This window comes from Sciurus carolinensis, chromosome 19 (genome assembly GCF_902686445.1).
Source record: "Sciurus carolinensis chromosome 19, mSciCar1.2, whole genome shotgun sequence".
Classification (NCBI taxonomy): Eukaryota; Metazoa; Chordata; class Mammalia; order Rodentia; family Sciuridae; genus Sciurus; species Sciurus carolinensis.
This window is the reverse complement of record NC_062231.1, coordinates 1,406,006-1,456,575: the sequence shown is the minus strand read 5'-3', so window position 1 is coordinate 1,456,575 and position 50,570 is coordinate 1,406,006. Positions and strand designations below refer to the sequence as shown.

General features: G+C 52.3%; 3 protein-coding genes across 4 annotated transcripts; 2 read left to right on the top strand and 1 right to left on the bottom strand.

Moving 5' to 3' along the window:
- Window positions 1–5,147: 5,147 nt before the first annotated feature.
- Window positions 5,148–20,975, top strand: Isy1 (ISY1 splicing factor homolog). The gene is made up of 11 exons (XM_047534685.1): window positions 5,148–5,350; window positions 6,567–6,589; window positions 7,348–7,399; window positions 8,931–8,996; window positions 11,264–11,306; window positions 12,848–12,960; window positions 13,467–13,584; window positions 16,372–16,494; window positions 18,377–18,501; window positions 19,205–19,291; window positions 19,885–20,975. Exons 1-11 carry the CDS (start codon window positions 5,348–5,350, stop codon window positions 19,990–19,992), a joined length of 861 nt encoding a protein of 286 aa, XP_047390641.1. The 5' UTR covers window positions 5,148–5,347; the 3' UTR covers window positions 19,993–20,975.
- Window positions 20,976–25,235: 4,260 nt separating this feature from the next.
- Rab43 (RAB43, member RAS oncogene family) lies at window positions 25,236–42,747 on the top strand. Of its 2 annotated transcripts, none has more exons than XM_047534687.1 (3): window positions 25,236–25,657; window positions 39,058–39,235; window positions 41,442–42,747. In XM_047534687.1, the coding sequence occupies exons 1-3, from the start codon at window positions 25,460–25,462 to the stop codon at window positions 41,690–41,692; spliced, it is 627 nt and encodes a 208-aa protein (XP_047390643.1). In that variant the 5' UTR covers window positions 25,236–25,459; the 3' UTR covers window positions 41,693–42,747. The 2 variants fall into 2 exon arrangements, with proteins under 2 accessions (XP_047390643.1, XP_047390642.1); XM_047534686.1 differs by having other exon boundaries at window positions 25,241–25,657; window positions 39,052–39,235.
- Window positions 42,748–47,534: 4,787 nt separating this feature from the next.
- Window positions 47,535–50,201, bottom strand: Gp9 (glycoprotein IX platelet). The gene is made up of 3 exons (XM_047534467.1): window positions 49,691–50,201; window positions 48,322–48,449; window positions 47,535–48,237 (listed from the first exon to the last, which is right to left on the bottom strand). Exons 1-3 carry the CDS (start codon window positions 50,101–50,103, stop codon window positions 47,693–47,695), a joined length of 1,086 nt encoding a protein of 361 aa, XP_047390423.1. The 5' UTR covers window positions 50,104–50,201; the 3' UTR covers window positions 47,535–47,692.
- Window positions 50,202–50,570: the final 369 nt, after the last annotated feature.

The window sequence follows — 50,570 nt, the reverse complement described above, 5'->3', positions numbered from 1 at the left end:
ATATATGCTTATGTTCCAAAATCCAAAAAGCCTCCGCTGGTGAGCATCTCAGTAAGGGTTACAAAGCCTGTATTTTCCAGAAAACAGTTCAATTGGGTGTCTGGTATGGATAGATTTGCAACCTTAGCTCAAAGTATCACAAGTAAAACCTGGTGTTCTGGGGTGCATGCCTGTCTACCTTTCTAATTCTTCATCTGGATTTTTGCCTATTTACAGAGATCGAAGTGGATAATCTAAATTTCCATGTTTTTTCGAACTCCTAAAAGTTACCAAGTTTTCTAAAACTTGGACTGCTTTATTTTTGCATGAGTTCCGGTACATAGTCATTATTCAACAGTGTGGAATTTGAAGTATTAGGGGTGCTCTGTGACCCATAAATGCTCTGTTAAGCATAGTGTGAAGCCTGAGTGCAATAGAATATTCTAGAAATAACTGCCGAAGGTTTCAAAGCATAAATCCCAACAACTGTTTTAGAGAGTAGTTGCTTGTAACATTCCTTTTTGCTGAAATTGGAGACAGACATTTGACTTCAATTTTGGGGCAGGGGGATGGGTCCTTAGCCATGTGTATTTTATAGGCTTCCAGATGATTCTAACATGCCAACCAGATTGAAAAGTATTAGGTTAGATAACTCAAGGTCATAGCCCTAGAGATAACAGTTTTAATTACTTTGGTTTATGTTTCATTAGGGTTTTTGTTTTTTTTTTTTTTTTTGATTGTTTTAGAATGTAAAGAATCTTTTTTTGTTTTTTCTTTGGGTACCAGGAATTGAACTCAGGGGCACTTGACCACTGAGCCACATCACCAGCTCTGTTTTGTATTTTATTTAGAGACAGTATCTCAGTTGCCTTGCTTTTGCTGAGGCTGGCTTTTCAATCCTCCTGCCTCAGCCTCCAGAGCTGCTGGGATTATAGGCGTGGGCCACTGCACCCAGCAGAATTTAAAGAATGTTTATTAAACATAACTGTTTCAAGCACTGGTGACGTGGCTCAGTGGTAGAGCACTTGCCTAGAATTAAGCCCAGGTTTTGACTCTCAGCATCGCGAAAACAATAACCTTAACTGCTTCAAATTATCCACTTTGACCTCACTACAAAGTAATTCAGCAAGACCCAGAAGTTAACTGTTATTTGTAATCCGTTAGGAAAACCGATATTAAACCCATTTCCTAAGAGCTGGTACCCACATATCTGCTGGTAAGGTTAGTGGTTGGGGATTTATTATTCTACCCACTACATCCCTACTTCCTGAATCAGGTACAGAGATTTATGCATTCATTGACTCTGTGATTCTTTTTACTTAAAGTTTGACTAATACACCTACCATACATGAGTCAGCCTTACGTGATCACTGGAGTTCTTGGGGGGAACCTTCTGATCAAGACTTGGTTAGACTTGGATGAAGAGATCAAGATCAGCAGAAGAAGCTGGGCACGGCTGCACACACCTGTCATCCTAGCGGACTGGGAGGCCGAGACAGGAGGATCGCCAAGTTGGAGGCCAGCCTCAGCAAAAGTGAGGCACTAAGCAACTCAGTGAGACCCTGTTTCTAAATAAAACATAAGAAAGGGCTGGGGATGTGGCTCATAACTGGGGATTGAGCACCCCTGGGTTCAATCCCTGGTAACAAAGAAAAAAGCAACCACAAGCAGAGGCAATAGCTACAATGAATGTCACTGTATCTGTCTCGCAACTTCCTTAATCACTGACTTTATACCATTCTCTCACCCCTTTTTTGTTAGAATATATTAAAGCAAATCTCAGTCATCATGTAATTTTCTATTAAGATAGACTTTTTTTTTTTTTTTTTGTGGTGCTGGGGATTGAACCCAGGGCCTTGTGCTTGCAAGGCAAGCACTTTACCAACTGAGCTAGATCCCCAGCCCCAATTTTCTATTTTTTTAAAGCTGTTTTGGTGGTGTAGGGGATGATGTACCACTGACCTGTACATCCCTAGCCCTTTTTATTTTTTCAATGTTATCAGGGGGCTTAGCCACTAAGCCACATTCCCAACCCTTTTTGTTTTATTTTCAGAAAGGGTTTCACTGAGTTGCTGAAGTTGGCCTCTACCTTGTGATCCTCCTGCCTCAGCCTCCTGAGCTGCTAGGATTACAGATGTGTGCCACCACGCCTGGCTGAATCTTACTCATTTTTGAGAGTTTTTAGCATGCCAATGAATGAGCTTCAAGTCAGGTGTTGGCTTAGGTTTGAAAGAGCACATAACTCCAAAACTTCAGTTTCTTCATTATCTATAAAGTGGGACTGGTCAGAGAACCACCAGTTTGCAGTCAATCTGAGCAACTTAGACCCTGTTTCAGAATAGAAAAAGGATGGGGGTGTAGCTCAGTAGCAGAGCTCTTGTAGGGTCGATCGCCAGCACTGCAAAGACACAACAAACGCCTTAGGTCCTTACCTTGTGTAAGTTTATACAGTTTCTGGATTGACATGGCAGATTTTATTTCACAAGTGAAATAGGTACATACCTATGTAATTGGCAGAATTAAAAATTTTATCATATTCATACTTTTACCAAAAGCTTTTGTTACTTTTTCTTAGCAAAATTACAAACTCATGGTCTTTTTTTGTTTTGTACCAGTCATTGAACCCAGGGGTGCTCAACCCCTGAGCCACATCCCCAGCCCTTTTTATATTTCATTTAGAGACAGGGTCTCACTGAGTTGCTTAGGGCCTCACTAAGTGGCTGAGGCTGGCCTCCACCTTGTGATCCTCCTGCCTCAGCCTCCCCAGCTGCTGGGATGACAGGCGTGCGCCACCGTGCCCGGTTTATGTTCACATTGTCACATCCTTGCTAGCAAACAATACGATTCATTCTGATTTTTTTCTTTGTCTCAAGACAGAATCAAGTATTGTATTAGCTTCCTGTTAATGCTGTAATCTAATCGCATCTACAGAGTTCTTCCATAAGGTAACATTTCTTGTTTGGGTATTAGGCATGCACCTCTTTGAAAGGATGTTATTCTGCCTGCCTTTCTGGCCTCTGACCTCCAAAGATTAACATCCATTTCGCTCTGCAAGGTGGTGCACAGCTGTAATCCAAGGGAGGGGCGCCTGAGGCAGGAACACTAGTACAGGTCCAGAGTGGGCAATTTAGTAAGACCCTGTCTCAAAAGAAAAAGGGCTGGGGATGTAACTCAGTGAAAAGCATCCTAGGTTTAATCCCCAGTACTGGGGGTGGGGGGCGGGGAGGTCCATCTCATATAGAAAATGTATTCACTCCATCTCCACATTATTTGAAGTATCAGCCCAAAGTGTAGAATCTCATAAGTCATCTATCAAAATTCAATGGTAGGAGTGAGGTGCAGGGGTACATGCCTGTAATCCCAGTGGCTCAGGAGGCTGAGGCAGGAGGATGGCAAGTTGGAGGCCAGCCTCAGCAACTCAGGGAGGCCCCAAGCAACTCAGCGAGACCCTGTCTTGGGGGAAAAATTTTTGTTTTAAAGGGCTGGGGATGTGTCTCAGTGCTCCTGGGTACTTAATCCCTGGTACCAATAATATTATTTATGATCCTAGAAAGAAAAGGTCATTTAGGGGGTGGTTGGAGGTGATATGTGAGTCACTTCCCAGAGCAATGCGTTGTATGTGATGGGCACTTGGCTAGAACCAGAAAAATCCTTAGACAAGTACCGGGAAGACCTGAGAGAGGCTCCTGATGGGAAAGGTTGTCATGGCTGCCCGCACGTGGTGTCATTAAGGCGAGCCATGGTGGAATTCAGGCAGGTGAGGGTCTGCAGCAAATTCAGCCAGTGACAGCAGCTTTCCCCTGTCGAGCAGAGGGTCTCAGCCATGGGTGACTTCCTCTACCAGAGTAAGTGCCCAAGCTGCAGCCGGGGGAAAAAAGCACCTGAGGGAAGCAGCTGGCTTGTGGTCGAGGATGACAGGACAGAGCAAATACTTAGAACAGCCACCAGGATCTTTTGGTGCCAGGGGTTGAACCCAGGGGCACTTAACCACTGAGCCACATCCTCAGGCTTTTTTTAAAAAAAGTTTAAGTTGCTGAGGCTGGCCTCCAATTTGGGATCCTCCTGCCTCAGCCTCCCCAGTTAGTGGGATGACAGGTGTGTGCCACCATGCCTGGCCCACAAAGTTGAGTTTGTTTTTGTTTTTTCAGCCTCCCACAAAGTTCTTGAGAATTTTTCCAGCTTGGGTTGTGAGGGACAGAGGACACAATTTTAGAAGCTTCTGAAGCGCCCCCCTATCAAAAAGCTATGGAATTCCAAAATTTCCACAGGCAGGAAAGAAGCTGGTAAAATAACTTTAAACTTGGGCTGCCCTTCACAGGAAATGAATGGGTGAACTCCAGGCAGTAGGCTAGAGTTTCTATCCACGGGCCTTCAACCCCAGCAGTGCTTGCTCAGCTGGATAGTAGGTAGGTGGGTTTTTAGCAGTGCTGGGTATCTAACTTTGGGCCTCCTGCATGCTAGGCTAGCAGGCTACCAACTGAGTCGCTGGGATTCCAGGCGTGCGCCCCCGCGTCCCGCCTCAATCCTTATTTTAGAGGAAGGTGATCTCATGCACTGTTCAGGTCTCACGGACCCCTCGGTGCCAGCAGACGGGCTCAGAAAAAGCACAGGTCCATGTCAATGGCGAGGAAACGTGAAGTGGCGGAAGCCAGGCCAGGTCCAACTCCCGAAGAAGAGACCCTAGTTCCGATCAGACCCGAGCAGACCAACTCGGATTCCTGGAGCTGCTGGGGCCACGGTTCCCTAATCCACGAAGGCGGGTAACGATCCCGTCCAGGTTGCGAAGTCTCCGTTCACTCAAAGAGACGAGGACAAATAATTTCCAAAAGGGAACGATATCTGCTCTCACAGAACCAAGAAGAAGAGCAGCGCGATAAGCAAAGCCGCAACAATAATCCTAGATGGTTTTCCGCGCAAGTCTCGGGTTTCACTCACTTCCGCAGAACCTAGAAGTAACACGTAAAGCACTTGTTATCGCGAGAAACGCTTGTTATCGCGAGAACAAAAGCCGGCCGTCAGAAAGCCTCCAGTCCCACTGCGCAGGCGTAATTCTACCAACGCCCCTCTCTCCACCTCCTCTACCACGTACGCGCGCTATTTTGCGCCCTCCGGCCGTGGGAAGGCGGCCCCAAAGAGCGTCCCTACATTATTTTTCCCTCCCTCTTCTCACATTGACTTCCTGTTCCTCACTTCCGGTCCCTTACTCTCACGTTTACTTCCGGCCCTTTTCCTTTATTCTTCCGACCAAAAACTCGGTCGTTGTCGGCACTTCGAATTTTCAGTTCCCGTGAGGGAGGGCCTCGTCCGAACCTGAGAAGCGTGGTGGGCCGGGGCCGCGCGGCCCCAGGGCGGAGCCCTCAGCCACACCATGGTGAGTAGAGTGGGTGGGCGAGGATGGAGGGGACGAGTGGGCAGTTCGCAGGGGCTCCCGGCCTTTCCGGGGCGCTCGTGGCATCGGGGTTCAGCCGGGCACATCTGCGTGGGTTTCAGGTTCCATAGGAATGACCCGGGAACCCTTCCTCCCTCGCTCGCTGTCGAGACTGGAAGAGAAAACTGGAACCACCGCGGACACTTTTACTCTTTATATGTTTTGGTCCCAGGAATTGAGCCCAGGAGTGCTTAACCACTGAGCCACATCCCCAGCCGTTTTTTGTATTTTATTTAGAATCGCTGAGTTGCTGAGGCTGGCCTCCAACTTGGGATCCTCCTGCCTCAGCCTCCCAAGCTGGGATGACAGGTGTGCAGCCCGGGTCGAGCAGTGTACCAAATAAATAAACAAACACGATGCTCTAGCATGGTTTTAGGAGATGTATTGGATACTACTGTGGAGTAGTAGCACAAGGTCCTAACAAGAGGAGAAATCAGTAGACTCCAAGCAGCCCTTACTATAAGGAGATGTGTATCAAACGACATGAATACACCCAGTGTTTGTCAAGTTTGTTTGTGTTGATTCAAAGGGACAATCTGAAAGAGATTCATTTGAGCATATGGTTTGTTTGTTGTACCAGGGATTGAACCCAGGGGTGCTTAACCCCTGAGCCACCTCCCCAGCCCTTTTTCTATTTTATTTAGAGACAGGGTCTCGCTGAGTTGCTTAGGACCTTGCTAATTTGCTGAGGCTGGCTTTGAACTTGCAACCTTCCTGCCTCAGCCTTCCAGGTTGTAGGGATTACAGGGCTGCTCCATCATGCTCACCTTAAACTGAGTTTATTTTTGCTGTCTGTAACACTGCATGCCTGCCTGACATCTTCATGAATGCATATCATAGTTCATCACAAAACTTTTGTGAAATGAGATATAATCTCTGGTGTAAAGATGGGGAAACTGAGGCCCTGGCACGGTTGTGCACGCTTCCCATCCCAGTGGCTCGGGAGGCTGAGGTAGGAGGATTGTGAGTTCAAAGCCAGCCTCAACCAAAGTGAGGCCCTGAGCAACTCAGTGAGACCCTGTCTCTAAATAAAATGCAAAATAGGGCTGGGGATGTGCCTCAGTGGTTGAGCACCCTGGGTTTAATCCTAGTACTGAAAAAAAAAAGTGGGGAGAAGTATTGTAAACATTTAAAAAATTTTTTTCCTCTCTTTTTCTAGGCTCGAAATGCAGAAAAGGCCATGTAAGTATCAATTTTTCTTTAAAGGACATTTCTTTTTTTACAGTTATGGATGGACCTCTATTTTATTTATATGTGGTGCTGAGAATCAAACCCAGTACCTCACACATGTGAGGCTCCCTCCCCAAATGGCTCCCACTGAGCTTCAACCCCAGCCCTCCATTCAATTTTGGCTGAAAATTTTTATGACTTAATCACCATGGACTTCTTTTTGTATTTGATCCTTTTGGCACAGGAGCCTTTGAGAAGCTGTTTCTTTCTCCACCTTTGTTAAAATAGAATCCCCATATTTGCTCATTTGTTTTCTCCATTAGTGTTTTCTGGCAGCTTCCAGAACTTAACACTGAATGAACACTTTTTCACCTGTGGATAGTGGGAGAATGACGGCTAGAACACCCTTTGTCAGTCTGTTAACATCTGTATGTGTTGCTCATCACAGTGGTCTATGAAGTAGAGTTTCCCTTAGTTCTTGTTTGTAGTGTAAATAAAATAGATAGCCGGGCATGGTGGCCCGTGTCTGTAATCCCAGCAGCTCGGGAGGCTGAGGCAGGAGGATCACAAGTTGGGAGGCCAGCCTCAGCTACTTAGCAAGAACCTAAGCAACTCAGCGAGACCCTGTCTCTAAATAAAATATAAAAAGGACTGGGGATGTGGTTCAGTGGTTAAGCACCCCTGGGTTCAATACCTGGTACCCAAAATAAATAAATAGATTAAAGAAACCCATGAACACAATGTAACAAATTGTTTTATATCCCTGCTAGGACGGCCTTAGCAAGATTTCGCCAAGCTCAACTGGAAGAGGGAAAAGTGAAGGTTGGTGTAAATCTTCCTCCTGCGTTGTGAAATATCAAGAACAAATGGAGGGAAATGCCTTCCTGGACAGACTTCAAACTCCCAATCTTCCTGCCTTTACTTGCTGATGCTCTAAAAAGTCTGAACCCTTGGGCTGGGAGCAGTGACCCTTGACTGTAATCTTGGCAACTTGGGAGGCTGAGGCACGAGGATCGCAAGTTTGAGGCCAGCCTCTGCAACCAAGAGAGAGCCCATCTCAAAAAAAAAAAAAAGAGAATGCTTTCAGACATACTGAAAAGTCAGGGAATATAGTTCAGTGGGAAAGTGGCCCTGGATTCAATCTCTAGTACTGACAAAAAAAAAAAAGATAAGAAAGTCTGTATGCTTGAATTCCATACGTACCCCTCTGTAACTGGAGTAGTTCTGTCTTCTTATTTTTCTACTTTTCCATTTTTTTCTCTAAATGATATCTGGGTCTCCTTGTCATCCCAGCTGTGTCTCATAGAGTGTGATCTTGGGAACAGATATTGTATATCAATCTTGAGATATTTTTCTTTGCATTTAAATTTTTTTTGTACCTATGTATGTACATTCACATACATGTGCAAATACACATGTATCTAAATACTGATCGCTATTATTTCTTTTTTTAAAATTCTTCTTAGCTGTCTGTGACAGCAGGGTGCATTCTGACCCGTCACGCACACATGGAATGTGACTCCCCATCCTTGTGGTGGGACAGGACGTGGAGTTTCCCTGGTCGTGTGTCCACATGTGAACAGGAAAGTTCTGTCCCCTTCATTCCACTGTCTTTCCCGTGCCCATCCCCCTCCTTCCCCTCATCCCCCTTTGTCTCATCCACTGAACTTCTGTTCTCCCCCTTATTGTGATTAGCATCCACATATCAGAGAGAACATTTGACCTTTAGTTATTTTGGGATTGACTCATTTCACTTAGCATGAGAGTCTCCAGATCCTTCCATCTACTGGCTAAAGTCATAAAGTCATTCTTTATCAGCCATCATGTCTTAAGGTGGTATAAATATGCCATGGAATGGGTACAGCCTAGTTCATTTAACCATCTCTCTTATTACTGGACATTTGTTTTCAGTGATTGACTGTACTAGATACATTACATTGAAAATTTTTGTCTGTATACTTTTTTTTTTTTTTCTTTTGGTAGCAGGGATTATACCCAGGAGTGCTTAACCACTGAGCAACATCCCCAACCTTATTTTGTATTTTATTTGCAGACAGGGTCTCTCCAAGTGGCTTAGGGCCTCGCTCATTGGCTGAGCCTGGCCTCAACCCTTCTATCCTCCTGCCTCTGCCTCCAGAGCTGCTGGGGTCACAGGCACGCCCACGCCTGGCTTGTATATTTGTTTGATAAGAAGAGATTGTAGAGTAAGGATTAAACCTTGGAGAGGCTTTTCTGAGACTGACGCTTCCAGTGTATTTACAACTGTGGACGTTTCAGGCCTCAGGCTGGATCAGTTGTAAGGGTTGCATCAGTTCATAACACATGGCTACACCTGTCCTTTGTTTCTCTGTAGGAAAGAAGACCCTTCCTTGCTTCAGAGTGTACTGAGCTGCCCAAAGCTGAGAAATGGAGGCGACAGGTACTTTGTGTGAACCCGATCTCAGTTGAAGTCATTAGCCTCTGATGTTCTTCCATCTAAATGACTCGTAAACCAGAACTCTTAAGCATTTTTTTTAAAGACTTTTATTTATAGATCCTCATCGAAGTCAATTCTTCTTTATTTAATTTAATTTTTTGTGTGTGTGGTGCAGGGAATCAAACCCAGGGCTCACACATAGTAGCTAGGCAGACACTACCTCTGAGCTACATCCCTGGTGCACAAACTTACTAAATATAATCACAATACCTGCGCCGTTGATTCTCATTTTTACAGGAGTTCTATCAAGTCATAAACCCTGAATTAGTGAATACTGAAGCATCAATTCTAAAAGAAACTTAGATTTAGTTTTTTACAAACGTTTGTTATATATTGTTGTTAACCGATCGGTACATAACCTTGTTTCATGTTAGTTTTTGTTGAAAGACACCTTTAAAAAACAAAACGTAGGGGGCTGGGGATGTAGCTCAGGTGGTAGAGCGCCGGTCTTGCATGCACAAGGCCCTGGGTTCAATCCCCAGCACCGCAAAAAAAAAAAGCAAAACCAAAAAAACCTAGTTAACTCATTAACACTGAACCCCTGGCCAATGAATCAAGCCTAAATAAAACTGCGTATTACAGCCCTCCTGTCCTTAGGGACACTCGACATCACTTCCATAGTGTGCTTGCAGGCCGTTTTATTTATCTATCTATCTATCTATCTATTTATTTATTCATTTATTTTATTTTATTTTTTTTTGTGGTGCTGGGGATCGAACCCAGGGCCCTGTGCTTGCAAGGCAAGCCCTCTACAGACTGAGCTATCTCCCCAGCCCCTGCAGGCCGTTTTTAAACAGTTGAATCATCAAAAGACCCTCAAGAATATAAAAAGTGTAGCAATAAGTGGAACATGAAAGGACCCTTGGTTGCAGGGTAGGAGTTGAAGAAGAGGCCTGGGTTCCTCGGCCTGGGTGCCGTAGCTCCGTTGGGAGCCAGTGGGTCGGGTGACGACGTTTTCATTACTCAACCACTGTCTGCAAATGACTGCAGAAAGAGTTCCGAGGTCACAGATAGGTTCCAAATTATTGGGTTTGCAAATTCCCGAATACAGAACAACGGAGATCGACTCTGAGCGTGTGTGTGTGCACGCTTATCTACTCGTGCAAGTCCTTGTGTGAAGTTTGGTGATTCCAGAGTAAACAGTCGGACAAGGACGTGGCCCTCGGAACTGGCTTGCATAGTTGCAGAGGACATGGATGTGAATGTCATCCAACTAGTTGCCTCATTTTTTATTTTTACAGACACATTTTGGTTCATTGTGCACAAATGGGGTGCGACTTTTCATTTCCATGGTTGTGCACAGGGTAGATCCACACCATTCGTGTGATCGTACACGTACGTAGGGTGACACTGTCTGTCTCAGCTGTCTTTCTGTCCCCCACCCCCTTCCATCCCAGTTTCCTCTATACCTTCCACAAAGTTCCTGCATTCTTCTCTTCCCTCCGCCACCCACCCCTTGTTAAATATTGTCGCACACTCATCACAGAAAACATTCGGTCTTTGGTTTTTTTGGGGTGATTTCCAGGATTTTCCAAGATGGCCGCTCTGGCTTCCAAATGTGTTGGCATATGGGGAGCTGCAGCTCGGGGTGTGGACGTGGTCGGCTGGAGGCGGGGTGTGGTCGATCGGGATCCTATAGAGGGGACTCAGTCAGCTCGGCCAGGGGTCCACAGGTCCTGGCTATTGTCTCAAAATGGCAGCAGCCACATGTAACCAGACCTGCAGGTACTGTGACAGTGAAATTCCAGGCAACAGCAGGCAGCTGGCGCTCTACTGGTAGTTGGCGATCAGTTTGCTGACCGTTGTTGGACGATTGGGAGGTGAACCTGGTGCGTTGGGTGATGGATAGGTGTAAGGTAAGCGATGGACAGGCGAGAGGCAGGCAAATGGCGGATGATAGGCGCCTGACAGTGAGCAATCTGCACTCAAAAAGGCGTCCATATGCTGGCAGACCGCAGGTCACCACAGCAGACAAATGGGGTAAAGACCAGGGGTCGGATAAGCAGCAAAAACTGCCTCACCAAGAAACAGATATCCTCTGCTTGGAACCCTAGTTATGGAGCGACAAGGAACGCAGCCTCCCTCTAGTCCACCATCTTGGATCTCCCACTCTTAAGCATTTTTAATGAGTACTTTTGAATGACACTTTTCCACTGTTTTTAGATATATTTGAAAATGTACTAGCCTTTATTTATTTATTTTTCCCACAGATTATTGGCGAGATCTCAAAAAAAGTGGCTCAGATTCAGAATGGTAAGCTACCTTCTCATTTATTTTATTTTTTTGGTACAGGGGATTGAACCCAGGAGCCACCTCCCCAGCCCTTTATTTATATTTTATTTAGAGACAGGGTCTCACTGAGTTGCTCAGGGTCTTGCTAAGTGGCCGAGGCTGGCCTTCAACTTGCGATCCTCCTGCCTCAGCCTCCAAGCCCCTGGGATGACAGGCGTGTGCCACTGTACCCAGCCCTTCCCTTTTTAAAAATGTTTTATTTTGAGGCAGAGTCTCATTGTTACCCAGGCTGGCCTCCAACTCGTGATCCTCCTGCCTGAGCCTCCGGTAGCTGGAACTGCCGGTGCACGTCACAATGCCCATCTTTTTTCTTTTCTTTTCCAATGGGCTTCATCCAGGGTGAGATGGACCCTTTCTGATGTGACTCTGGATGCCGTGGGCACCGCCCTCAAGCAGGAGCCGAAGCAGGCTCTGACTCCTCGCTCCTGCGTGCACGTTCCTATGATTCTGTTCGGCACTGCCCCAGGGCCCGGGCGCGTCTGCACCCTGTGCGCACCTCGCCCTCGCAGCCGTGTGCTGGGGACTGTTGACAGAGCTTCCTTTCAGCCCAGCGCGGTTCCTGAGCTGTTCTCCCACGTCCTCCGGGCGATGCTCCGGCTGCTTCCCGGCCTCCGTGCACAGCACCTCAGCAAACGCCTTCCTGTACACCCTTCCGTTTAGTCCCTTAGGCTGAATTTCTTGGGCCAAAATTCCTTTCCAAAAAATTTTTTAAAAAGGGGGAAAAAATTCCCATATAAGCATACGTTGTTCTCCCGAGAGGCTGGATCCAGTCCAGAATGCAGCCTCCCTGCAGGTCTTGGATACTGATCCCCTCCCCTTTATACGATTGTTATTTTGTTTTTGATCCCAGGAATTGAACCGAGAGCTGTTTCATCACTGAGCCAAATCCACAGCCCTTTTTTGTATTTTATTTTGAGACAGGGTCTCGCTGAGTTGCGAGGCTGGCCTCTACCTTGCAATCCTCCTGCCTCAGCCTCCCCGACTTCTGGGATTACTTGTGTCTGCCAGTATCCAGCTAAAAGCTTGTCATTTTAATCATTGTATAAATGGAACCGCAGCTTTTCAGTTTATATGTCCTGGGTTGCTAATGAGGATGAAATTGTGGGTGTTTTTTGAAATTTTCTTAGTTGTACATAGACACAGTATCTTTTTTTTTACATATTTATTTTTATGCGGTGCCGAGGATCAAGCCTAGTGCCTCACACGTGCAAGGCAGGTGCTCTTCCCCTGAGCCCCAGCTCCGGGCCAGGACGAAGTTGTTTTAAAGGATTCTTGTTTTCTCGAACGTCAGTGGGAACTCTGTTTATAATCCCTAGCCTTACATTTACTCGCGTGTTGGTTTTCCCTTTCAATTTACGTGAATGTTTTTATGCAGTACACCTTCAAGTATGCAACCATTCATTTGAATGGTACGACAGTAAGCGTCCATGTTGGGGTCTTGATGTTCTTTTCGAAGGTCGGGCATTTTTGAAGGAACGATGCTAACATATTTGCTTTTCTAGCTGGTTTAGGTGAATTCCGGATTCGTGACCTCAACGATGAAATCAACAAGCTGCTCAGGGAGAAAGGACACTGGGAGGTCCGCATCAAGGAGCTGGGTGGCCCTGACTATGGAGTAAGTGCACCACAGGCCGGTGTGAGCCTGGGAGGCGGGGCATCCCTCCAGCCCCGCCCCTTCCTGGCACAGAGGAGGGGCTGGATCCCGTCATCTCTCAGGTTCTCTCTCTCTTTTTTTTTGGTATTGGGGATTGAACCCAGGGGTGCTTAACCCCTGAGCCACCTCCCCAGCCCTTTTATATTTCATTTAGAGATAGGGTCTCACTATGTTGCTGAGGGCCAGGCTAAGTGGCTGAGGCTGGCCTCCCCCTTGCGATCCTCCTACCTCAGCCTCCAGAGCCTCTGGGATGACAGGCGTGTGCCACTGAACCTGACTCGATTTTCTGTTTTGAAAAAGGGTCTCACTGTGAACTTGGTGACATCCAGCCTCAGCCTCCTGAGCTGCTGGGTTTACAAGCATGTGCCACCATATCTGCCCTTAACATTATTATCGTAAAATATGTTTTCGGACATGGAAATAGTAAGCATAGAGCTGAGATCTCTTTGTTCTTCCCCTCCTATAAGAAAGTCGGCCCTAAGATGCTGGATCATGAAGGGAAAGAAGTCCCGGGAAACCGAGGTTACAAGTACTTTGGAGCAGCCAAAGATCTGCCTGGTGTTAGAGAGCTATTTGAAAAAGAACGTAAGTGACTCCTGTTTGTGACGTTTCCATGACTGTGAATGTTGTTAGTGGTTGTGACAGTAGATGTGCCACTTGCTAAGTATCTCCCCATATCATGTGTTAGCTGCACTACAGCCCTGCACTGTAGTATAGGCATTTATTTTTCCCAGATTTTATTTTATTTTTGGGGGGTGTGTACCAAGGATTGAACTCAGGGGCACTCAACCACTGGGCCACCTCCCCAGCCCTGCTTTTCATTTTATTTAGAGACAGGGTCTCGCTCAGTTGCTTAGGCCTTCACTTTTGCTGAGGCCAGCCTCCAACTTACGATCCTCCTGCCTCAGCCTCCTGATCTGCTGGGATTACAGGTATGGGCCACTGCACCGGGCTTACTTTTCCCCGATTTTAAATGAGAACATATGAAGAGTAAGGCTGAAATCACAGGTCTAGGGCAAAAATCGGGGCTGGAAAGTGAGCCCAGGATTGGCTAGTACCAAATTTTACCGTCCATTTGGATGTGCAGTTTCCCAAAATGATGGAAGCAGGCTCTGAAGTTTACTGATTTATGCTCATGTTACAGTTGAAAAAGAATATAACTGATGAACAGATAAAATCTTGGGCCAAACCCTAACTTGCAAAAATGGAAGAAAACTGGCCATGGTGGGGCCCACCTGTTATCCCAGCGGCTTGGAGGCTGAGGCAGGAGGATTGCAAAGTGGAGGCCAGCCTCAGGAATTTAGTGAAGCCCTAAGCAACTCAGTGAGACCCTGTCTCTGAATAAACTATAAAAAGGGCTGGGGATGTGGCTCAGTGGTTGAGCACCCCTGGGTTCAATCCTTGGTACCAAAATAATATAATAATGATGATAATAACACTGATAATCATACTTCGAAAAAATGGAGTAAAATGGAACTGTTCTTTATGAATTTCAGTTAGTTATCCCTTTCTCTCCATGACAGCCTGAGGGACTTTTATCCAAACCTGGGACTCTCAGAACTATGACCTGAAACTGCTGGCCTGGAGTTTTAGTATATTTTAATTTTGCTTTTGAGAAAAGTATTCTAAATAAACACTTTGTTAAAAAAAAAAAAAAAAAAAAAAAGGTGAGAGGCGGAAAAGAACGTCACCAGTATCCTCCCTTTTGTTGACATTGTCCTGCGTTTTTTTCTGATTCTTTCCTACGTTTTAACAAATATAATCCGACTTTTACTAAACCTGCTTATTTTTGAGTTTGTTAGGCCAAAACTGGTTTTACCTCATTGCCTTCCCTCAAAAATAATTCAGTGTGTAAATATTATTAGTTAGGAAAGCAATACATCTTTTTTCAACCTTTATTTTATTCATTTATTTCTATGTGGCGCTGAGAGTCGAACCCAGTGCCTCACACACGCTACGCAAGGGCTCCACCACTGAGCCACAACCCAGCCCAGAAACGTATTTTAAATACAGAGATGTCGTAAAATTCAGAAAAGCAGAACAGAACCACCCACATTTCCGCAACTCGTATACGATGATTGTGAGCAGCTTGGGCTTATTTCCCTCCAAGTTTCTTAAAAATTTGATTAATTAAATCTATTTGTTTTTATTTTAGTGCTGGGACTGAAGCCAGGGGTGCTTAACCACTGAGCCACATCCCCAGCCCTTTTGATTTTTGTTGGACACTGGGTCTTGCCAAATGGCTGAGGCTGGCCTCCAATTCACGATCCTCCTGCCTCAGCCTCCCAGGCTGCTGGGATGACAGGCGTGGGCCCCCTTGCCCAGCTCTTTTGGTTTTCTGTCAAGCTTGTTCATTAACTGTCCTGACACGTCTGTGTGGTTCAGTCTCCTGAGAACACTGTGGAAGCTGCTGGAGAGCGATTCCACACACGTGCTGCCGTTTGCGGCTCCAGGGTTCACTGTTATATAATAATGTGTGACGCTCGTCTCTGTCTGTGACACTTAACTGTGGACTCGCAGGGTTTTTGCTTTTGTCTCCTTGTTGGCGGTGCCGGGATCGACCCCTGGGCCTCGAGCGTGCTCGGCAGACACTCTCCTCCTGAGTGACGTCCCTAGCGCTGTGATAGACTCTTTCTGTACTTTATCTTTCATTTTTTCGGGGCTGGGGACTGAACCCAAGGGGGCTTTATCACTGAACTACATCCCGAGCCCTTTTAACTTTTTATTATGAGGCAGCGTTTTAAAAAATATTTTTTAGTTGTCGGTGGATCTTTTATTTCTTTACATGCACTACTGAGGATCGAACCCAGGGCCTCACACATGCCAGGCAAGTGCTCTGCCACTGAGCCACAACCCCAGCCCTGGCTCAGCTGCAGAAACTGGCCTCAAACTTCAGTCCTCCTGACTCACCTCCCAAGATGCTGGGATTACAAGCATGTGATAGATTCCTTTGTTTTTTGTCTTTTGTTTTGTGGTCCCAGGAATTGAACCCAGGGGTGCTTAACCCCTGGGCCCCATTCCCAGCTCTTTTTATATTTTATTTTGAGACAGGGTCCCTTTAAGTTAACTAGACCCTTGCTAAGTTGCTGAGGCTGGCCTCCACCTTTTGATCCTCCGGCCTCAGCCTCCCAGACTGCTGGAAGGGCAGACATGCAACACAACATCCAGCCTAGATTAATTTTAAACTCATTAATTGGACCAAAGCACTGACGTGCCAAAGGTTTATACCCCTCATATGGTTCCCCGAATGCCTCTTTCGGGGTGTTTTCATGACATACGTGCCGAGTGGCTACGTAGCGTTGTGCATGCGCAAGCTTGGCCCGAGGGACTGTGACTTGCTAACTCACCTCAGTCCCTTCCGGTTTCTTGTAGCTCTTCCTCCTCCCAGAAAGACCCGGGCTGAACTCATGAAGGCAATTGATTTCGAATACTATGGTTACCTGGATGAAGACGATGGTGTAATTGTGCCTTTGGAACAAGAATATGAAAAGAAACGTAAGTCCAGGGACTTCGCATTGTAGATGGCATCTCGTTCCCGTTCTCTGACTCGAAAATGTGGTTTATTTATTTATTCGGTCCCAGGGATTGACCCCAGGGCTGCTTAACCCCTGAGCCACATCCCCAGCCCTTTTTATATTTTATTTAGAGACAGGGTCTCGCTGAGTTGCTTAGGGCCTTGCTAAGTGGCTGAGGCTGGCCTCCACCTTGCGATCCTCCTGCCTCGGCCTCCTGAGCCCGTGGAATCATGGGTGTGCACTACTACGCCTGCCTGGAGATGGGGTTTTAGGTCGTGCATTATGCCCGAAAGACATTTTCTCCATTCTTCTTCAGAGGTCTGGGACTGACCTGATCCCAGCACTCAGGGCTGTGCTAGGCTGAAAGCAGTAGGTGGAGGAGCCTGTGAGCTGCCTGTGACCTGTACTTGTCTCCCTGACCCTGACCATCACCATCCAGATCCCTGCAGACTGGCCTTCCCGGAGCGTGTGAGGTGGTGTCACCACTGTAGCTTTGGGATCTGCTTTACTTACCGCTGACCGTTCATCAGGGCAGAGAGAGGTGGGCAGGGTCTGGGCAGTTTGCCATGAGGAATGGGCTGCTGCTGCGTCCAGGTGACATGTGGCTGGACTTGGACGCGCATCGTGGGCCCTGGGTTCTCCCCCGGCAAGCTGTACCCTGCGTCCTCCGGATCCACGCGGGTTGTCGGGAGCCATTCCAGTTGTGGATAGGCAGATCCGGGACAGTCCAAAAGCCTCTGCCCCGTCAGCCGGGCACGGTGGCGCCACCCGTGAGCCAGCGACTCAGGAGGCCGTCAGGACTGCACGTTGGAGGCCAGCCGTAGACACGTGGCCAGGCCTGATTCAGAAACGGTCATTAAGAAAGGCTGGGATGTAGCTGTGGTGGAGGCCCTGGAGCCAAGATTCAACCCCCGGAAACACACACACGCTTGCGCGCACATGCGCGCTCCCTTATAGTGACTTAAAGTTAGATTTTGATCACAATGGCATTTGTCAACAACACAAGTCGGTGTCGATGAGGATTCAGGGAAAAGGTCCACTCATCCATGGCTGGTGGGTTGCAAATTGGTGCAGCCACTCGGGAAAGCAGGATGGAGATTCCTCAGAAGGCTAGGAAGGGAACCACCATTTGACCAAGCTCTCCCACTCCTCGGTTTATACACAAAGGACTTAAAATCACTGTAGTGACGCATCCATGTTTAGAGCTGCTCAATTCACAATAGCTAAGCTAGGGAACCCACCTAGGTGCCCTTCAACAGATGAATGGATCAAGAAAATGTGGACTATACACAATGGAATATTACTGAGCCATGAAGAAGAATGAAATGATGGCATTTGCCAGTAAATGGATGGAGCTGGAGAATATCATGCTACGTGAAATAAGCCAATCCCAAAAAACCAAAGGCTGAGTGTTCTTTCTGCTATGCAGATGCTACTCATAATAAGGGGGGGAACAGAAGTTCAGTGGATGAGACAAAGGGGATGAGGGGCAGGGAGGGGGACAGGAATGGGAAAGACAGTGGAATGAAGGGGACAGAACTTTCCTGTTCACATATGGACACACGACCAGGGAAACGCCACGTCCTGTCCTACCACAAGGATGGGGAGTCACACTCCATGTGTGTGTGACAGGTCAGAGTGCACCCTGCTGTCATGGAGAGCTAAGAAGGACAAATTTTAGAAAAGCATAAAAATACCAAGTAGACAGATAAAGCCAGATGCTGTGGGCCCAGGGCCGTCACTTCCTACCCCCCAGGGCCGAGGGAGGGTGTCCCCTTCAGAGGGGCAGCTTCGTCCTCCCTTCCCGGTGGCAGAAGCTTTGTGGTCCAGAGTGACTGGCACCTGCTCCCTCTTCCCTTCAGTCCGGGCCGAGCTGGTGGACAAATGGAAGGCGGAGAGAGATGCCCGGCTGGCGAGAGGAGAAAAGGAGGAGGAGGAGGAGGAAGAGGAGGAGGAGGTCAACATCTACGCGGTCACCGAGGAGGAGGTACTGGCCTGGCTCCCTCTGGGGCTCACTGTACTCTGCTCTCAGCCACCAAGCAGAAACCAGAGGTCAGCGTCCAGAGGCAGCTTCCGCACCTCCAGGCTGCCTGACCGCCTTGGCATCACGGGGCGTCCAAAGGGACGCCCATGGCACCCCTTGTCAGCTGTGCTAATTCAGGGTTGCCCTCCTTCCTTCTTAAAGACTGGCCTTCTAGGGGCTGGGGTTGAGGCTCAGAGGCAGAGCGCTTGCCTAGCATGTGTGAGGCGCTGGGTTCCCTCCTCAGCACCACCCAGAAATAAATTAATAAAGACTCATCAAGAACTAATAAAAATATTTAAAAAAACAAAAAGGATTGACCTTCTAGTCAGACACGGTGGCGCGTGCCTGTCGTCCCAGCAGCTTGGGAGGCTGAGGCAGGAGGATCACAAGTTGGAGGCCAGCCTCAGTCACTTAGTGAGGCCATAAGTCGCTTAGTGAAACCCAGCCTCAAATATAAAATGGAAAGGGCTGGGGATGGAGCTTCGTGGTAGAGCGCCCCTGGGTCCCAACTCCAGCATCCTGCACCCCCAAAATGTCCTGGTTGTCTCCACGGAAGTACCAGGCCTCCTCGCTCCTTTCCCAACGGCTACCTAGGGGTGCGATTGATTACGAGGCCAGCATCCCTGTGCGCGGTGCCCTTGCTGATGGCGGTGCTTGTTCTCCGCAGTCCGATGAGGAGGGCAGCCAGGAGAAGACCGGGGAGGACGGGCAGCAGAAGTTCATCGCCCACGTGCCGGTGCCCTCTCAGCAGGAGGTGGGCGGGGCCCCGAGCGGGGGCGGGGCGTGAAGGGGGCGTGGTCCCGAGCGATGGGGGCGGGGCCCTGGGCGGGGGGCGTGGTCCTGTAGCGCAGGCGCCCAGAGGGTCCTTCTTCCCTGTGGGCAGCCCCATCCTGACCCTCGGAACCCCTTATTATGCTCATGAGAGGGACAGAGCCCAGAAAGTTCAGGAGCCTCTGCTTTAGGCGAAGCTCATGAACACATTCTTTTTGGGGGTTACCTGGGATGGAACCCAGGGGTGCTTAACCCCTGAGCTGCATCCCCAGCCCCTTTTATATTTTATTTAGAGACAGAGTCTCGCTGAGTTGCTTGGGGCCTCGCTAAGTGGCTGAGGCTGGCCTCCCACTTGCGATCCTCCTGCCTCAGCCTCCCAAGCTGCTGGGAGGACAGGCATGGGCCACCATGCCTGGCTATAAATGCATTCTCTTGTTGGAATGATTCCAAAGGGAGGGAGCAGGCCCTCCTGGGGACCACCGTGGGTATCTAGACTCTGGGGACTCCCTCCTGGCTGGGTGCTGGTAGGGAAGAGGCGCCCGCTGGAGAGTCAGCGCTCACTCTGGACGCCTGCAGATCGAAGAGGCACTAGTGCGGAGGAAGAAGATGGAGTTGCTGCAGAAGTACGCGAGCGAGACGCTGCAGGCGCAGAGCGAAGAAGCCAGAAGGCTCCTGGGCTACTAGCTGGCTGGCTGGCTGGCTCTCGGGAACCTGGAAGGTCTGGTGGGCGCCGGCTGCCCATGCAGCCATCCTGCATCCCACAGGCCGGGGCGCTGCCAGGTCCCTGCTCCTTTCCCCATGGCTCATCTCTTTCCTTGTCTCTTGGCTGCTGCGAGGGGAGGACTCCGCCCTCTGCCTCCCTGCTAGGCCATGGGGTGCCCAGCGCTACAGCCATGGCCACGTGCAGCTGTTTTGCTCACTCATTTTTGTTCCAACGTGTGTAAAACAAGCCAGGTGTGGTGCACATCTGTCATCCCGGCAGCTGGGGAGGCTGAGGCAGGAGGATCACAAGTTGGAGGCCAGCCTCAGCAACTTAGCAAGGAACTCAGCAAGACTCTGTCTGAAAGTAAAAAATAAAAAGGGCTAAGGATGTGCCTCAGGGGTGAAGTGCCCCTGGGTTCAATCCTGGGTACCCCCCTCCAGAAAACAAACCCAACGTGTATAAAATAGATGGCAAGCTGGCTGCCTGTGTTTTGTTCCACCCTGTACTGCCATTTTGCCAGGAGAAGGATCATTGAGTGACCAATATTAGAAAGTGATTTTTCTCCGGGGATAATGGCACACGCCTGTATTCCCACCAACTGAGGAGGCTGAGGCAGGAGGATCGCAAGTTGGAGGACAGCCTCCAACAGTCACTTCGTGAGATCCTATCTTTCAATAAGAAATACAAAGGCCTGTGATGTGGCTCAGTGGTAGAGCACCCCTGGGTTCCATCCCCAGTACCACACACACAAAAAGGTGATTTTTCTCTACAAAAGTGAGATGCTGGGACCACCCTGAGCCCAGCCCACGGGCCATTAGCCAGAGCTGCCCCATTACGCTGGGCTCCTCAGCGTCTCCGTGAGCACCCCTCCTACGTGGCCTCCCATCCAGGAGACGGGAATGCCACACGCGCCCCTTACGTTTTACAAGCTGTTCTGCAAAGAACTATTTTCATTAAAGATTTTTATAAGAAAGGGAAAGCTTCCTGCCTGAGTTCCTTCCCCCGGGTAAGCGTGTCAGTCAAAGAAGGGGGCCCCGCAGCACCACTGGGGGCGTCGGGAACAGGACCAGCGCGGCTGCAGCTGGGAGGGCAGTGGAGGTGGCCACCGGCCACCAGGGCCTTATGGCTGCAGCTGCAGACGGGCTGGGGACACTCCAGTGGGGTCCAGCCCAGCGCTGAGCTGGGTCGTGGCTGCCGAGTGAGGAGCCTTCTGCAGAGCCTGGAGCCCCGGCCTCCCACCTGGCAGGATCCTGGAAGCCCCTGACCCTGGGGCTGCAGCTGAGCCTGTCTGGAGACCACAGCTGATGCCAGCCTGCTGTCAGAGTCCCCTGTGGCTGCAGGCGACTGTCAGGGGACAGCAGGGCCCAGCCAGCGGCTGTGCTGGCTCCTGGTAGAAGCCCCAGGCTGCAGGGAGCCCTGGGCGTTCTGAGCAGGACGTGGCCCGTGGGGACCAGCACCCTGCAGGAAGGGCTGACCCAGCACTGGAGCCCCTGAGCCCAGGAGGAGGGTGGAGACGGTGCCGGAGCCTCGGCAGCCCTGGGAGGCACACGAGGCAGACGCTGGGCCCAGCACCCGCCCAGGCCTGGCTGGAACTGGGGGCTCAGGAGGGAGCATGCTCAGTGCTTCTGGGCCCCAGTCTCTTTTCCTAGTGTCACGTCCAGAACTGAACCTGGCTCCTCAAGGTTTGCCCCAGGGGCTCCGCGATCCCATGGTCTGGGCAGAGGCCTCAGATGGCCTGGGAACAAACTGGCCCATGGAATTGTGGGTGACTGGGCTCGCGGCCTGGGTGAGCCAAGGCCCAGTTATGAGCTTGTCCTCCAGGGCCACAGCGGGTGGTGGCTCTCCTTCCTCGAGTTTAGAGGGAGGACAGCAGGGAATTCCAACAGCAGGTCTTCCTTCTCCTTGGGAAGAGGATGCGCCTGGAGCAAGCCCTTCCTGAAAGCCAAGTCTCAGGCCTGCAGTGGACTAAGCCCAGGGTCAGGGCTTCCTGGGATGCAGGTGGAACAGCAGCGAGGCTCCTACCGGGAGACAACAGGAGCTTTCATGGCGAAGCGCTTGGGAGGCCTGGGAGCTGAGGGAAGGTCCCAGCAGGGATCCTGTCCAGGCCTCAGGATAGCAGGAAGCTGACTGGGTGGGTGTGACCATGGGTGGGAATGTGGTCACCTTGGCCCAGCTCATTGCTCCAAGGGGACAGAACCAGTCTGGGCAGCCTTTGTTTGGTTAAGAAGATCTGCTTAATGTTTTATGTTAGCTTTGGCCCTGCTTGGTTTCCAAAAGGGCAACTTTTCCATAGACACATTCCCATGGACTTCCGTTCTCTTTCCTCACCCCACCCTTGAGGCTAAAACAGTCTCCCTTCTGTTGCTTTAAGACGCCTGGCAGTTAAGGGGGAGCATGCTTGTCATCCCAGTGACTTGGGAGGCTGAGGCAGGAGGATCACAAGTTGGAGGGCCAGCCTTAGCAACTTAGGCCCTAAATAATTTAGCCAGACCCTGTGTCAAAATAAAAAATATAAAGGGCTGGGGATGTGGCACCTCTGGGTTCAATCCCTGGTACCAAAAAAAAAAAAAAAGCAAGTCACAGTTGTCTTGAGGCCTGAGTTATGTCTTCAGTGTAGTCGTGGGGTGGGGGGAGGGGGAGCTGCTCACAGGTCCCTCTAGCTGGGCTAGGAGAGCCTCTGGATGCACCTTTCTTTCTTTCTTTTTTTTAATAGTACCAGGGATTGAACACAGGGCCACTCAACCACTGAGCCGCATCCCCAGCCCTTTTTAATATTTTATTTAGAGACAGGGTCTCGCTGAGTTGCTTAGGGCCTCGCTAAGTGGCTGAGGCTGGCCTCCACCTTTTGATCCTCCTGCCTCAGCCTCCCAAGCTGCTGGGATGACAGGTGTGGGCCACTGCACCTGGCTACTTTTTTCTTTTTTAGAGAAAAAGGAGAAAGTAGTTTAATTGCTTTGTTAGCAAAGGAGAAACACAGGGGACTCCTGTCCCAGAGAATGTGATTCTGCACATGACGGGGAACAGGGCTTTCAAAGAGGTGATTCGAAGTCTGCATTTCAGGTGTGCCCTGACAGGGGTTGTAATTCACTTAATTTGGGAGATTTCCTAGATCTCCTGGTGACAACACTCTCTTACATTCAGGACACAGGATATCAGGGTTGGTGTCTGGTTGTTTTTTGTGGAATTCTCTCACCTTTATTTCTGATTAAAGTTACATAGATTTGGTCCTTTACATAAATAAAATCTGGGGACCGGGGCTCAGTGGTAGAGCGCTTGCCTAGCACATGTGAGGCACTGGGTTCGACTCTCGGCACCATATAGAATAAACGAATAAAATAAAGGTCTAGCAACAACTCAAAAAATATTTTAAAAATAAAATCTGGGTGACATTGTTTTAAGCTATTCATTTTAAAAAATAGTGATTGCAGCAAACTAGAAAACGATGATACTTGTCAGACACAATCATCCCTCTGACCACTTGGTGGAGTTCTGATCCGTGTACCATTGTGGTTAAGGGCCACCTTGCCACCATGTATTAACTGAGGTTAACTTACATCCACCCCCACATCCCCTGCTATCTCCTTAAGTGTGTTATTTTTTTTTTCTTTGTACCAGGGATGGAACCCAGGGGTGCTTAACCACTGAGCCACATCCCCAGCCCTTTTTCTATTTTATTTAGAGACAGGGTCTCGCTGAGTTGCTTAGGGCCTCGCTAAGGTGCTGAGGCTGGCCTCCAACTTGTGATCCTCCTGCCTCAGCCTCCCCAGCCGCTGGGATGACAGGCATGTGTCACCTTCTGGGCGAGGGAGAGGTAGCTGGGCTTTCTGAGAAAATCCGCACCCAGATCAGGGCGGCCCCTCCCGGTGCCACACCAATTCCAGCTAAGCATCGTCCGCCCTCCGCCCCTCAAGTGTCCGCATCCCTCCTCTTGCCCCCCATGCCTCCTCCTGGCTCCTGATCTCCCACTCCACCTTCGTGGGGGCTGGAGGCATGCCCACCTCCCCGGGCCAACCCCAGCAGGCAGAGCCTTTCCCTCCCATCCCTTCGGTCTCCTGTTTTGGAATGGAGGCCATTTCCTGAGGTTCCAGTTCTCTGATCCCATCTGACGATGGGAGAATCTCAGAATTGCTTGGCAGCGACACTTTGGGGTTTTCTGTCTGGAATTGTTGGCTATTTCCACCGGAGCGGCGTTCGGAGTGTTCGAGAGCAAACAGCTCTTCGGCCTTCTCCCGGGCTTTGGCCTTGGCCTCCTTATCTGCGGCCAGGAAGGCTGCAGGGCCGGGTCCGGGGGCGCGGGTCCTCTTGAACTTGCTCCGTGGGCTCCTCGGCGCCTCCCACCGCGGGCTGGGAAGCCCTGGGGGGCCGGTTCCCACTTGATCCAGTTTAAGTTTCTTGCAGATGTTTGGGCCTCAGTTCTCTTGAGAACCCCTGGACCCCAGGCCAGCAGACTACCCTTCTCCAATGTGAGGGAAATGGGAGAGGACTCTGCATTGTCCCCGGTCAGGAAGGCCGACTACCTGCCACCCAGGGGCCCGTTATGGACAAGGCCATCCTGGGCTCCAGGGCTGGGTGAACAGGCCCCCAGGCTGCAGGCCCGAGACCCGCTCCTGCCTGGAGCCTGCTCCGGCCCAGAGGCTGGTCAGGCCTGGGGGAGCGGGAGGTGGGGGGCGAGGCAGTGGACCTGGGTCCCCGCTGAACGGAACGACGACGGGGCCTTGCTTTCAGGGAGAGTAAATTGGCGGAGGGGGCGCGGCGGGGCGATGGGGAAAGAGGCCCGGGCGGAGCAGAGGGCACCCTGGGGCTGGGGGCGAGGCCGAGAGCAGAGTGAGGGCGGGGTCCGCCTGGGGGCGGGACAAGGAGCGGTTACGGGAGGAGCGGGCGGACTTCCGGGATGCCGTCCTGATTGGGGCGGAGTCGGGGTGCTGTGGGCGGGGCCAGGCGGGTGCCAAGGGCGGAGTCGGCGTCCTGGCGCGGGGTGGTGCAGAGGGAAAGAGTGGGTGCTGGGGGCGGAGTCGGGGTGCTGGGGGCGGGATCAGGCCGGTGCCGAGGGCGGAGTCAGGGTGTTGGGGGCGGGGCGGGGCGGTCCTGAGGGAAGGAGTGGGGGCTGGGGGCGGAGTCGGGGCGGGGCCATGGAGCAGGAAGGGGCGCGGTCTGGGCGTGGCCTGGGCGGGCCTGAGAGGCGGGCTCGCCGAGCGCTGAGCTTGAGGGCGGCCGCGAGCCGAGCGGAGGGCCGGGCTAGGCGAGTCCGGGGCGGCACCGAAGCCTCGGGACTCCGGGGCGGGGCCGAGGCCGGCGGTCGGCGGCGCCGCTAGTTCAGGTGTTGCGGCGGCTCCACGTCGCCAAGCGGCCGGCGGGGCTGGGGCGCGCGGAGCTCGGGGCGCGTCTCCTCGCGTGAGCCCGGGCGGGCCCCAGCGTCCCGCGCGCCGGCCCTCGGGCTCCGGCGAGGCCATGGCGGGGCCGGGCCCGGGGGACCCCGACGAGCAGTACGATTTCCTGTTCAAGCTGGTGCTGGTGGGCGACGCGAGCGTGGGCAAGACGTGCGTGGTGCAGCGCTTCAAGACCGGCGCCTTCTCGGAGCGCCAGGGCAGCACCATCGGCGTCGACTTCACCATGAAGACGCTGGAGATCCAGGGCAAGCGGGTCAAGGTGGGAGGCCGAGCCCGCGGCGGGCGGGCCGGGCGCCGGGCCGGGCCGAGCTTCCGGCAGCCCCTCCAGCCTCGCTGCCCCGCCTCGGCCGGAGCAGGCCCGGCCCGGGGGTCTGCGCCGGGTTCAGGTGCAAAGGGCACCTCCGGGGGCCTGGGGTGTGGAGCAGGACCCGCCGCCCCCCGAGTCGCCTCCGGGCCGGGCGCATCGCTCCAGAGCATTGTGCCGGGGGCCCGCAGCCCGGGGAGACCCAGTTCTGCAGCGGGGACCCCGGAGTCGGGGGTCAGATCCTCCCCCACCCAGCTCGGCCCGGGTCTGGTGGGCACCTGAGCCAGATCAGCGACACCCCGGTCCCCCGTGACTCGCAGCGATCAGGAGGTAGTGGCTTCTAGGACCCCAAGGCCACAAGTTTTTGTGTCAGGATTTCCGGCCTGGCCACGCCTCCCCGCGGGCTCTTTGTGGACCTGGTGGTGGAACTTTACTCGGGTCCCCTCCCCCAGCTGGACGCGCTAGAAACCGAAAACTTCGCAGATACCGGAAGGTGGGGGAGAGGACCGGGCCCTGGCAATGGCCCCAAGAGCAACAGCAGGATGTGGTTGCCACAATGTCCTGGCGAGGGGTTGATACACGATCTCGGTGATGAATGAAATCAGAGTTTCTTCACCCAAGCGTCGGTCTTCTGCCCTCGCGGAGCGGGAGCCCCGGACAGAACGGAACGTTACTTCTTGTTCCGAAAGGCACTCACTCACTTTCCTGCACGTCTAGTAGGAATCTTGTGCCTTCTTTAAAATCTCAAGTTCATAGGATCTTTTTTTGGCGGGGGTGGGGGGCAGGACCGGGGATGGAACCCAGGGGCGCTTAACCACCGAGCCCCATCCCCGGCCCTTTTTATATTATATTGAGAGACAGGGTCTCACCGAGTTGCCTAGGGCCTCACTAAATTGCTGAGGCTGGCCTCCACCTTGCCATCCTCCTGCCTCAGCCTCCGGAGTGGCTGGGATTATAGGCGTGTGCCACCCACATCCTGCAAGTTCATATGCTCTTTAGGACAATTCTCAAGACCACAGGGCGGGGCGGCTGTGTTTTCAAGAAGTGGATGAGCGCCCTCGACCCCCATTTCTCTGTGGTTCTGCCCCTCTGGGTGCTCTAGCTTGCTGGTTGTTGTCCTTGGCCAGGTTACGTAGCTCTTTGTCTTTGTTTCTGTAAAATTGGGATAATTTCTGGGTGTTGCCCTGGAGAAAAAGTGAAGTCAACCGTCTATGTGACCTCAGTGCCTCCAGACTAGAAGTGGCTGGGGAAGCAGAAACCCCTGCCTGCGTGGTTTTTTTAGTCTCCTGTATTTCAGTGTATTTTGGTCTCCATGGAGTGGCAGGGACAAAGTGCGGGCAGGCACCTTTGAGTCATTCAGGACCACCCCTTTCGGAGCAGGTGGCCCCGGAAGGGCCACCATGGGTGGGGTCCGTTGGTGACTGAGTTTGTGCCCTGTGACAGTGCCAGCAGGCAGACTGAAGGTGCACTGTGCAAATCTAGTCACAAAGAGCAGCCCTGCGCTGACTGTGGTCAGGGAGGGGACAATGTTCCTGTTTACCTGTGGCGATAAGAACCTGCAGGCCAGCAAAGCCCAGAGTGCACCGGGGCAGAGATGATATGGTGCAGTTTCACCCTTTCTCCTCCTTCCACTCATCTTCAGATTGTCCTTTAGAGGCAGGACTGGGAACAGCAGTTTCATAGGTGTGGTGACATCTCTCAAAGGTAGAGCAGTTGCTTTCTTCAGGGACTGTTATGAGCCATCTCTTTTCCAGGTGTGTTTTGTTTTCGTACTGGGGATTGAACCCAGGGTTGCTTAACCACTGAGCCCCAGCCCTTCTTATATTTTATTAGAGACAGGGTCGTGCTAAGTGGCTGAGGCTGGCCTCCACCTTGCGATCCTCCTGCCTCAGCCTCTCAAGCAGTTATAGGTGGTGTTCTGCTACCGGCGGGCACTGTTAGTTTTGCAGTGCCAGGGAGGGAACTCTTCTGCATGCTAAGCACTCTCTGCCACTGAACTCTGCCCCCAACCAGCTCACCCGGGACAGCCTTGCCTTTGGGCACACAGTGACAGAGTGGGAGTACTCTTCCCAGTTTTTCTGACTTCAAAACATTTGGATCTTTCCCTAGGGCACACTGCTTCATAGAGTCTGCCTGTTGGAGTGGGGAATCCTTTGACAATGACTTATCTCTTTATTTTGCAGTCAGGGAAACCTGAAACCCAGCCCAGCCCCCCCGTAGAGGCTACAAATTAAAACTGAGCAGTTGAACTTGAGGGAACATTCTCTGTCAAGTCAGGAGTCCTGGGGTCTACTGACTCAGCAGGAGGAAATCATTTTTCTTCTTCCAGTCTGTTTCCTAATCTGGAAAGTACCTCGGAGGTGTCCTCTAGTGATGTGATTTTATTTATTATTATTTTTTTATTTTTAAAATTTCGGTACCAGGGGTGCTTAACCACTGAGCCACCTCCCCAGCCCTTTTTTACGTTATTTAGAGACAGGGTCTCACCGTGTCGCTGAGGGCCTAGTTAAGTTGCTGAGGCTGGCCTCCAATTTGGAATCCTCCTGCCTCAGCCTCCTGAGCTGCTGGGATGACAGGCGTGTGCCACTGTGCCCTGCCCAGACCCTTTTTCCTGTTGTTCTGTTCCTCTGCTTAAAACACTTACCAGGACTTGAAATGACCTGTTTTATTTGTCTCCTGTAGGAGATAAGTTTCTTAAAGTCACAGGAATCCAGGTGGCCAGAGACAGACGTAGTGTTCGGTACGGGCCTGTTCATATGTCCTTATTGATAAAAGAGGAAACTGAGATAGGGAAGTGACTGGCGTCCCCAAGGTCTCTTACCAGTCCATGGCAAAACCAGGATTTGAACTCAGGGTGCGGCTGGGTCCATTTTTTGTTCTTGGTTACTCTTCTGATTCCTCTGAGATTTTTGGTTGGTTGGGACCCTAGAGATTGAACCTAGGGGTGTTTTGCCACCAGGCTACATCCTTAGCCCTTTAAAAAAATTTTTCTTTTTCTTTTTCTTTTGAAACAGAGTCTCTCTAAGTTGCTGAGGCCGGGCCTCCATCTTGCAATCCTCCCGTGTTAGCCTCTGGAGTTGCTGGGATTACAGGTGTGCAGCACTACAGACCCAGCTCCCTCTGAGTTTGCGAGGATGACCCCGAGGGGTTTTTTTGTATCAGGGGTGCTTAACCACTGAGCCACACCCCCAGCCCTTTTTATTTATTTATTTTTTATTTAGAGACAGAGTCTCATTAAGCTACTTAGGGCCTCGCTAAGTTTCTAAGACTGGCCTCCAACTTAACGATCCTCCTGCCTCAGCCTCCCAAGACGGCTGGAATTATAGGCACGTGCACCACGCCCATCTTGAGATTCTTGAAAGTTAAATTAATCCAGTCAAAATGCAGTTGTGACCATTGGATTTACAGAGAGAAGTGGACATGGGTTTTTTTTTTTTGTTTATTTTTTTGATCAAGTTTTTCATCGTCAGGATTCATACAAAGAGTCAGGATATTTATCAATTAATCAGAACATTGACAGCCCCAGACAGCTCATATAAGCCTGCCCTTCGAGATTGTACCCATGTCATCGTTTCTTATACCCTCATGGATTCCGTTAGCTCTTGCTCCCAGGATTGGAAATTAAATTGGAGAACTGGGCACATGCCTGTAATCCCAGCGGCTCAGGAGGCTGAGGTAGGAGGATCGTGAGGTGGAGGCCAGCCTCAGCCACTTAGTGAGGCCCTGAGCAACTCAGCGAGACCCTGTCTCTAAATAAAATATAAAAATGGCTGGGGGTGTGGCCCAGTGGTTAGGTATCCCTGGATTGAATCCCTGGGACCAAAAAGAAAAGAAAGGAAGTGAATTGGAGCTCAGCGTGGAGCGGCTGCTTTTGAGACCCTGGATTCATCCCTAGAATCCCTTCCTCCCATAAACAAGAGGAAAAAAGAAAAGAGAAATTGAATCTGAGAGCTGCGAGTCTTTCCGATTACTGTAGAGTCTCAAAACAGCACCGAATCAGGAGTGTGAGGCCTGGCCCTTGCCTCCCTCCCCACCACCACACTGGGCAATCTGGCTTCCTTCTTGGAGTCTCAGGCTTCCTCATCCATGAAATGGGGCTAATGTTTGTTTCTGATGGTTGTTGACATGCTTAAGAGTTTTTCACTGACTTCTTTTTGAAGAGCTAATTCCCTCACATAGTTCAAATTCCCAAATTTCCAAGACTTCAAAGGATACTCAGAAAAGCCAGGCGTGCTGGGGCATGCGCCATCCCAGCAACTTGGGAGGCTGAGGCAGGAGGATCACAAAGTGGAGGCCAGCCTCAGAAATTTAGCGAGACCCTGTCTCAAAATAAAAAAGGGGCTGACCGCGCTGCTCAGTGGTAAAGCACCGCTGGGCTCAATACCTGTCCAAAAAAATAAATAAAAACAGGAGTCCTCTAAACAGAAGCATTTGGAGTTTATCATGAAAATGGTATTGTGAATTAACCCAAAACGTGCATCGTGTGAACCGATCTGAGGTTTATTTTATTTTTGCTGCCGTTACCCTCTCCTCCCTAGATGACACAGGATCTGAGTTTGCCTTTCCCTTCCCCACCAGCTCTGTCCCCTAGGAAATCTCAGTCGGTTCTAAATCCTTCCAGCGTTCTGATGACTCTACTCACTCTTATCTGGGACAATACAAAGGCCTGTTATGTAAACTGGGTTTTGCAGATCACTGGACACAGGGGCCCCAAGAGCAGAGCAGAGGTTGGCCCTGTTCGAATGGCACCCCTTTATTCAGTTTTCTGCCAGACTCTCTTGGGGACTTGCCAGATCTCTTCTTCATGGAGGTAAAGTCTGTACCCTTGGACCTGGGCCTGCAGATTTCAGGACCTTTGGCCTTCATGCTTAAGCTGCCCTCGAGTCCACTAGTCCTCTTTGTTTTTCTCACTTTCAAAAGAAAGAGCAGTTAGCCAGGTGTGGTGGCGCGTGCCTGTCATCTCAGCAGCTGGGGAGGCTGAGGTGGGAGGATCGCAAGTTGGAGGCCAGCCTCTTCACCGGGGCGAGGCTGTAAGCAGCTTAGGGAGACCCTGTCTCTAAATAAAAAATAAAAAGACTCGGGATGTGGCTCAGGGGTGCCCTGGGGCCACCCCCCAGGAGCCAGAAAAAATAAATTGATTAATTAAAAAAGAAAAAAAAATTTATTGACATATAATCCACATGCCATAAAGTTACTCGGTCAGGTGTACAATTGAGTGATTTGTTTCTTGGTTTGTATACTCACAGAAGTGTGTGAGCATCACCACAGTCAATTTTAGGGTATTATCATGCTTCCAAAAGAAAACCAAGGCTTTTCCCTGTCACTCCCAAATGCTCCTCATGCGCCCGGCAACCAATGATCTATTTTCTGTCGCTACAGATTTGCTTATTCTGGACTTTACTCATAAATAGAGCCGCAGTAGTGTGGTCTTCTGTGGCTTTTCTCTGAATGTTTTCAGGGTCCAAGTTACTTTTTATGTCCTTACTTCCCCCCAGTATTTAGCACTCCTCTGAATCATAATGTCTTTTTTTGTAGGGTACCAGGGATGGAACCTAGGGGTGCTTAACCACGGAGCCACACCCCCAGCCCTTTTTATATTTTATGGAGAGACAGGATCTCACTGAGTTGCTTGGGACCTCGCTGAGTTGCTGAGGCTGGCCTCCAATTTGCGATCCTCCTGCCTCAGCCTCCACAGCCACTAGAATTAAAGGCATGTGTCATTGGCCAGCTTGGTTCTGGGAATTGAACCCAGGGATACGCTAGCGCTAAGCTGCATGCCCAGCTTTTTTTGCATGCTTAAGTCAGGGTCTCACTAAGTTGTAGAGGCTGGTCTCAAATTTGTGATCCTCCTGACTCAGCCTCCCAAGTCTCTGGGATTATTGGGCATGGGTCACCCAACCTGACTTTTTTCTTTTTGTAAAAGATCTCAGCCAGGTGTGGTAGGACACACCGGTAGTCTCATCTACTTGGAAGGCTGAGGCAGGAGGATCGAAGATTCAAGGCCAACTTGGGCAAATTAGTGAGACGCTGTCTCAATTACCTCAGCCTCCCTAGTAGCTGAACTGTGTGTGTGTCACCACTTTTTCTTAAATGACACTGATGTTTTTAAACAGTCACCTTCAGATATGGTCTCCTGATGTCTTCTTTGTTTTTCCTTTAATCCCTGATACCTACCATAAGATGGTGGTGTAGAGGCTCAGTGAGCCTCTGGCTAGATGGTTCTGGTGAGAACATGGCCCAGGATCATGCCCACCCTGGGGCACTCACCCACTGAGCCACATCCCCAGCCCTATTGTGTATTTTATTTAGAGACAGGGTCTCTCTGAGTTGCTTAGTGGCTCGGGAGGCTGAGGCAGGAGGATTGCAAGGTGGAGGCCAGCCTCAGCAACTCAGCGACACCCTGTCTCTCAATAAAATATAAAAAGGGCTTGGGATGTGGCTCCGTGGGTAAGCGCCCCTGGGTTCCATCCCTGGGACCAAAGAAGAAAGAGAGAAAAGGTAAATCAGAGGCAGTCCCTGTTCTTGGGGGGCTCACCTCTGGATGGGGAAGCAGATGTGTAAACAAGAACCTGCCCTGTGATACTATTAGTGCCGTTGCTGTGGTGACTGGGGTTTCTGAGCCAAGCATCAGACCACGTGGCCTGACAAGTTCACTTAGGTTTATTGTGGTGACAGCAGGACAGAATGTTGACAGTGTGGCCTGTTCCTGCAAAGCAAGGCCCCCCGGTTGCCATGGCTGGCGTGGAGATGCGGGCCCCGGGGGGACCCGGCGGAGGCAGCAGTCCATGCTGCCCAGGGCCGCAGAAATGTGTGGGTTTGGTGAGGGCTTGAAAGATGGCTGAGTTACTGGTAAAGAAGAGAGAAGGGCTCTTGGGACCATGGCTGTGTACGTGGAAAGCTCTAGAGAGCTCTGTGAGAGCTGGCTTGTAATTTCAGCAGCTCGGGAGGCTGAGGCAGGAGGATCGCAAGGTGGAGGCCAGCCTCAGCCACTTAGTGAGGCCCTAAGCAACTCAGCGAGACCCTGTCTCTAAATCAGATATAAAAAGGGCTGGGATGTGGCTTGGTGGTTGAGCAGGAGAAGGTTTGGGATTTAGGGAATCACTCCAGAGGCCGGGAGGGCCAAGGAAGTCCGAGCCTGCTGCTTTTGCGCATGGAAGCCTTTTCTGAGCGGCATGGTCGCCTCGACGAGCTTACTGCTTCTTCCTGTTCATTTGGTTCCTTCTGGGCTCCTGGTCCCAGAGGAGCCTGTCAGTGTGGCGTTTGGTTGGCAATAAGGAAGCGACCGTAGAGGAAGCACCTCAGTAGGTGGACGGTCTTAGCTTCCTGTGAAGGAAGAAGGGAGTGCTGGAAGCCAGCAGCCTTTCTGAGCCCCTGAGGCAGAATCTGTGGGCCACCTGCTGGGGTCTTCCCCAACGTCCAGACTGCTACTCTGAAGCTCGCTCTGCTTGTCCTGCCTCATAGGCTCTGCCCACCTGCCTGGCTGCCACGTGGTGGCGGCTGGTGGCGCTGACCAGCCTCTGACGCTTTAGAGATCCTTAGGCTGCGGCTTCTTTGCCAACCTGCAGCTCAGCTTTGGAGAACCAGAGGCACAGCCGGCGACAGCGGGGAGGCTGGCCGGAGGAGGGGCCCACACACCCCAGCTTCTGGTTGTTCCTAGCCACATCCCAAGACGCGATGAAAAATAGCTCGGGAGCTTGTATGTGGGACAGTCTGACCATTTTAGCATTTGTCCCGAGAACTCGCTCGTCAAGGTCCTTTGCTTGTTTAAAGAAGCAGGCACCTGACGCTACCTGCGTTGTCACTCAGAGAAAGGCTCAGAGAAGCGCCTCTTGTCTCTCCGTCGGGAGGGGCTGGGCTGCAGGGAGGTCTTGACCCTGAACTTGAAAGGTGGGCTTCGGCTCTCACGCCCGATTCCCAAGAGGACGCGTGGGAAGTCGCTCCAGTCCGGAATCCCTGGAAGGCGGCCTCCTGTCCTGCCCATGGCCCGGCCTCCCTCCCGGGACCCGCGTCCCCCAGATTCCTCCTCAGACGAGGGCCACTTCTGTGCCACCCAGTGTCCTAGTTACATGGTGGCAAGAGAGGAGGAAGGTGGGTCCCTGCTCTCAAGAACGCATTCTCAATGCTGGGGGACAGACTGACAAGGCTGGAGTCACACCCTGACAGCCCTGGGCCGATGCCCACTGTGAAGCCCATTTTGATGATTCTACAGAACTAATGGAACATTGGGTGGGGTGCACATGTCTGTCATGCCAGGGGCTCCGGAGGCTGAGGCAGGAGGATCGCAAGGTAGAGGCCAGCCTCAGCCACTTGGTGAGGCCCTCCGCAATTGAGGGAGACCCTATCTCTAAATAAAAAATTAAAAGGGCTCAGTGGTCGAGTGTCCTGAGTTCAGTCGCCGGTGCTGGAGACACCAGGTTACAGACTGTGTTTGATGAGAGTCTTTTTTTGGGGGGATGGGGGGACCATGGATTCAACCAGGGGTGCTTCACCACTGAGCCACCTCCCCAGCCCTATTTTGTATTTTATTTAGAGACAGGGTCTTGCTGAGTTGCTTAGCACTTCACTAAGTGACTGAGGCTGGCCTCCAACTTGTGATCCTCCTGCCTCAGCCTCCCGAGCCGCTGAGATGACAGGCGTGCGCCACCGTGCCCGGCCCTGGCAGATGTTTTTAGTAGCAGTTCAAGGCTGGTGATGTCCGCTGAGCAGTAAACACCTCTGTTAGCCTTAACAGTGTGCAGAGTACCCCATGGTCAGTACCCAGGAACTTGGAGAGCCCGGAGTCCAGAGCTCACCAAGGACCATGGGGACAGAAACAGCGCCCGTTCCCTCAACCCGTATCTCCATTGAGCACCCTCCATGTCCTAGGTGCTGAGCAGATAGCAGAGACCACAGGGGCACAGGTCCTACCCTCACAGAACCCAGGAAGGGAGACAGGAAACAGCTAAAAGCTAAAAGGTGTGTGTGTGTGTGTATGAAGCACTGCGCTTTGGCGCACGCCTGGAATCCCAGTGGCTTGGGAGGCCAAGAAAGGAGGATTGAATGAAAACGGGGCATGATAAATGCATTCAGTTTACAATATTTATGGAGCCAGTGAAATTGGGAGACTAGTGTATTTAACATACAAAAAATATATGCAATAATATTCAAAAATAAAATGGGCAGCTGGGCATGGTGGCGGACTGTCATCCCAGTGACTCGGGAGGCTGAGGGAGGAGGATTGCAAGTTGGAGGCCAGCCTCAGCCACTTAGCGAGGCCCTAAGCAACTCAGCGAGACCCTGTCTCTAAATAAAAAATAAAAAGGGCTGGGGAGGTGGCTCAGTGGGTAAGCACCCCTGGGTTCAATCCCTGGTACAAAAAAATAAAAAAGATTGGCTCCTCATCATGCAGTCCTCTGCCCAAATACCACCTTCCCTGACCATCCAAGGCCAAGTAGGATGGCCTTTACTTTCTTCAGCGTGTTTGTTATCACCTTCCAGAAGTTTCTATCTGCATTCTTGTCTGCCTCCCCTTGCTAAAATGGGTGCTGTTTCCACTTCATTCCCTGCCTTAGTGGTTCTCACCCCTGAGCCACCTCCCCAGCCCTTTTTATATTTTATTTAGAGGCAGGGTCTCACTGAGTTGCTTAGGGCCTAACGAAGTGGCTGAGGCTGGCCTCCAACTTGCAATCCTCCTGCCTCAGCCTCCCAAGCTGTTGGGATGCTAGGCGTGCACCACTGTGCCTGGCTAGTTTTTAATATTCTTGAATATATTTTTTCTATGTGAAACACACTGGCCTCCAAAGTACACTGGTTCCATAAATATTGTAAAGCGAATGGCTTTATCAGGCCCCTTTCCATGCGGCTCTGAGCACGCCGATTCTATTAGTTGACCCTAATGGTTCCTTTATTGACAGATGAAAAACTGAATTAAGTTATAGCCCTGAGACACAGGCCTGTGACAGAACGGGGTCATCGTTCCGGCCCGTGGGCTCCAGAGCACCCACACTGCCCGTTTTCCTGTCACTTGCAGGGGGCGGTTAGGATGAGAACCTGCCTGGTCCTGGGAAGGACTTGCTTTCCCGAAATATCTCCTCCATCACTGCCCACGGAGCAGCCCAGGGTGACCCAGATTCCTCAGTCTCTAGATATTTTTTTGGTTTTTCATTTCCCTTTTATCTTACCTTATTATTCTTTCTACATTATTTTTACATTATTTCTTTCTACATTATTAATACATATATGTATTTTTTAAAATCATGGTTGTGCCTCTTGAGGTGTGCATTATACCATGTGTTCGTGGATGCGCACTGTGAAATGAGATCAAGATATTGTGGATACAGACCATCCCATACATCTGTCACTTCTTTTTTGGAAGCTGGTGCTTTAAAATATTCAGTTGAAGTCAGGTGCTGGTCATCCCAGCGGCTCCGGAGGCTGAGACAGGAGGATCGGAGGTTGGAGGCCAGCCTCAGCCACTTAGGCCCTAAGCAACTCAGTGAGACCCTGTCTCTAAATAAAATATAAAAGAGGGCTGGGATGTGGCTCAGTGGGTAAGCAGCCCTGGGTTCAATCCCCAGTACCAAAAGAAAGAGAGAGAGAGAGAGAAAGAGAAATGTGATTTGCTCAGAACTCCTAAGTGGCTTCCAACTCACCCACTCAGAATATAAGCCAGAGTTCTTCCTTGAGGCGCCAAGATCCATTCCCTTTGCTGTTTCTCTGTCTGCTGTTGCTCTCCTTCTCTTTGCTCCAAACACAATTCTTTTCGCTTTGTTTGAATGTACCAGTCACATCTCAGGAGATGTATTAGTCCATTTTCTGTTGCTGTAACAAAGTACCCGAGGCTCGGTAGTTTATGAAGAAAGGAGGTTTATGTGCCTCATAGTCTGCTGTGTCCAGAAGCATGGCACCAGCATCCGCTCAGCTTGACGCCCCCTGGCTCCTCACATCATGCCAAATGGCACCAGATGGGGAATGCTGGTAAAAGGGAGGGAGCTCATGATGGACAGGAAGCCGGAGCTGAGAAGGACCCCACTCACCCTGACGACAGTCCACTCTGGCAGGAACTAGCTTCGTTCCCCGGAGAAGGACATTCCTCGCTCCCAGGCTGACACCCCCAGTCACCCCTCAGTGCCCCACCTGTAAAGGCTCCCCTGCCACCCCACCCCGCTGAGGGCCAGACTCCTGCCACACGAACCCTCCACGGGCTCCAAGCCACTGCAGAGCCTTGGGACTTCTTTCCAGAATGTTCTCCCAGCTTCCTGTCTTTCTTTAGTAGTTACGACAGTGTGGCTGTTCTCTCTCAAATTGTTGCAGTACCAGGAATTGAACCTGCGGTGCTTTACCACTGAGCCACATCCCCAGCCCTTTCTGTTTCTTCCTTTGAGATTGTCCAGGCTCACCTTGAACTTGGGATCCTCCTGCCTCAGCCTCCGGAGTAGTCCGGAAGTAGCTACCTCTTTTGAGAAGACGAGGGTCTCACTATGCTGGCCATGCTGGCCTCAAACTCCTGGGCTCAAGTGATCCTCCTGTCTGAGCCTCTTGAGTACCTAGGCCTATTCAGTCCCTTCCAGTTATTTTTAAAACTTATTTTTAAATTAACTAATTAATAAATTTTGGTACTGGGGATTGAACCCAAGGAGACTTAATCACTGAGCTACTTTAAATCCGCAGCCTTTTTTTTTCCCCCCTTTGGAGACAGGGTCTCGCTGAGTCGCTTAGGGCCTCTATAAGTTGCGGAGGCTGGCCTCCAACTCACCATCCTCCTGTCTCAGCCTCCTGAGCTGCTGGGTTTATAAGCATATGCCACCGTGGCTGACTGTTTTAATTTTTTGTCGTTAGAATAATATTCTGTAAGAGTTGAAGTCCCTTGAGACTTATTGAATGGGCTCCATTGTGAGATTTGTTTTGGTGAACATTTCATGTTCACTTGAAAAGAAAATGAGCTTTTCTGCAGTGTTGGGTGTTATGTTCTAGAAGTGTCAATCGTGGGTCAATAGTGTTGCTTAGACCTTCTTTATCCATGTTGATATTTTTTGTCTGTTTGTTCTCTCAGGTTTTTTTTTTTGCAAGTTATTGTCTTTGCCCTTCTTAGCTGTCCGTGACAGCAGGGTGCACTCTGACATATCACACATGCATGGAGTGTGACTCCCCATCCTTGTGGTGGGACATGATGTGGAGTTTCCCTGGTCGTGTGTCCATATGTGAAGAGGAAAGTTCTGTCCCCTTCATTCCACTGTCTTTCCCATGCCCATCCCCCTCCTTCCCCTCATCCCCCTTTGTCTCATCCAGTGAACTTCCATTCTCCTCCCGCTTGTTGTGAGTCAGCATCTGCATATCAGAGAGAACATTCAGCCTTTGGTTCTGTGGGATTGGCTTATTTCCCTTAGCATGATCTTCTCCAGTTCCATCCATTTACCAGCAAATGCCATCATTTCATTCTTTATGACTGAGTAATATTCCATTGTGTATATTCCACATTTTCTTGATCCATTCATATCAGTTGAAGGGCACCTCATTCTGTCAGTTTTTGAGAAAGGGATGTTAAAATCTCCAACTACATTTGTTTACTTTTTTTCTCCCTTTATTTGTATAATGTTTTACATCAAGAAATTTAAAATTCTGTTATTAAGGTGTATTCGATGTTCAGTATCCTTGTCTTTCTGACATATCTCCCCTTTCACGCATTATTTTTGATTGTTTGAGATGGGGTCATGGTCTGTTGCCCAGGCTGGACTCTGACTCATGGGTTAAAGTGATCCTCCTACCTCAGCCTCCCTGGTGGTGGGCATTATGGGTAGGCACCACCACACCCGCTACATTATTAAATGTCTTTTTCTCTCTTGTCATTCTTTGCTTGAATCTCTACTTGGTCTGAAATCAGTTTATAATTCATACACTTTCTCATGCATACCTTTATTTAGATATAAAAATATATGTGTTTAATTCATTTACTTTCTCCCTATATGTATCTTTAAAGTAGATCTTGGTGGATGGTATATATTCGGGTCTTGCCTTTTTCAATCTGATAATCTGGCTTTTAATTAGAGTGTTTTGTGAAGTCACGTTTGTTTGCTACCAGGAATTGAACCCAGGGGGTTTAACCACTGAGCCACATCCCCAGCCCCTTTTATATTTTATTTAGAGACAGGATCTCACTGAGTTGCTGAGGGCCTCGCTAAGTTGCTGAGGCTGGCCTCCACCTTGTGATCCTCCTGCCTCAGCCTCCTGAGCTGCTGGGATGACAGAACGCGCCACTTTCTAAGGACTCAGAAGGCTTGTCCTGTGGATCTGCTCCTCTGGGCGTGGGTCTGCGGGCTAACTCTCCCTGTCCCTTGTCCTCAAGTTCACCTGAAGGCCCCTTCTTTCTCCAGCTGCAGATCTGGGACACAGCTGGCCAGGAGCGGTTCCGCACCATCACCCAGAGTTACTACCGCAGTGCCAACGGGGCCATCCTTGCCTACGACATCACCAAGAGAAGCTCCTTCCTGTCTGTCCCTCACTGGATCGAGGACGTGAGGAAGTACGCAGGCTCCAACATCGTGCAGCTGCTCATCGGTGAGAGGGGGCTGGGGCGGGGCGGTGGGGCCTTGGGACCACACGTTCTGCCTCTGTCCCCACCCCCTTTTTTTTGTACCAGGAATGGTACTCAAGGGTGCTTACCCACAGAGCCACACTGCCAGCCCTGTTTATATTTTATTTAGAGTCAGGGCCTCGCTAAGTTGCTGAAGCTGGCCTCCACCTTGCGATCCTCCTGCTTCGGCCTCCCAGTTGCTGGTATTACAGGTGTGCATGACCGTGCCCGGCTTCTTTCCCCTTTTCAAGTACAGGGTAAACCTGAGCCTAGAGAGAGAGCTGAGTTTGGCCAGGCAGGAAGAGCCAGAGTTTGAACCATGAGTGTGCACATTTTTTTTTTTAGAACAATTTTTTTTTTTTTTCATGAGATGCTAGGAATTGAAGCCAGGGCCTCAATTCTACCACTGAGCTGCACCCCCACCCCTTTTTATTTTTTTATTTTGAGACAAAGTCTTACTAAGTTGTCCAGGCTGGCCTGGAACTTGGGATCCTTCTGATTACCCGTGTGCACCCCCAAGCCTGGCTCTGAGCTTGTAGATCGTGATGGCCCTAATCACTTACGGAGTCAGATTCAAAATAGGAATTAGAGGTGGGAAGAAAGGGAGCTGATATGCACTTTGTGGTTCCCAGGTGTCTTTGTTTTCTGTTGTTAATAACCACCGAGCACATACATTGTAAAGAGAGAGGGTTTATAGCTGGGTGCGGTGGCGCACACCTATAGTCCCAGCAGCTCGGGAGGCTGAGGCAGGAGGATCACAAGGTGGAGGCCAGCCTCAGCCACTTAGTGAGGCCCTGAGCCACTCAGTGAGACCCTGTCTCTAAATAAAATCTAAAAAGGGCTGGGGAGGTGGCTCAGTGGGTCAAGCACCCTGGGTTCAATCCCTGGGACCAAAAAATAAGAGAGAGAGAGAGAGGAGGCTTATGTTGGCACATGGTGCTGGAGGTGCAGCACCCACACGCTCTCTCTGGAGATGGCCCTGTTGCTGGCAGAGTCCCATCACGTGGCTGGAGACAGGGAGCATGCGGCTGTGTCTTGTCTTCTTTCTCTGGTCTCACAAATCAGGATTCCATCACAGGGGCTCCTCCCTGATCACCTTATCCAATCCTGATGACTTCACCCTCTAAACACCATCTTCAGATTGTTTCCGCCCTGTTAAACCCCTCACCGGGGATGATAAACTGCATCCTGAGTTTCTGCAAGTACAAACCATAGTCAAGTCCTAGTCACCATCAGGCCTAGTGTCCATGCCTCTAATCCCAGTGACTCAAGAGGCTGAGACAAGAGGATCACAAAATGGAGGCCGCCAGCCTCAACATTTTCACAAGACCCTGCATCAGAACAATTAAAAAAGGACTAGCTCAGCTTTAAAGCTGCCTGAATTTCATCTCCTGTCCTGTAATTCATCAGCCAGTCCATTCAAATTTCAATCAGGCAGCCAGGTGCCGGGGCCTGGAGCCCCAGCTACTCAGGAGGCTGAGGCAGGAGGATCATTTGAGGCCTCGGGGGTGAGGCCCTATCTTTAAAAAAAAAAAATCAGGGCTGGGGCTGTAGCTCAGTGTCAGAGCGCTTGCCTAGCATGTGTGAGGCACTGGGTTCGATCGATCCTCAGCACCACATAAATATAGACAAATAAAATAGAGGCTCGCTGTCCATCTACAACTGCAAAATAAATCAAGAGAAAAAAAGGTCAACAGCCTCTTAGGGTGAGCGAGGCCCTAAGCAACTCAACAAGACCCTGACTCGAAATAAAAACAAATATGTGAATAAATAAACAGGGCCAGGCTGTAGCTAGTGGTCCTAGTACCAAAAAAACCAAACCAAACCAAAACAAACCAAAACAAAACAAAAAGGAGGGATTAAAATTAAAAAGGCCGTTTTAAGGAACCTGTCGCAGCCAGCTTTGCCACTGCTGTGACCAAAATAGCCAGCGAGGACAAGTCAAGGAGGAAAAGGTCACTTGGGGCTCGGGGTTTGAGGCTCGGTCAGGGTCGGCCGACCCCTTGCTCTGGGCGCGAGGTGAGGCCGGGCCCTGGTGGGGGGTCGGGAAGCGGGTGGGTCAGGGGAGGATGGGCGCCCCCCAGGGCCACCCAGGCCACCCCTCGGGTCACTGGGGAGGCCCGGCTCCCACCTCACCCCTAGACACTCTGGCCGCCGGCGCCCTCACCGCGGCCCCGGCCTCCTTTCCAGGGAACAAGTCGGACCTCGCGGAGCTGCGGGAGGTGCCCCTGGCCGAGGCCCAGAGCCTGGCCGATCACTACGACATCCTGTGCGCCATCGAGACCTCCGCCAAGGACTCGAGCAACGTGGAGGAGGCCTTCCTGCGGGTGGCCACCGAGCTGATCGTGAGGCACGGGGGCCCCATGATCAGCGAGAAGGGCGCCGACCACATCCAGCTGGACAGCAAGGCGGTGGGCGAGGGCTGGGGCTGCGGCTGCTGACGCCGCGGAGCGCAGGAGGCCCGGGCTGCCGCCCAGCGTCGGCCTCCACCGTCTCCTGCCTTGACGTCGCCGCTCTCCAGGGCTCGCCCATGCCCTGGACTCTTCCAGATCATTCCAGAACCTTCCAGATCATTCTGGAGCCTCCCTCTGGAACCCAGAGAGCAAGATGACCAGAGCAACGAGCACAGCCAGGGAGGCCCGGCTCCTCTGGACCCAGCCTCCGCGTTCACTGCCAGCTCCTCCGCCAGACACCTCCCTGGGGCCCGCTGGCTCGCTGCCTTATCAGACCTCGAGTTTTTCTGCTTTTCCATGGAGCTTGTCATTTTCAGACGGCACAAGCGTGGGGTCATGGCCCGTGGCCAGCCGGGGACTGTCTGCTGGCCGGGGGCCCAGAGACTGGCCACTCAGGTTGCTGCGGAGCCGGCTCTCAGAAGTCCAGCGAGCCGGGAGCCTTTGAGGAAGGCAGCCTGGAGGCTGGCGGGGGGCCGCGCAGCGGGTTCTGCCTTCACCCAGAACCAGCAGACCCAGCAGCGGCTTGCAGCCCGCTTCCCTGAGACCTGGCCCTCGGCAGGACCCCTTCCTGCATGGTCAGGAGCCCCCGTGCCCGGTCGAGCTTTAGTTTTCCCAACAACAATGTCCAGGCCCTGATGGTTCTTGGTGTGGCTATGTTCACCCCGCTGGGCCCTTAATACCCTCAACCTGGCCAGGTGCAGGGGCTCAGGCCTGGCACCCCAGCAGCTCAGGAGGCTGAGGCAGGAGGATCACAAGATGGAGGCCAGCCTCAGCCACTTAGCAAGGCCCTCAGCAACTCAGCGAGACCCTGTCTCTAAATAAAATAGAAAAAGGTCTGGGGAGGTGGCTCAGTGGTTAGGCGCCCCTGAGTTCAGTCCCAAGGAAAAAAAAAATTGCTTCCCCCTGTGCTGGGTGCTGAGGTGAAATTGGGGCCTCTTGGAAAACAGCGTGGAGGATTCAGAGGGGAGCTAGGCCCCGGGCCCTGGGAGAACCCTCAGCATGGACTCCTCACCCCACCTAAATAAACTGCTCTCAGCCTCTTACGCGGAGGCCGCATCGGTTGCGGGTCAGATCCCAGGCTGCGCTGGTGGTGGTGGGGACCCCTCTGCCCTGGCCTGTACCTCAGACCTGCTCCGCATTAACTCCCCTTCCCAGGCGGGCCTGGCCACGGGGCAAGAAGCGGGTGTCCAGGGTCTGGGGAGGCAGCCTGGACTGTGGCGGGGGCACTGCACTCGACCCTGGTGGCTCCTTCCCGCCTCCTAGACTTCCTTTTGGGTAGAGAAACCTTGTGGTTCTGGAGAGAGGAAGTGACCAGATCCGACACAGGAAGGGCTGGGCCAGGACCTGCATGGAGGGATGGTCCAGCTGTGGTTGACAGGGTGGCCCGGCCCTGCCTGCTGGTTTCAGTTGCTCCACGCTTCTGGCAGGGAGGGCTGGCCCTACCCCAAGCCTCCGTGGCTGGCCCTACCCCGAGCCTCCATGGCTGGGCTCACGGCTGAGGGTACACTGTGCTAATCACTGAGGGTGCCCGTCAGGCCTCGGAGGTCCTCAGATGCCTGAGGGACCCGGTGTTCCAAAAACAGCAGCTGGCCAGACACAGTGGCGCACGCCTGGAATCCCAGCAGCTGGGGAGGCCGAGGCAGGAGGATTGCAAGTTGGAGGCCAGCCTCAACACTTAGCGGGACCCTGCCTCTAATAAAGTATAAGAAGGGCTGGGGAGGTGGCTCAGGGCTCAAGCACCCCTTGGTTCAGTCCCCGGTATCAAACAACAATCCCGGGTTTCCTTGGGTCCCCCCCAGTGCATGCCCTGCCTCTCAGCCCCCACACAGGCCCCTGTCTTCTCCGTGAGCACTTTGCTGCCCTCCTGGCTTCTGTTCCACTGCCCCAGGCCACCCTGCTATGTGGCAGGTCTCAAAATTTACGTATCCGGGGCCTCCTCGGCCCTGCTTCTCTCAGCGGTTTTTCCTGTAGGTCCCTTTGTCCTGCCTGGGCCTCCCCACTTTGTTCCCTGTCTCCACTTTCCACCCCTGTCCTTTTATTCATGTCACTTAGAATTCCACAAATCAGCTGGGCACGGTGGCACACGCCTGTATCCCAAAGGCTCCGGGAGGCTGAGGCAGGAGGCTCACAAGGTGGAGGCCAGCCTCAGCCACTTAGCGAGGCCCAAAACAACTCAGTGAAACCCTGTCTCTAAATAAAGCATAAAAAGGGCTGGGGATGCGGCTCAGTGGTTAAGCACCCTGGGTTCCATCCCTGGTCCCAAAAAAAGCCGCATTCCACAGATGATCCAGCAGGGCCCGTCTGTGTCCCATCAGGAGGGGCCTCACTGTCCCTCTGGGGTTTGGGCCTCTGTCAGATGGAGACCTGGGCTTGAGTAAAGAAAAAGGGGACGTGTGTGTGTGTGTGTGAGACCGAAAACAAAACCTGCTTGTGTTGTTCCGCGTGGCAGGCTTGGCTGGCATCCAGCAGCCCAGGGCCTCTGGGGCAAGAGAACAGTTTAATCCCTCCTTTGTTTATAAATTACCCAACAGCAGGAGCAGGTGGAGGCAGGGACCCAGCAGGCAGGGGGTGGGGCGCTGGAGCAGAAGAAGAGTCCTCAGGTCTGGGTGGACCACTGGTATTTTCTGCGCAAAGCAGAGCTGGAGCAGAGAACGGATCTGAGATGCTGGAGACGTGTGTTCTCTGTCCTTCCGGGAAGGGATCTGGCCCCCAAGGACACAGGCCCCAGGGGGCAGGTGCAGGAGAAAGCTCCTGATTCATATTGAATTCAGTTACTCTTCCCCAAGAGGGCGGCGGGAGCTGGGGCTCCCTCCAGCCGGACCCTCGGGGGCCTGGACTTGGGGCAGGTGGGAGGGTCCCAGCCAGCCCAAGGATGCCATTTGCATTTGGGAATTTTTCACGTTACCTATTTATGAATATTAAAAAAAAATCTTTATATCAGATCTATTTTTGAAAACTTGGAAAAGTTACCTTTATGGAAACTGCACAGAGTCAGAGTATCCACTCTTCACCATTAAACGGATTTCTGAAACCAACCAACGGCGCCGCGACTGGTCCTCTCATCTTTAAGCCCCTAAGTGGCCCACATGACCGTGTCCCCTCTGGATGGTCCCAGACCTCTTCTGAATCCCCTTTGGTGACAAGGAGTCAGAGACTAAAGGACAAAAGAGGCCTAGGATTGGGTCCTGTCTTGGCTCAGAGCATGCTGTGTGACTTTGGGCAATTCACTGCCCCTCTCTGGGCTGCAGGTTCCCCAAGGGGAATTGCGCTGGAGAGGGCTCTTTGGTGACTAGCCCTGAGCCAATGGCCTCGAGGTTCCTTGCCTGATGTTTGCCAGCAGGTGGAAAGCAGGGTCCCTCCACTAGGTCCCAGAGTGGTTGCAGACACACAGTAGGTACTCAGGGCGGGTTTGTGCCTGAATCAGGTCCCCGGATGAGGAAGCCCAGAGTCGCCCAGAATCATCTAGATCTGTTTCCCTTCACTCAGTTGAAGTGGGGGGCTTTCCAGCTTCTCTGGCTGCTGGCCTCACCTCCCCAGGAAAAGGGGGTCACAGGGACCTCACCGCCCTGCCACGTGCAGCTCCGAGACAGACTGACCAGCCTCCATCAAATCCAGTCTAGCCGGGTGGTGGCCCACGCCTGCCATCCCAGCGGCTCAGGAGGCTGAGGCAGGAGGATCACAAGGTGGAGGCCAGCCTCAGCCACTTAGCAAAGCCCTAAGCAACTCAGCGAGACCCTGTCTCTAAATAAAATATAAAAAGGGCTGGGGTGTTGCTCAAAGGTTAAGCAGCCCTGGGTTCAATCCCTGGGACTCCAACCCCGCTGAGTGGTGTGGTTTGGGGCAAATCATCTCCTCACTCTGGGTCCCAGTTTCTTTAAATGTGGGGTCTTTCCTGCATCCCAGGAAGCCCTGACCCTGGGCTTAGTCCACTGCAGGCCTGAGACTTGGCTTTCAGGATGGGCTTGCTCTAGGCGCATCCTCTTCCCAAGGAGAAGGAAGACCTGCTGTTGGAATTCCCTGCTGTCCTCCCTCTAAACTCGAGGAAGGAGAGCCACCACCCGCTGTGGCCCTGGAGGACAAGCTCATAACTGGGCCTTGGCTCACCCAGGCCACGAGCCCAGTCACCCACAATCCCATGGGCCAGTTTGTTCCCAGGCCACCCGAGGCCTCTGCCCAGACCATGGGATCGCGGAGTCCCTGGGGCAAACCTTGAGGAGCCAGGTTCAGTTCTGGACGTGACACTAGGAAAAGAGACTGGGGCCCAGAAGCACTGAGTATGCTCCCTCCTGAGCCCCCAGCTCCAGCCAGGCCTGGGTGGGTGCTGGGCCCAGCATCTGCCTCGTGTGCCTCCCAGGGCTGCCGAGGCTCCGGCACCGTTTCCACCCTCCTCCTGGGCTCACAGGCTCCAGTGCCGGGCCAACCCTTCCTGCAGGGTGCTGGTCCCCACGGGCCACGTCCTGCTCAGAACGCCCAGGGCTCCCTGCAGCCTGGGGCTTCTACCAGGAGCCAGCACAGCCGCTGGTTGGGCCCTGCTGTTCCCTGACAGTCGCCTGCAGCCACAGGGGGCTCTGGCCAGCAACTGCAGTCTCCAGAGCGCCCCCTGCAGGACATGGCGCCCTTCAGCGACTCTGACCGCACTCATTTCTCTTTCATCTTGGATTCCAAGAGGTTTGTTCCTCAGCACAATGACCACTGCATCTGCTGAGTTCTGGCCCTCCATCTTTCCAGGATGCTCCAGGGTCCTGCTAGTCAGAGGGACCCAGGAGAGGAGGCCAGGATGATCAGAGGCCACGAGTTAGCTCCTCTGAGCTGGGAGCAGGGCCAGCAAGCTCCATCCTGGACATCAGCCAGGAGCGTGTTCAAAATATACACTCTCCCGTGGGGTCCTGTGGCGCACGCCTGTCATCCCAGCAGCTTGGGAGGCTGAGGCAGGAGGATCGCAAGGTGGAGGCCAGCCTCAGCAACTTAGTGAGGCCCTGAGCAACTCAGTGAGACCCTGTCTCTCAATCAAAAATAAAAATGACTGGGGATGCGGCTCAGTGGTTAAGCACCCCTGGGTTCCATCCCTGGGACCACAGAAAAAATTAAATGAAATTACACACATCTCTGCGTGCGCTTCCCTAACACACGGACACGTGTGGTCATTTTCCAGAACACATCCTCACCCTGGGTGAATCCTTTGCATTCCAAAGTGTCTGCAGTAATGATTTCTGTTCTGTTTGGCAGACTTTTTCCGTTTCTTCATCCGGCATTGTAACACCAACTTTATATTTGGGAACAGCAGGGAGAAGAAATTGGACCTTCGGCCCTTTGGTTTAACTTTTGGAATTTTATCCTGAGGTAACATGTCTCCATGTGGAAAAAATTTGATGTGTGAAGATTTTGATGATAATGTCATTTTTTTTTTTGGTACCAGGGACTGAACCCAGGGGTGCTTAACCCCTGAGTCACATCCCCAGCCCTTTTTATATATATATATATTTTTTTGGGGTGCTGGGGATGGAACCCAGGGCCTTGTGCTTACAAGGCAAGCACTTTACCAACTGAGCTATTTCCCCAGCCCTTTTAATATTTTATTTAGAGACAGGGTCTCGCTGAGTTGCTCAGGGCCTGGCTAAGTGGCTGAGGCTGGCCTCCACCTTGTGGTCCTCCTGCCTCAGCCTCCAGAGTCGCCGGAATGACAGGTTTGCCCCCAAGTGTGTCCAGAATCTGAGCTGGAGTTTCTAGAAGGAGCCAGACTCAGGTGCTCAGAAGGAACTTACAGAAAATAACTAAGTGGCCACTTTATTTATTTTTATTTCTTGCGGTGCTGGGGACTGAACCCAGGGCCTTGTGCACGTGAGGCAAGCGCTCTGCCACCTGAGCTGCGTCCCCAACCCTACTCATTTCGGGATTCTGATGGTTTGTGCTGACCAGCTTTGGTGGGGTGTGGGGAGCTGCTTCCGGGCCCGACCTCTTGACCTGGAGGTGACCACAGGCCAGCTGGGTTCAGCGCCAGGGCTCTGTGGAGACGCACAGTAGGCCAGCCAGGAGAGCCAGGCCCAGTGTGGCCACTGCCACCAGCGCCATGTCCCACCAGACCCCCGGGTAGGCCCAGGACCCCTGAAGCTGCCAGCCGCAGCTGCCCAGCTGGTAGCCGGTCAGCTGGCCCAGCGGGCGGCGGGCGGCCCGGGCTGGACTGGCACAGTGGGCGACCAGCAGGGCCTCGGGCGTGTGGTCCTGCAGCCAGAGGCGCAGGTAGGCGAGGCCGCAGTCACAGTGCCAGGGGTTGTGGGCCACCTCCAGGGTCTGCAGCTGTGGCAGGCGGTCGAAGGCGCCGGGGGGCACCGTGCGCAGGCTGTTGTTGGTCAGCAGCAGCTGGCGCGTGTGGGCAGGCAGGGCGGGCAGGGCCGCCAGCCCCCGGCCCGCGCAGTCCACCCGCAGCCCCATGGACTCCAGGGCCTGGCAGGAGCACCGAGCGGGACAGTCCTGGGTGGCCCCGGCCACAGCCCAGAGCAGGCCCAGCAGAGCCCAGGTTGGCATCTGGCAGGCGGCTGTGGGCAGAGGGCACTGGCTCAGCGGGCCTCGCGGTGGCCCCGGCCCAGGGCGTGGCACCGACCTGGGGACAGGGGACTCACCTCGGTCGCTGTGAGCGGCTGGTGACCACAGGGCGCAGGGCCTGGCTGGTCCTCCCTGGGAAGGCGGCACAGTCGGGTGGCTGGGAAGGGTTGGGGCGTGGGTGTCCCCAGAAGCCCCCGTGGGGACACTGCAGGAAGGGTCAGAGGGGACACGGTCGGGTCCTGAGAGCCTCAACCCGGTCAGTGCCTGGCTCCCTGGGGGATCCGCTGGGGGCACCTGGAGGCAGGTGGTGTGGTGAGGAGGTGGCACTGGGGCCTGGCTCTGGGGACACGTGTGCCTCTGGGAGTGGAGTCTCTCTGCCTCCTGGTCCCCAGGGGAGCTGCTTCCCTGCACCACACTCTTCCTCCATGATGTTCAGCCTCCCCTCAGGCCCGAGGAATGGAGCCGGCCGTCTGTGGACTGAGCCCTCTGCCACCCTGAGCCCCAAATCCACTCCTCCTCCTCTACGGCTGTGCTGGTGGGTCCTTTGGTCACAGTAGTGACCAAGCTGAGTAAGACAGAAGGGACAGGGACTTCCTGGTCCCCAGCAGAGACTCCAGCCCTGCTCAAGGGTGAGGGGAAGAGGTGAGTATCATATGCTTCTCAGCCCGGGTCCCCTCGGGACCGGAAAGGGCCTCCACGTTGCCCCCAGCCCCTGGGATCAGGCGAGAGCCGTGCTTTGCACACCACGTGGTCCAATCCGTCCCCCACAGCCTGGGTCAACTAAGTGAATTCTCCCATGATGCTTGGTGTCAAAGAAAATGGCAGGGGGTGTCCTGCTGGGTGGAAGCAGGGGCGGACCCCCCCAAAAAAAGCCAGTCATCTAGGCTAACACTTAGAGTTGGGAAATGGAGGCCCAGAGAGGGAAAGAGGCTTGCCTAATGTTACACAGCTGCTTGTGTCAGAGACTAGACCCACATAAATGTCTCCTAGCCTCTTCCTGGTTGTCCTGTTCCCTCAAGGACTAGGACACAGGATCTGTTTCTCTTTTTTTTTTGGTCCCAGGGATTGAACCCAAGGGCACTTAACCCCTGAGCCACATCCCAGCCATTTTTATATTTTATTTAGAGACAGGGTCTTGCTGAGTTGCTTAGGGCCTCACTAAGTGGTTGAGGCTGGCCTCCCACTTTTGATCCTCCTGCCTCAGCCTCCCAAGCTGCTGGGATTCCAGGCATGAGCCATGGCGCCCAGCTGTCTCCCTTCTGCAGCAGATCTCTCCCCACCAAGGCTGACCCCCAGCAGGCTCCCATGAACATTCATGGAATCAAGGGGCTGGTGGCCTCTTAGAAAGAAAGCCTCTTCCCACGGGTCTTCTCAAGGGGAAGGAGGGAGCCAGATGGCCTGCCCCCACCGCCGGCATGGCATGCTGGGTAACAAGGTCACACTCACCTGCGAGGCCTCTGGTCAGGGCTCCCTTTTGGCGGCCAGTGCCGCTGGGCTGGGGCTGCGGTGGTAACGCTCTGGAAGGCGGCTGACAGTGGCCGATTGGGTGGCAGGAAGGAAATGGTGAAAATAGCCGACTTATCTTGTGAGGGCAGCCCTGAGGGTCTGGCTCCAGGGACAGGAGGCCCTTGGGGTCCTGAGGCAGCCCCAGGCCTGCCCTGCGGATGGAAGGGGATCCCACCGAACTGACCCGCAGGACCCCAAGGGCTGTCAGAGCTGGGCCTGCAGAACAGAGGCCCAGGCGGACTCACTGGGTCCCAGGCGGAGGGGAAGGCTTCCTGGAAGAGGAGACCCTGGGATGCCGTCCTCCTGGTTGCGCCTTTGAATCTCGCCTTTCCTCTTCTGTAAAATGGAGCCATAACCCCTTGTCTTCCAGAAGTGTGCACCAGTACCAGCCAAGCATCCTGAGGAGGAAGGGGCTCTTTTCATTTATAAAATAGCCCAGACTGGCCTCCAACTTGCGATCCTCCCACCTCAGCCTCCCAAGTTGCTGGGATGACAGGCACGCGCCACCATAACCAGACATTAAATACTGTTAGGCGTTGGGGATTTTGTATTCTTCCAGTCATTTTGAAATGTATCGCCAGGTGCGGTGGCACACGCCCGTCATCCCAGCAACTGGGGAGGCTGAGGCAGGAGGATGGCAAGGTGGAGGCCAGCCTCAGCCACTCAGCGAGGCCCTAAGCAACTTAGCGAGACCCTGTCTCTAAATAAAATATAATAAGAGCTGGGGATGTGGCTTAGAGGTGAAGCACCCCTGGGTTCAATCCCTGGGACCAAAAGAAAAAATTTGTTGAGTCTGGGTTTGTGTTCGAATATATGATCT

Excerpts from the sequence above, each read along its gene's own strand:
- Isy1 (XM_047534685.1), top strand. Across the intron at positions 11,307-12,847 it reads AGTGGCTCAGATTCAGAATG|CTGGTTTAGGTGAATTCCGG; the intron begins GTAAGCTACCTT and ends TTGCTTTTCTAG. Across the intron at positions 12,961-13,466 it reads TGGGTGGCCCTGACTATGGA|AAAGTCGGCCCTAAGATGCT; the intron begins GTAAGTGCACCA and ends CCCTCCTATAAG.
- Rab43 (XM_047534686.1), top strand. The coding sequence starts at position 25,460 with ATGGCGGGGCCGGGCCCGGGGGACCCCGACGAGCAGTACGATTTCCTG. Across the intron at positions 25,658-39,051 it reads TCCAGGGCAAGCGGGTCAAG|CTGCAGATCTGGGACACAGC; the intron begins GTGGGAGGCCGA and ends TTCTTTCTCCAG. Across the intron at positions 39,236-41,441 it reads CATCGTGCAGCTGCTCATCG|GGAACAAGTCGGACCTCGCG; the intron begins GTGAGAGGGGGC and ends CCTCCTTTCCAG.
- Gp9 (XM_047534467.1), bottom strand. The coding sequence starts at position 50,103 with ATGGCTCCATTTTACAGAAGAGGAAAGGCGAGATTCAAAGGCGCAACC. Across the intron at positions 48,450-49,690 it reads CCTGACCAGAGGCCTCGCAG|TGTCCCCACGGGGGCTTCTG; the intron begins GTGAGTGTGACC and ends CCCTTCCTGCAG. Across the intron at positions 48,238-48,321 it reads AGCCGCTCACAGCGACCGAG|CCGCCTGCCAGATGCCAACC; the intron begins GTGAGTCCCCTG and ends CTCTGCCCACAG.